This window comes from Mus musculus, chromosome 17 (genome assembly GCF_000001635.26).
Source record: "Mus musculus strain C57BL/6J chromosome 17, GRCm38.p6 C57BL/6J".
Lineage (NCBI taxonomy): Eukaryota > Metazoa > Chordata > Mammalia > Rodentia > Muridae > Mus > Mus musculus.
In genome coordinates this window covers 72,908,067-72,980,155 of record NC_000083.6, presented here as the reverse complement: position 1 = coordinate 72,980,155, position 72,089 = coordinate 72,908,067, and the positions used below count along the sequence as shown (strand labels likewise).

Genomic DNA, 72,089 nt, shown 5'->3' with positions numbered 1-72,089 from the left:
ATGTAGGTGAGAATTCTTGGGTGTAGCTTCTGACATTCCTAGCAGACACAGTCTCAAGGCAAACTCCCTGGTCCTCTGGCTTTCAACAATCTTCCCACTTTGGGGGGGGGGTGTCTTATGGGAGTATAGAAGCTGAGTCTCATCACTTACAGTCTGTGAGCTGCAGAGCCAGGGATGCTAGCGCTCTGATTCGGTCTGAGGAATTCTAAGTCTGAAGGGAGGAAATGATAGGCATCTTAGTTGAAGTGAAGGGAAGTGTCCAATGTTCTGCCTCCAATGGCTTAGATGGGGTCCCCTCACGTGAGTCAGGGCCTTGGATGGGACTCACTCACACCAGTCGGGGGTTACTCACTCAAATCTATTTCTCCAAATGCTAATCTGATCTTGAACACACTCAGGAGCACTGTTTTAACATAAGGTCTCATTTATCCTTTAGTACTGTGAAAATTGGGCGTCAGAGTGATTGGCTAACAATATTTCCTCTGAAATCCATGGCCAACAATTTCAGCCAACCCTCTCCAGGTCCCTTTTCTTGGTGTAGATAAGGACTGTGGTAGTGAGAGCTTTGGTACCAGAGTTCTCAGTTCCACCTTGTGCACATGATTTTAGGCTCCGCTGGATGCTAGCCGGAGGTTTGAGCAAGTCCTTAACTTTCTCTACCTGGTGTGAGAGTGGATGTGTTAATACACATGAAATCAGCTGTCAAACCACAAATCACCAAGACGAAGTTATTACTCCTGAGACAAAGGTATTTCAAAACATAAAGTATTATAATAGATCTCTTTGCATTCCCAAGTAATTAAAGAATTCATTCCCTGACAAGTATAGTGAAGTGTTTCCATATCAAAGTTATTGGGCCACGTTTCCTACCATCATCTTCATTCAGACCCAGATCAATTTAAGTGGAATTCACCATTACTCACATGGAGCAGATGCTGATTTCCCAGCTGGGTACCGCCGTTGAAATCTGTAATGAGAATAGGATGCACTCTTAAGTCAGATGAGGCTCAGCACCTGGGCAAGGAAAACACAGCTTCGTGAGAAGGAGTGAACGGATCAGGTACAAGTCTAAACAGGTGACTCATTCATATGGCGAGCATCTGCTTGGCTCCAGACTCTGGGAAGACAAGGTGGGCAAGACCAATGCACTAGCTGTGCTCACGGAGACCTCAAGCCAGCAACTCCCAAAGCAGAAATAAGTGCCAGGATGAAGGGCTACTCACCGATGGGGCTTGGATGTAGTAAGGGGAACACTCCACCCAGACTCTTGGAGGAGTCGGTTCTGGAAATTGCCCCCGGGGAGAAGGTGGAAGCTGTAGGGTAGGTTGAAGTCAGCTGTAGAGTTGGGTGGGCAAGTGGTTAACAGAGGTTCCAGTCAGATGGAATAGTATACAATGAAGTGCTAATTTAAGCCAAAGGGTGGAAATGGAAGGGAATCTGAGGTCTGGGAAATGGAGGGCAGAGGCAATATGTCCCAAGCTGAGGCTACAGCATCTGTAGTATCTGGGCAGGAAGGACCCCTTTAGTGATTTGGATTTCTCCTTTGAAAAGGTGACCCTACAATGTAGTTTGCTGGGAAAGTCATGGTTTATGTCTCTTGAGCTAATATCATGATGAATAGCCCTGTCTCCTCTCACCTTTCAAAGCCTCTTGGGATGGGTGATAAATTGTATAGTCCCTGATCGTTAGGGCTTCTAGAAGAGGCAGCTAACCAAGGCAGGGACTGTGAAGATGTGGGGTAAGAACTCTACCCCCTCTGGGAGGATGTGGGTGCGTGCGACCGGACATCTCAAGACATGAATGGGCTGATATCTGCCTTTAAGATAACCGTGACTTCAAAGCCAAAAGAAGTAGTTCAGTTCATGACCTCAAGAATGCCTTGTGACCAGTAGCTTTTCTGCCAGTCACCTAAAGAAGTTTAAGACAGACTAGTCAGGGTCCAGTGTTTCAGACAGAACCTTCTGCATGTTACAGGGTCAGTTATAAAAGATGGAGCACAGAAGTCAAAAACCATCTGGGTTTCACAAAAGAAGCCTGAAGCAGGCTGATTTTTAATGCTGCTCATGCATGGGTGGGTGACTAAATTCATGTAACCTCTTCCTCACACTGAATCTTATGGGTCGGGGCCTACCCTGAGGATACTCCAGCCTATTCTCCTGCCTCTTCATTTTGGTGCTCAGGAGCTCTGGGGATTGGGGTGTTTGGAAGGTCAGCTCCCTGAACCCTGCTCCTGGGGGAAGAGGCCCCCTTATCAGAGTTAATGAGAGTTACTCATAGTGTGAGTGCTGTTTCCAGCCTGGAGTTGGCATTTCTGCTGGGTTCTGCTCTCCCACGGTAATTAACTAATTAACTATCAACAAAGGAGTGATACAATTATGATGCAGCAAGCCAGGCTCCTTACCCTCCCTTTGAGGAACCCCTGAGCTCTTAGAACCAGGAGAGTCCAGCCAGTGTCCAACAGGGCTTCCTGGGAATCAGGATCACTGGACTCAGGCCTTTGCCCCACCCCTTTCCTTTGTCCCAAAGACCAGGCTGGGACTTGGTTGGTTCTGAATGTGAACCCTGAACTCTGCAAGGAACCTACTTAGTGGCTAAATATTGTGTCCTAGCCATGGGCCTAGTGCCATGGTTGAGGGTCAGGCTCAACCTGTTCCCTCATCAGTAAGCAGATCTCTCCAGTGCTGGTCTATCAGTGACTACAGGATCCTCCGTGAAGTTTGGACAATCCTTCCACATATGTATGTACAAACTGAGACCCAGAGTGTCATAGCATTTGCCTGGGACCACCAGCAAGCACATGGATCTGGGGTCAGAATCTAGGACATCTAAGCCCAGATATCCTCACCCTCCTTGGGTCACTAAGGATGTGGTCTTCTAGAGTTGCTGGTGCTTTTCCACAGCCAGAAGACCCAGTGAGTCTCCACTCCCTCTGTCCTGGCTTCTATGGGTGGAGGTCCAGGAACTGCAGGGAACAGAGACTCAGGGGTTAGGAAGTTTCCAAAGACAGGACTGGGGAATGCTCAGTCTCAGACCCCCCCTAATGCTGTAGCCGCCCAAGGACATTCATGTTGGACTGTGACCTGAATAGGCAAGGTGGCCAGCTGGCTCCTGTCTCTGTTTCACATGTGCCTTACAAGCTGTGCCTCATGTTCCAGAGATGTCTGGCAAGGAGCTCTTTCCCTCTAGACTTTTGGTCCTCTGCCTTGGAATCTCGAGGCAGAATAATTGTGGAAGCAGTCTTCATCAGGACTGGCCTTGTCGTTGCTTGTGGAGCAAGCGATAGCCCCCGACTCTGCTGTGATGTCCTTTAGGGCAAACCTCAAGTCCTAATCACCTCTGAAAGCCCAAGTCCCTTATCGTAGGGCCCCCGAAGAGCAACTGTTTGATCCAACCCACCTTATCAATTGCAGACTATTTACAGTGCCACTGTTTTCCTTCCCAACCCTATCAGCGTGGCTTCTAAAAGATGTGAGCTCACTGTAATGACATGCAAATGATATTTGATTCCTGAAATTCTTTGTTTGACATTATTTTATCTATTATCCACCATAACACATAGTTGCATACTTGTCATTGTTAATAATAGCTACTCTGAATTCCAGGGTTCCTACGTCCATGCTTTGTTTAAGCATTCCCCAATTGTTGGGTATTTGGGTTGCCTCCAGTCTTTGAGCACTATAAATACCACTATGGGGCCACCTGGCTTTTCTCTCCTTCACCTGGAAACGTCTGTTCACACAAACTTCCCTAGACCAGAGGTAGCATTAGCCTGCTACTCTGTCACGGGCAGGCCAGAATCTCATAGTGTCCTTCAGGAGCTTCTTATCAGGCTCTTTGTGCCCCAACAAAGAGGCAGGGGTGGGAGGTGGGGTAGGCTCCTGCCTGGCTGAAGCCTCTAAGTCCACACCGGACCGGACTCCTTCAGGAAGCTGCTGTCTCTCAACCTGGCTTCTTAGGCCTGGTTTTTTCTGTAGGAACATCTCATCTGGTGGGCCCTGAGGTGGGCCTGATAACACAGCCTTTTTTTGTTGTTCCCGGCAGGTCATTTCAAGATTATCCTGGGAAACACCATCTGAGATGAAAGGTGGTGTTGGGGTTGAAGTGCCACCCTTTCTATTTACAACACAGAGTAAAAGGAGCTTTCCTGAGACCACTCAGCGTGCTGGTGGCAGAACTGGGCCAGGGGTCAAGAGAATCTCTCAGGTCCAGGCTAGGCTTTTGCATTCTCTACCTCTCCAAGGGAACATGTTTACAAGTTAGAACACTTAACCACAGGTAAGATGTCAGTTCTCTAGTAATGGACACAGCTTAACACAAATCTAATCAAAGTCACAGAAGCGTTCTTTGCAGATATAGGCAGATACACCACATTTCTATGGGAATGTAGAGCTGGACCCGTTTTGAAGCAGAGGTATTTTGGAGACTCACTATTCACAGTAAAAGATAGTGGGGTGTTGATGGAAGGATGTATAGAAAAGAGAGTGAAGAATTAGACTCCGATAGACATTGCCAGATGGTTTTTTGACATATACGATGATGACTCCACAGGGGAAAGAATAATTCTTTCAATAAATGGTTTTGAAACTAGGCATCCTATGCAGAGCAATAAAACTCAATATACACCCTATACTCTATTCATAAGTGAACCAACAGTCAATCGTAGACCTAAATGTGAAATGGAGAACTATAAAAGTTTCTGAGAAGAACAGAGGAGAAGATCCTTTTGAGTCTATGTTAGTCAGAGAGTTGTTAAACATGGCAACCAACTCATGATCCATAGAAAACAACAAATTGGATTTTATCTAAATAACACACTTTGATTTCTGTTACAGAAGTATTAAAGGCAATGAGGGGAAACCCCTACAGATTTGTGAAAATATCTTCAGATCACACATCAGACAATAGACATATATTTCAGGGAATAGGTATTTAAACAAACAAACATGAGAGCAGAAATGACTACAATTTTTAAACCGGTAAAAGCTTAGAAAATAGGGATGGACGAACAAACAAGGCAGCAAACAGAGATGCTCAACACTGTAAGTCATTAAGAAAATCCCTATTCAAACCAGAATGAGGTACCATCCCATCCCTGTTAAGACACTGACTCTGCACCAAGTGCTGGCGAGGATGTGAAGCAGCTGAATCACTCCCAGACAAATGGGTGGGGGGCGGGCAAAACAGCACATTCATTATGGAAAATAGATTGATCACGTCCCACAAAGTTAAATGTATGCTTACGATGCAATAAAACCATCCCACCTCAAGATGTTTACATTAAAGGAATAAAAGCATTGTCACATAAAAACCCATTGAGTAATCTATAGAGTATTAGTAATCGCCAAAAGCCGGATCTAAGCCAAATGTCTCTTCATAAGTGCTCTCTGACACATTCCTTCCCTGGAATACTCATTTTTTTTTCATAAAGAGTAACAAACTATTGATACATACTGGAACTCTCATGCTCTAATATGGGAATAAAACTCTAGCATAGCAATGATGGAAACTAGCTTGGTTATTTCTCATAAAGTGGATCTCAGAGAATGACTACATCTTAATGAATGAGTGAATCTCAGTGAATAAATAAATTTCAGGAGCATGATGTTAGGTGAAATAAGCCATGAGGTAATGCTATATGATTCTACTTTATAGAAAAAGCAACATTATAGGGACATGAATTCCTGGTGACCAGTGGTTGGGAATGAAGGGAGGGTCTGAAGGCCAGGGAGTGGTAAAAATATCTTCTCTATGCTGTTGCAATCATTCTTTGTTTTGTTAATGGCCGTGCTTTTAGAACCTGTTATACATTGAATAAAACTCAGGACTGTACATGCAGGGGAAAAAAAGAACCCAACTTCTACTATATAGTTTAAAACACATATTGTTGGTAAAGTTTTGTATTGCTAAATCACTTGGATTTCCTCACTATCCATCACAGAGTCCATTGGATACTTGGAAGAAAGAATAGATTGTTCATTCATTTATGAAGACCTATGTGTAGGTACCTGTAGCAGGGAAGGCATAGATCTAGACTTGATCTAGAGTGCTCTAATCCTGAAGACAAAGTTGCCCTATATGTGAGCTTGTAGCTTTCATTTCAACCTGTCCTGTAGTTTCCATTCATCCAAGGATCTGAGCTATGGTTTCTCTGCAGGTCCTTCCTTGGGCTCTTCAAGGCTGTACCAAGCAGACAATATGGGTCACAGCAGCATTTCCAAACATCTGGTGCTCGGTCTGCCCAGGTCAATCTCCTTATAAGAGCATCTGGCCTGATATTACTGACAAGCCAAAAGGGTCACTATGATACGACGACAGTTCTCTTCCTGGATTTCAGATCATTCTGCTGTGCGTTCTCATTTTTCTCTAGGGATTCAAATCACCCCAAATGTACAGTAGAATTGAGGGAGCAGTGCAACAGCCATGGTGGGGAGAAGAATGGGCAAGCAGCAGTCATGCCAGGTACCATCCTACTCATCAGACACATAGGATTAGTGAATGCTCCTAGCAATCCAATAAAAGGGGTAAAATCTTCTTCCAGGAAATACACAGTACTTCAAGAGTCTTGAAGATGGGTGTTTAAGTAAATTGGCTAATTTCAGCAGATAGGAAAAGACAAAAGTCCCACTTCTAACTTAAGTCCTTTGGAGTCAGGAAGCCACACCCTTCCCCACCCTCTCAGGCTTACAGCTGGTTTCACTGGCCAATGGCTAAGCTTTCTCCAAAGCCATATCCCTGCCTCACCTGGGCTACTGAGACCAAGTGGTTGGCCTCTTCTGCTGCTCTGAGTTCTGACTTGTTCAGCTTCAGGCAAAGAACTCATTACTTCCCTGGCTTGGGCATATATAGAACATTTAAAAATGTCTTTCATCGGGTGATAAGCAACGATCCAAAAATATCTGCTCCAAACTGCAAAATGAACCCAATACATTCCATTCCGAGTTGACTCTCAGGCCATCTGGCTCAGCTTCTCAGTTCGCATACATGGTCTTGACTTCCATGCAGGCTGACTCAGCCTTGACTCTGAGCCCATGTCACCATGACAAAAACACCTAAGAGAATAGATCCATGGAAGCTCTGTATGAGGGAGAGTCAGGGCCACAAGCGTAGTAGATAAATGGGAAGGGCCTGGGTATAATATTCTTCAGTGCTCTGTATGATGGGATGAGGATGTGTAGGAGCAAGAGGGACTTCAATCTGTTTCCAGTCTATAAGTCTGTAATGGTGCATGTTTGAGTATGACTAGCCCCCATAGGTTCATATATTTGAATGTGTGGCCATTACAGAGCAGTGTTACTCGAGAGAGATTAGATGTGGTCTTGTTGGAGGAAGTGTGTCACTAGATGTGGGTGCTGAAGTTTCAAATGCCCAAGTCAGGCTCAAACTCTCTCTCTCTTTCTGTTGCATGTTAATCCACATGTAGACTCTCAGCTACCTCCCCAGTATTGTGTCTGCCTGTGTGCTGCCATGCTTCCCACCATGACTATAGTGGAGTAAACCTCTGAAACCTAAGCTACCCTCAATTAAATGCTTTCCTTTTTAAGGGTTGCTATGGTCATGGTGTCTCTTCACAGCAATAGAAGCTCCAACAGTACAGGAGCCTCTTCTAGACCTGGAGGGAGTAAAACAGGGTTTGGGATAAACATGGCTAGGTTCAACACTACGGGACACAGAGAGCAGAGGAGACTCAGAGTCAGGAGTAGACTCTCTGTTTTGACCATGAAACTGATGGGACCTGGTGACCCAGATGTCTAAGACTGGCAGGGAATGTGAGTTCTGGAGTGTGGTCTGGGTACTTGAGGGGGTTGGGAACCCATACAAGATCTAAACCAAAGGAGCACTAGATGGGTTCTCAGTGTTAAGAGTGGGGTGTTGGGCCAGGACTCACCCATGAAGGTTGGGGAGCATCTCCAGTTAAAAGGGGATCAAGAGCAACTCCAAAGAAGTTGACTTGGGTCTAGCCTCTGACCAAGGGCTGACTTGAGGACTAGAACTACCCTTCACAGCTCAGACCAATGTTACTGGGACTGCCAGTTTGAGAGCAAAGGGTCTGATAGGGGACTAGATGGATGGTGGGGCGAGAGACTTGGGATCCATGCCATGGACTGCGGTGACAAAGCCACTTATAGGTACCGTGGGGAGCATGGCCTTCTAGTCTGACAACACTAGCTGTGCAAAGGGACCACATTTCTCTTAGAGTGGGATAGGAAAACCAAACCTAAGAGATAGCAACACACAGAGTGCCTGCTATCTAGCAGATAACTGAACATACAATCTAATGCATCTGGGTATCATCTCCCAAGGTGGTGTGTCTCAGGCTTGACTCTGCATCCCAGCAGGGGTCGGGGGAGGTGGTCATCAAACCATAATGCTTATGCTCATCTTTGGAGGGTATTTCCTGGTCTGTAGCTCTGGGCTGGGCTTAGACAATGCACTATCTGTATCTTCTCACATGGAACTGCTGCCGGCTCAGAGACCACCGTTTCTTGAGAAGTACTGGATATGAGTTTTCTAGCTAGTATTTTAGAATGAGGGAAGATTCATCGTCTTCTACTTCTTTGCCTTGGGTGGGACCTGGACGACTTTCTCTATTGTGTCTTAGTGTCTTCACCTGTAAAATAAAGGTAATTATTCCTTAGGGTTATTGTAAGGATTGCCTGTGAGGAAAAACTTCAGAGTACCTGATGTCACTACAAAGCAAGCACACGTAAGGGTGCATACTGGGTGCTTTTGAAAACATGTCCTCTGGGTTGGCAAAGACTATTCAAAATAAATACCATCACCATTTCATCAGGAAATGCAAGATGAGGTTAACCATGCAATTAGGATCTGAGCCCTGGGGCTGTTTCAAAGTGGGTTTAACTGCTTCCTTCTTCTCTGTCCACCTTCCTTTAAACTAAACCCAGCAAACGGCTGAGCCCTCAAGGATGAATAAAGACCTAGGCTTTCAAGAATGCTGGGAGATCAGAGAACAGGAGTCACAAAGAGGAGGTGGGGGAGGATGTTTATGTGGGAACTGGGCACAGAAGTTGCCCAGGACGCACATGGTGGGCATTTTTTGTGTGTTCAGAGAACAGATATGCGCAATGACTCAGTGTTTTGCCCACACATTCCCTCTTTTCTCTTGGCTGTCTTAGCTGATTGAAGTCATCAGCGGTGGTGATGCAGCAGGTGCAAATGGATCACCCACTGATGGATTACACAGCCCCGGAGCGTGTCCCTCCCTTCTGCCTAATATGGACACCAAATCCAGCCACTGAGCTGCCAGCGTGAACAGACACTGCAATTTGTGGATGATGAATCAGAGCATCCCACTCTCCCACATGGACCACAGTGTCCCAGCAGCAGGAAGGATACATTGTAGCCAGTCCATGTGTAGTAGGTGGGGAGCCTGTGTAGCTCTTGTCCTAATTGCAGTCACTTGCCTTGCATTACACGCTTATGAACAGGGGGTGGAGACCATGTGTTTGGGCATCCCAACTCCTTTCTGCTTCCAGGCAGAAAACTCATCCATATTTAGCATCTTAAGTCTTTATAAACTGGCAACTTTCACTTTGGATTTGGCAGCCGAAAGTTCAGTCTGAATTTTCTCTGATCTGGAAGATAAATAAATCTACCTGGCGTCCCTTACGCTCCCTGGACTCACCATGCCCAATCCTTTTCTGCACCCCTTTAAACTCTGAGCCGTCCCTTTCTTCACCCACTGTCGCAGTGGGTGGTAACATTAGTAAACATCCAAGCCAGAGGCCCAGGGTAGACCCAACATACGTTTTAATATTTTAATTGGTTGATTTTATTTTTTGAAAGAGAAGGACAAATAGTTCCCAGATGCCCCTTCTCCGTTACTCCTAAAACCAATGTCTTGGTTGGTGCACAGAAATTTGTTGCAATGGCTGAACCAAAACCAATCCATTACTTACTGAAGTCCATGTTAACATGAAGGCTGACTCTTTGTGTTAAATATTTTGTCAGTTTTGGTAATAGATTCATGTATAGCATTCTCATTCTAATAGTGGACACATAACATCAAGACACACATTATAGTAGAAAGTTTAATCCTTAAGCAGATAGAAGTGAGGTCTAGGGCTAGAGAGATGGCTCAGTGGTTAAGAGCACTGATTGCTCTTCCGAAGGTCCTGAGTTCAAATCCCAGAAACCACATGGTGACTCACAACCATCTGTAATGAGATCTGATGTCCTCTTCTGGTATATCTGAAGACAGCTACAGTGTTCTCATTTATAATCATAAGTAATCTTTGAGCCAGAGCGAGCGAGGTTGACGGGAGCAAGCAGAGGTCCTATCCCAGCAATCACATGATAGCTCACATCCATCTATACAGCTACAGTGTACTCACATACATAAGATAAATAAATAAATCTATAAAAAAAAAAAAGAAGAAGTGAGGTCTACACAGAGGACCCCTCCTAAGAAGGACATCAGGACATGATTGGTAGTACCTTGCTATTCTGGTGGTTCTGTCTCAGAAATGTCCACAATCTTAGCTGATTTTTGGTTGCACCCGACCTCCTCAGAGCCTGTCATTTTAAAATTAACTTATTTATTTGTTTGCTTGGTTGGTTTTTTTGTTTGTTTTCTCTGTGTAGTCCTGGTTGTCCTGGAACTCACTCTGTAGACCACGCTAGCCTTGAACTCAGAGATCTGCCTGCCTCTGCCTCCTGAGTGCTGGAATTAAAGGTGTGTGTCACCACTACCACTGCCCAGCAATTAACTCTTATTTTTCGTGCCAGCTCATGGAATCACCTCCAAACGATCTAGTGATCTTTTCTGTAGAATATATGTAGGAGCTGAGCTAGTAGCCCCATTCTCTTGATCCCAATGTCTGTAATGTATTCTCAGGTTTCTGGGCTGATCAGTTGTACCCTTCTAGAGACCTGGTTTCTAAAGCAATTCTGCTTTAGATGTCCATCACACACCAGTCCCTGGTAGAGCATCAGTGACTGGGAATCTCTTCCTTCCCTTCTGACTTCCATATAATCTCATGAACAACCTCTGCTAGTTTATTTCCTTATTTGCTCCTCCTATCAGAGAGCAATCTCCACCTCAGTGATGGGACCAGATGAAAGAAAGAAGACAAAAGCAAGCATCCGCCATGCTGGGCAATTCAACCATGTGCCCACTGTTCACAGTCACACCACCTTTGCTAGCCTTTCAGTTCCTAGATGGTTAACTTCAGAAGCAACAACGGAATGATCTGGAATGCCTCCACTTGCTACAGGATAAATTCATTCAGGGAAAAGGAATGCATTGTTCACATATTTTAGACTTCTTTTTTTTTTTCCTTTTAATTTGAGTGCTGTGGGCTATTAAAATGTTTCCTCACAAAGAGGGGGCGTTAAGAATTCTAAGGAAGTATTCACTTCTATTGTGTTCATTAGAACTGACTTGAGGGGCGTGTTGTATACTATAGGATTTGCTGCAGATGCAGGTCTTCTTTGTGATGAACATTCTAGATTCATCTCCAGAGCTCAGTATCTTTATCAAACATGTATACTTATCATCCATGATTGGAGTCCTCTTCAGTCTATCTAATGATGGTCCCTCGGAAGTAAAAACTCTGAGCACAGCTCTATGATCTTGATCAGATACCAGCCCAGACTCTCTGGGTTTCCTAGTGAAATGGGGACCTCCTGCTAGTAGGTCTATTACAATCACTTTCACTGGCTTTCGAATTCTATGCATGCATCTATGCTTGTGAAGTAATTGAATTCAATCAACAATACAATTATTGGGCTCTGCCCACTGCTTACTATCTCAATCCTTGGCACAGAAATTCCAATAGTGTCTTCCCCTACCTCTTAGGGACTTAAACCAGCTTGTGACATTGTCTTCTCTAGGAATGGGCAGTCCTTCCAGAGACGCTTACATCCTCTTGATAACTTTTATGCATATTGTAGGGGAAAATGGTGTCTTGGGGGCAAACTGTGGACCCTCAGGGCCCAGCTTTCATTGGCTCAGATCCCACTGTTCATTGTCTTTGAGCTGTTTCACAATGGTCTATAAATGATAAGTAATAGATATGGAAATTGTGTCCTGTCTGATCTAATTAGCTGCCTCCTCCTTTGGGGAAAAACCAGTTTTGTTTCCATTTGAAATGCATCTCAACATTTCTTTACCCTACAGAAGTGTGTGTGTGTATGTGTGTGTGTGTGTGTGTGTGTGTGTGTGTGTGTGTGTGTGTGTGTTGGTTTCTCATTTGAACATCTGCCTGGCTTCCTGCTATCTAGAGTAAATACGTTCCTTAATGTGGGTATTTTTATTTTTGTATGCGAGTCATGATTTTTATCTCTTTCTGAAAATTATCTTTAATAGCATATTGTCTCCTCCAAACCTTGCCAAAGACTCTTTCTATTTTCAGCCCATAACTGAATGCTGTTGTCCATCATCAGCTCTGCTCTTTAGCTCCTTCTCTCTCTCTCTCTCTCTCTCTCTCTCTCTCTCTCTCTCTCTCTCATCTCTCCCTCCCCCCTTCCTCCTTTCCCTCCCTTCTGTTAAAGCAGCGCTCTTTACCCCAGACCTGGGCGAAATGTCTAACATATCCGGTTCCTGCTGGAAACCAAATGTTTTGAGGTTTGTTATGTTGGAAGTTTCAGCTACAGTCCTCAGGAACTGCAGCCTGGGCATGCTTTGGTATTTAGGATCACTTAAGGGCTGCCTGGTACATGTTGATGTGCAGACTGGAGGCCTGCGTCTTTCAGACAGGATGATGCTAATTATGTGGATCATTTAGCTCTTTGCTTTGATTTCTTTGTTGTTGTTGTTGTTTTCATTTTAAAATAGGATGCCAGATTAAACTGGAGGTCTGTTACCTTCAGTTAATACTTTCTCATTTTTCTCTTCTCTTCTTTTCTTTTTTTTTTTTAAATGAAGAACTACAACAGCCCCAAGTATGAATTTGCTAATATATTTAGGCCATCTTATTTAGGTGTGCATATATGTGTGACACACACAGAGAAAAAATAGAGGAAATGAGAGAAGGCCCCACCAGTTTGCAAAGTGTTTGAACCGTGATACTTCCTCAAGCCATCCCCTGTGCTTCAGAGCTGCTTCTCAGCTCCACACATCCCAGGGAAGAGACTGCCCCTGGGGACCGCCCATGGTGATAACTTTCCTGGGTCCCTAGGATAGGGCCTTTTTTTTTTTTTTTTTTGGAAACTCGTTCAAACTAATTAGAGATGTTTAATTATCTCTGTTAAATTCATAGCTAAGGGAAATAAGAGGGGGAAGTGAGTCACAGATGCTGAACTTTCAACTTTAAACATTTAACCCTTTCTCTACAGTGGTGTGGACAAAGTTCATTTTAACCTCGGCTCCCACCGAACACAAGAATCATGTCTTCTGCCAGAAAACATGTTGTTATATTGGAGAAAGGGGGAAATTATACGGGCATGGTTTGTGGAGGAGCGCCTTTGAAAACGGAGATAAAGGACAGCTATAGACCAAGACTAAACAGACCCTGTCTGGGCCTTAAGGAATTTTCTCTGGGTAGCTCAGAGAGGATTGAAGAGGTCATTTCTACATTCTATGAATGAAATTCTTTACTGAATTAATCATTAGGGAGAGCCGGACTTGATCCTAGACTAAAGGGAAATGGAGCTGTGATGCCATCTTGAAGCTTGCTTCCCACTATAAAAACACAGTGCATTAGAGACTGCCGTTTGCCAGGCTCTCAGAGGCCCAGATGGTGCACTCGCAAAGGAAATTCCTCTCTGAACAGGCAAGAGTCTGTGATGTCAGAGGCAAGAGAAATCCCCCTACCCAGGGCCTTAAAATTAGATACAGCCGAAGGACAAAATTACAATTTAGTTTAAAGATCTTAATCAGCTTTAGTTTCAACTCTAGAATCACATATTTCAAGCCATAAAACGGAATAAGAATGCCAGTGGTCTAAATAGAGGGGGGAGGTTTATAGCAGCAGAAGGCTAGAGAAAGGAAAACCAAAATGAAAAGAATGCATGGGAGGTGTTGCTCAAGTCAGGACATGCCCTGTAAAGGAGGCAGAGGGCAGTAACTCAAAAAGAGCTGATTGCCTGCATGCGTGTCTGTCTGTCTGTCTGTCTGTCTCTCTCTCTCTCTCTCTCTCTCTCTCTCTCTCTCTCTCTCTCTCTCTCTCTCTGTGTGTGTGTGTGTGTGTGTGTGTGTGTGTGTGTGTGTTTCCCGTGCAGAGGAAATTTATTGTCATGCCAGTTGAAAGGGGCCTGTTTGGGAAATCTGGTTAGTTTTCTTGCTCTTGATTGATTTCTCAGGTTTGCTAACAGCTAGTTTCAGTTTAAAGACAGAGACATTTAGCATGGGTGACTTTATCGAATGTGTGTGTGTGTCTAATCTAGTAGAGCCTAGTATGAGTGTTTGTTTTAAAAACAATGGTCACCAGTAATATTTTCTTAACATCGCTGACTCTTTTTAAAACCCAACAGATAGCCAAGCAGCGTGGTGGTCCCGGCCCCACCTCTTCCTCCAGTCAGTCCATGAGTGACCCAAAAAGGGGAGTTGAGAACTCCAGGCCCCTGGAAACCCTACTATGGTTTTCTATGAGATGACAACATTTGCCCAGAATCAAACAGAAGGCCATTTGGGACACCCAGGGTCACTTTTGACACCCCCTTTCTCCTCTTGCTCTGCCCATGTCATGCACCATTGACCCGGCCCAACTATTCCACCCTCTGGAAACTGGCTACCACTGAACTGCAAGCTTCTCTCTTTGACTGAATAGATGAATGGCAGACCCTGTTCTGTGTCTGTCTGCCCTCTCCTTTTTTCCTTCTCATGCTACAAGAATGGTTTTAAGTGTAAATCTTAGTCATGTCACTTTCTTGCTTAAAAGTCCTTGATAGCACCTTGCTCCCTGCACCAGTGATGACAAAAGTCAGCCTGCTTAATGGTTGGTTTTGGTCCTACCTTAAAGGCTTGAAAGCCAGTCTTGAAAGATCACATTACCCCAAGTACCTTAATTGAATCCTAGAGCAACATTTAAAGGCAATTTACAGAAGACTCGTCGAGCCTTGAACAGTGGTGAAATTCATATTACCTGTCACTCAATAAAAGCGATCAGAGCCAAAGAACTAGGAAGATAAATTTAATTTAGAAATAAATGCAGATAGGAACAAGATAATAGAAGTAACAGAGTATTTTTTAAAGATGCAAGTATGAACCATAAGATAAAGAAAAGAGATGGCAACAAGCAGGAGAAGAAAATACACATGAATTAAAAAAAGAAGGAAGGGCCAAATCAAACTTCTAAAGATTAAAGGAGTGCTTCTGGTAATAGAGATAGAAAGAAAGAAACACCCGAGGTCAGAATAGTTCTATCGTAGACACTACAGACAGAAGGAAATAACTCAATGGAGTTTTAGTTGTCTGCAAGTGGATTTGAAGCAAGTTAGTACACAAGTAAATTGTCCCCAAAACAAGAGTAGGAAGATAAAGGGGAGAAACAAAAGTGGAATAATTTCCCAACTTCAGGAAAGGGGGTCCAGAAAGTTCGATCAAAAACATATAGGAAACTTTCCAAAGCACAAAATTAAATGGCCTTAAAGTTCAAGAAAAAAAACACCTTAAAAACATCTGGGAAGGGAGAGTGAAGTACAAAGGGAAGGAGAGCTGGCTCATCCGTAAGGAAAACACAGGGCAAAGGACACTCGATCAGCTCTGCGTTAAAAGAAAACACTGTGAACCTAGACTTCTATGCAAAGCAAATATACACACATAGTGTGCAGGATGGATATATGTATGTGTATATGTGTATCTACGTATATGACAAGTGAAGAAGAAATAAATATATTTTTTTCAGACACACAGAATTGAAACATTTGATCACCAGTCTACAAGAAAGTTAAAGGGGAACCAATAGGAAACAGGAAAATGACGCAAGAAGCCTTGATCTGCACAGATGAATGAAAAGATTGTAAGTGGTAAATATTTCAAACCTTCAATTGATTTTTAAAAAAAGTCTCTTTAATAAGAGATACTTCATCAATTAAAAGAAAAATATTCATGTAACAGAATTTACAGTATACACGGAAGTAAAATGTCCACGAGACAGACAAAAGATGGTGAGAACAGAAGGCTTTTAGCTACGTTGCCATGCTATCAATGAAGGTGACTGTTCAGTCAGGCTCAATGTTGCTGGGATAGAACCATGACCAAAGGCAACTTGAGGAGGATAGGGTTTATTTCTAGCCTATGGGTTATGGGCCATTATTAAGAAAAACCAAGGCAAGAACTCAGATCAGAAATCTGAAGTCAGGAAGGGAGGCTAAAGAGAAACTGCTTACTGTCTCATCTTTGGTATGCCTCTCAGGCCTGACAACCCAGGCATCATCCACAGCGGGCTGAGCACTACTACGTAAGTGAGCAGTCAAGAAAATGCCCACCTAGGACTGGGAGATGGGTGGGAGATGGCTAGGTAGTTGAGAGCACTGGCTGCTCTTGTTAGAGGACCTGGTTTAAGTTCCCAGCACCCACACAGCAGCTCAGAACTGTCTATAACTCCAGTTTTGAAAGAAACCAATGCCCTGTTCTGGTCTCTGTGGACACAGAGCACACATGTGATTCACAGACATATAGGCAAGAAAACACCCATATACATATAGTAAAAAAAATTTATAACAGAGGAGAGAAAGAGAAAGGGAGGAAAGAAGGAAGGATAAAAGGAGGGAGAGAGGAAAGTCCCATGAGCATGCCCATATTGGTTGGAGGCAGTTTCTTAACTGAGGTGACTCTGGTTTGGGCCAAGTGACAAAAATGAACCATCACAATGACTACACGTAAAAAGCAAACAGACAATCAAACCCCACTACATATTATAACTCTAAAAGTAAGCATTCCAAAATGAAGTGGTGCAGATAAACTTAACTTAAAAAAAAAGCCAATCAAAGAAATAAAATAAAATGATAAAGATTTAATCTAAAAGAAGATAAAAATATCAAAAGCAAAATCAGGTGGAACAAGGCGCAACACGGTGGAGATGGTAAGTGTACTGCTAGTTCTATGTGTAGCCACACTGAGTGTAAATGTGTAAAAGGCTTATCTAAAAGGCAAGCATCACGCAAAAATATTTTTTTAAAGGCAAGTTCTATTCTATTCATCAGAAACAAAACAGATATACGAAGACACAAATAGATTAAGTAAAAACTGGTGGACCATGCTATGGCCATGTCCGTTAGAAAGGGTTGTTCTACACTGAGAACTAGTAACGGTGGTAGGGGCAGCAAGGAGCCAAGAAGGCATCATATCTATCCCTCCTATATCTACCTTGCTAGAGAGCAGCGGCTTGCAACTTTCCCAATGCTCCAACCCTTCACTACAGTTCCTTGTGTGGTGGTGACCCCCAACCATAAAATAATTTTTGTTGCTACTTCATAACTGTAACTTTGCTACTGTTATGAATCATGATGTAAATATCTGTTTTCCAATAGTCTTAAACAACCCCAGTGAAAGGGAAGTTCAACACATACCCCACCCCCGCAAAGGAGCCACTGTGGTTGAGAACCATTTTTATGGAGGTTGTCTCCTCCTTCTCTGAACTGCTGTGGAATGTTGGAGGCAGTCCTGGATGTTCACTGTGACCAGCCCCGGGAAGACAGAGAATGGGAAAAGTAGAGAGAAAGGACATCCAGGTGAGACTTGGGTATCATGCTTGTGTAGGAGCAAGAGATAGGACAAGCTGTTAGGAAAATTCGGACAGGGAGAGCTATTGGTCGAATGACTGGGAAAGGGGCCAGGTCATCGTGGTTCCCAAGCCAGAAGGGAATGGGGGTAGAGTGCAGGACAGAGCTGCCTTGAGTGACTAATGAGTTGGTATTGTTTCTTATTAACTAAACCGTATGAGAGTGCTATAGGGTGCTGAAAGTGAGCAATTTAAGGGGCTGTAGGTTTTGTTCAGTAGGTTCTAGATATAAGCTCAGAGTCAGAATATAAATATACCTACTTCCTCTATCTTTCCTCCTCCCAGAGTGTGACCACATGTAGAGTGCCAAGATCCACCTCCCTGGGCCTTCATGATATGTTGCTGGAGATCACGGTGTACGAACAGGGACCATCTTGACTTCGAGGGAGCCCTCACAGTCCTTGCTGGGAGACACATGAATGGTGTAAGAACAAAGGAGAAGCAGGAAAGTTGAGCCATGGGGAGATGATGTCAGGAGGAGGAGAGAGGAAGATTGGACCAGGGAAAGGAGAGGAGAAAAGACCTGTGCCCAGCGAATAGGTGACACCACGAAAAACTCTTCCCTTTGACAATGAACATAAGAGCTATATGTGCATCTGTCCTGGAAAGCAAAGAGCTCTGAGCAACATTTTCAAAACTTTCAGACATCTTAGGCTGTATCCCCCCTACCCGCCCCCGAACTGACTACCAGCTCCATTAAAGAACCTTCAAGACCTCTGCACTTGACAGATCAGAAATCTGTAGGCAAGTGACTAATGGTGGGACTCAAGGGGACCAGAGGGACTTCTCCAGACAGAACAGGAATGTAGAGGATGAGGTGTCACAGCAGAGGGACAGAGGATTCTAGCCTACTCTTTCTTTCAAAAAAGATCAGGTCCCCCAAGCCCAATAGACTAGTGGTACCCCAAAGTTGCCTGAGCAGCCCTGTTCTTTCCAAACCAGTACCTGAGCCACCACCCAGACCCTCTGCCGTGCCTCAAGACTTTATGCCTTGAGCTTGTGTTTTTTCCTCTACCCTCTGTCCAGCTGGGAGTGGAATCATAACATCACAGCTTCCCTTAGTCACAGAACAAAATCCATACTCTTCAGCCTTAGCATAATTGGCATGTTTGTGTTCCACGTGGCACATGCTGCCAATCTGCCACCGCTTTACTAAGGTTTCATCATGGAAAGCAAGAGCAGAGGATGTAAGGAGTGAGGTAGGAAGCCAGGAGAGTCAACATTGGTATGTAAGACCAACTAGGTGCAGCCTACATCAAATGTTCTGATAGCTTGATCCTCTAGAGCCATCTTCCAAGATGCTATATGGGCCTTTTGACTCTCAGATCAATTCAAACCTCAGAGGCTGCAGGGCAGCCTGAAAGAGGAAGTGGGTTTGTGGGTGGGTCTGGACCAGCGGTTCTCAACCTTCCTAATGCTGTGTGACCCTTCAGTGCAGTTCCTCATGTGGTGGTGACCCCAACTATAAAATTATTTTTGTTGCTACTTCATACTCGTAATGTAAATAGCTGTGCCATCCAATGCTCTAAGGAGACTCCTGTGAAAGGGTCATTCATCAAGGAGTTGTTGAACACAGATGGAGAATGGCTGGTCTGGAGTGACAGACAGTCTGTGCCCATTGCGATTAGAGAGGCTTTGGTTTATAAGTGTCTGGGACACAGCCAGGAGCCAATGGTCCCTAAACCATGGGGCTGAAAGGAGGACCTAGAAGGCACCACACCTACAAGCCCGCTCTCCATCCTTTCCTGACAGTGGGCATCTTAATGCCCATGGTATCACCTGGGCCACACCTCCCTAAACTAGAAAATAGCTTTGTGCATCCATTGTACTCCTGGCCCTTCTCCTAATAGAAACTTTTCAGTGCACTTCCCTGCAGCCCCCTATACCTCTCTTGCTACGCAGGTGGTAGGGTTGATCATGGGATGAGAAAGTGAGTCTGATGGCAGAGTGAGGCTGTGCCCAGGGAGCCCTCCACCCACACACACCCCTGAAGGCTTCCCCTGGCCCATCCCCACCTGCCCACCCTGCTGCTCTCCACTTGGTCAGTAGAGGTGAACCAACACAGTGGGCCTTCTGCCCACTTGCATCACCTGGGCCCCTCTGGTGTGTTGCGGTAGTGCCGGGGCTGTGGACTCTTTCTCAGCTGAGCGCTTTAGGGCTGGGAGGCTTTGTGGTCAACCTGAAGGATGTGAAAAATGCTAGGAGCTCCTCTTTGAGGTACTCTGCAGTAAGCATCCCTTTCTATGTCTCATCCACAATCCAGATCTTCTCACAGGATCTCGTTAGCACTTTCTACCTGTGACTCCAGGTCTGGAAGGGGAGCCTTTGGCTTGAGCAAGGACTTCCAGTGGGGGCTTCAAGGTAGTCAGACTGCTCCAGACTAAAGATACAACGGTGGTACCAGGGAATCAGCATGAATGTACTTCCTTCCTTTGGGAGCAGAGGATCCCACAGCCTTCTCCACATAAATCGTTTTCCAGGGCCTGCCTCGAACTGCTCCAGAGCTGACTAGAAAGTTCCAGAGGTAAAAATACAAATGCTGTAGCCAGAGGGAACTTGGAGGTCGAAAAGCTCTTTCACAGGAGTGTCAGATATCCTGCATGTTGTATGTTTACATTATGATTCATAACAAAAGCAAACTTGTAGTTATGAAGTAGCAGCAAAATAATTTTTATGGTTGGGAGTCACCACACATGTGTTAAAGGGTCACACAGCATTAGGAAGGTTGAGGACCACTGCTCTAGAGTGATCTCTCTGTGTGTGTTCCTTACTGCAGAGGCACAATTAAGTAATTCAATCCCCATGAGCTGGTTCATGTGTTCATTCATCCAGCAAGCAAGTTACTAACTCTAGGAGATTGTTGATCACGAAGTGCAGCAGCAGCATGGGGTCCGTAAGCAAGCCACTAGAAAGCCAGAAGGGAACCAGCTATCTGCTTTCCAACAAGGAAAACTGGCACTGCCTAAGGGAGTTATGGAGTGGGACTTTTAAAACTGGGTTGTGAAGAATCAGTAAGACTTGGGGAGCAGGGGAGGATGGTGGTGAACCAGTAAAGAGATAATAGGCAGAGTTGGTAGGTTCCAGGTAAGGAAGGGGAGGTGTGCCAAGTTTTGGGGTATGAGGACAACCCCATGAGAGATGATTTCTCTCCCTCTCTATTAGAAAAGCAGCAGCTAGATGAACAAAAGCCTATGACTTTTCGAGACTGTACATTCTCAATACAGCATTCGGTGAAGGAGAAGGGACTGTGGGCATGAGTGGAGGAGAGGGGAACACTGAGACAGATCAGGAAAAGCCTGTCTGAGCTTACTCCCAAGACTGAGGGACACTACAACGGCAAGGCATTCAGGAGACAGGAAGGCACATGTGAGGTTTCTGAGGCAGGAACGCCGCTTCCAGCTCATCAGGGAGGAATTTGAGGTAGATAGAACCCTGGGTTGGCAGGAGATGGGCAGAGTAAGGCAGGGAGATTGGAAGCTGAGGCAGCTTTGTGGTAGCAACCAGTGAGTGAGGTGTGTTTTAGGAAAAGTATCTCATCTAGCTGTTAAGGAGACAAAGGGACAGAGTTAGACTAGTTAGATCAAGGGTCCCAGCCATAGGTGCAGGTTGGAGTTGCCTGCAGAGATTAGTAAGGCTGTCTGGAGCCCACTCCCAGAAGTCCTGTTTCCCTTAGTTTGAGGCACAGCTTAAGGAGTGGGAATTATTTAAAGATCCACAGGAGACATACGTGCACAACACAAACCACAAACCTTGAGTTAGTAAGAAGGGCATTGCTAAGAAGGAGGGGGAGATAAAGGAGGGGAGGGGAGGGAGGGAGGGGTGAGGAAGAAAACAAAGAGGAGGAAATAGAAGGGGGAAAAGAGGACAAAGAGAATATGTCTGTACCCTGGACAATGTCTTGACCTAGAGTAATGTACTAGAGAAGAGGAAAGGATGGAGGTTTGAGGGGGTAGAATGGAACCAAGAAGAGTTCTGCCACACACACACACACACACACACACACACACACACACACACACACACACTAACCTACACACACACACTCACACTCATACATACACACACACACACACATACACACACACTCACTTGCACATACATTCACACACACATATACATACAAGCTTACACACTCAGACACATGCTCACACATTCACACTCATACACACTCACACACATTCATGCACACATACACACATACTCATACACACTCACACACACTCATATACACACATACACACTCACACATGCTCACACACTCACACTCATACACACACTTGCATATACTCATACACATACAATACACACTCACACACTCACACACACTCACTCACACACACTCAGTTTGGGAACAGACAAAATCCTGGAGAAATACCACTTGTGGGTTCCAACCACGAATTTAAGTTTGGACATGTTGAGTCTTTAGTACTTCTGACCCATGTGAGTGATTAGCTGACACCTGGATACACAGATCTAAAAGATCAGGGAGTCTGGGTTTGGGGCATCCAGGACACTGAAGCAGGAGGGTCTCCCAGAAGTGGCCAATCTCCCTCTACTTTATCTCTAGTTACTACATAGTTCGATAATTCCATTCTACTAGAGGCCAAGTCACCCACTGGCTCTTGATTGTGGATTCTTGTGCTGACTCCAGTGTCCTAGTTTGGGAATTAAAAGCAGGGACAGAATTAAAAGCAAGATTTAGCCAGATACTTGTACATTAACATTCATGCCTATCAGTATCTTGGAAGGAGTAAATAAAACCTTAAATATCCATACAATGGGATATTATTCAGCAATAAAAATGAATGAATTATGCTATGAGCTGGAACACGGCACAAAAGCACCAAAACACATTATCCTGCATTTGTCCATTGATAACAAGGACAGAAGATATGTGGCTTCACTTGTAGAGGCCCCTAGAATAGGCAAGTTCATAGAGACAGACAGTAGCTGTGATTCTGTTTCTAATAAGAATGTTCTAGAAACAGATAGGTGTGACGTTTGCACAATATTATCAATGTACTCGAAGCCACTGAATCATACACTTAAAACAGTTAAGCTGGTAGACTTTACGTGTGTTTTCCACAATAAAAAAGTATCTGCATAACTATTTTATATGGGGTAAAAGGCAAACCAGTCATCATTGATAATTACTGTATTGCTATGGTGGACGAGTGTTCCAAAGTTCGCAGGCAGATTGGCAGGCATAAAGGTGCTGTGTAAACACAGCCTGTTCTGGCCCAGACCTGTTGCTCACCGCCTGCTCCAGCCAAAGACTTGATGACCAAGTTCAAGAACGAATGGTTGATGGCATCACAGAGCCGTGCCCATGTTCACCCTGAAAGCCTGTTGTTCCTTGCTCTCTGAAAGGATTCCCTTTGGGGACCAGGGATTATGGTCTTGGCTGAGAGATCTAAGATAGTTAGTTGTGCTGTTGATAGAAAAGATAGACTCACAAGAGGCCAAGTTCCCGCCAAGCCCCAATCATAGGCACTTGTTCTGAGCTTAGCCTGGTCCAGTTTTCTGGACTGGGAAAGAGAAGCTCTGGGGAAGGAATGTGGTACCTCTGACCTGGGACAAGAACCCACTGGCCTGAGTATGTGAACTGCTTCTTATTTTTCCAAGCACCCACCAGTTTTCAAAGATCAAATTTTAGAGACTCACAGAAAGTGTAAGGTGTGACAAAAGTGTCCAGGAACCAAAGGTCTTCTCAGACAGCAAGTGTGTCTAGTGTAATGTTCCAATTTCCCATCCCATGACCGAAATCTGTAATCAACCTGTTGGCATCCGTGGAGAAGATGTCTATAGGTTCCATTGGGTTCTCAAGTGGCTTCAAGTCCAAGCCCCAAATGCTTTAAAATTCCTTGTGCATTTACAATGTGACCTTAGCGATCAGCTTTTTAATATCTGCCCAGTGTTCAGGTGCCTGGGGCCTTGTGGATTGCCTCAGATGATATAGTAGAATGCATAAATCTGGTGGCTTAACAGGTACATCGCTACCCTGGGAGGGAGGGTACCCTGTATTGTCAGCATCTTCCCATATTATTCTTAGTGAAACAGAGAGAGAGAGAGAGTGTGTGTGTGTGTGTGTGTGTGTGTGTGTGTGTGTGCGTGCGTGTGCGCGCGCGCGGGCGCGCGTGTAATATGCATGTGGAGGCTGGAGATAAATATCTGGTACTTTTATTTGTTTTGAGTCAGAGTCTCTCACTGAACCTGGAGCTCACTAGTGTGGCAAGGAAAGCCAGCCAGCAAACTCCAGGGATCCTCCTGGTTCAACCTTCTCAGACCTGGGTACTCAGCCTTTTGTGTATGGGCTCTGCAGCTATGGGATAAAAGTCTTCATGTTTATGTAACAAGGACTCTATCACCCAAGCCATCTCCCTAGCCCAATCGACTCTTTTTCCAACAGGCATACAACAGTGATGGTGCCATTTCATGTGACAGCAGTGTCTCCTTGTTGACTTCTATGTCCTCTCATTGTGCAGGGCTTTCATGTATGTGTGAATGACATGCCCACGTCTCCAGTTTATCTCTGAATATAATGTCACTGGCTATCAAAGGATGGTTCTCCAGTCCCCTCAGGTCCCTCTGATAGTTCTGCATGGGTCGTTTTAAGATGCAAAGTGAGTCTTGTGTGGTCTGCATGGGGTGGCCTGCCAGGCTGGCCAGGCTGGCCAGGCTGGCCAAGCTGGCAAGCAGCAGACACTCAGCCCTGCCCTTCCCCCTGCAGGGCAAGGATACAGGAAGGAGAGGGCCACAGTGAATGTAATTTAAAGACTCCACAGGGTGACTCAGACATTCCACCAGCACTTTTCTTTTCCCTTTGTGTTGATGTGTGCAATGTAATTGTAGTCATTTTTTCCAGCATTGATAAACAATGATTATCCATGGCAGATTATGAACTGGGGCCGGCAAGAGCAGTGCATGTGCCAGAAATTCTCTCTCCCACCAGCAACACCTAAGACAACTGCCCAAGCCTGGGGGTTTCTGGTTTCTTGATCCTAGGGGTTTCAGCAAGGGTTTAGAGTGTGGGTGTTGAGAGGGCTCTGTTGAAAAGAGTGGGAAAGAAGGCAGTTGAGGGTTGAGAATTCTGGCCTGACCCTGGCCCTATCCCACACTCCTTTGTGCCTGAGTTGAAGGATAAATACAGAGATGGTGGGGTTGGCAGAGAAAGGCAGCTATCGGGAAAGAGACAGAATGCAATACTTGGCGAGTACCTTGTACAGGCCAGCAGCTCTGCTAACCAATTCTTCCAGCAGGCTCTATTTCCTATCATCTCCACAACAACAGAGAAGTGCCCAATGCCGTCTGCATATTCATGCCCGATGTGATCTAACAACAAATAGTTCACAGACCCCTCTCAACACCCTCAGCCTGGATTGAAACTGCTTTTTAAAATTATTTCTGTACTAAACCTATACACATGGTTGTTCCTGTCGTTATTCAGCAAATAATATAGTATAACAATTATTTACATAGCATGCACATCGTGTGAAGTGTTGTAAGTAGTCTGGAGTTGACTCAACGAGTACAGAAGGACTTGTGTAGCTTCTATGCAAATACTTCACCACTGTATGTATGAGAGTAGAACATCTTTGGATGTTGGTATGTGGCCGAAGAGGGTACTAGAAACAGATTCACGGCCTTCTTCCAATTAAGAGCTGAGGAGTCTGAAGCAGAAAGAGCTATGTCACATGGCTGCTCAGTGAGCAGGGAGGGAATCAGGTTTGGAACGAAGATCCTAGAATTCCAAAATCTGTTTTCTCATCCCAGCAAAGACTGCTTTCCATCAGCGTCTGGCCTTGCTGTATCCCTGTAAGGAAGACAATCGTATATCTGAAGCTATGGCAATGTGGGAGAGCCCTGGATAGTAACTCTACCAGCTACTAAGATGCTGGCTGCTAACAAAAAGCTGCTCTACCCATGAACTGGTCACTGGGAAACAGATGTTCTAGGGAGTGACCAGAGGCAAAATTGGCTGGAACGTCACCAATATCTGTTTTCTCTGTTGTCCCAGAGGCAATGGGACACAGGGCTCCTTAGAGTATCAACACAATTGCTTTACTTGTCATTCTCCAGAGAAACAGAACACACACACACACACACACACACACACACACACACACACACACACATATATGAATTCTATCACCTGGTTATGGGGGTTGAGACATCCCACCAGCCGCCATCTGCAGACTGGAGGACCAGGGAGGTGTAATTCAGACCTTCTGTTTCTACTCAGGCCCTTAAGGAATAGCATGATGCCACCCACATGCAGAAGGCTGTGTTTAACTTATCCATCCAAATGCTGATTTCTTCCAGAAACACCCTGCTAGATACACCTAAGAATCATATGTCACCCAACATCTAAACATCCCTTAGCCCGGGGAAGCTGATACAGAAAGTTAACCATTACAATACGCTTGGGGTGTATATAGCCTTTGCCTCTGTGAGGGAAATTCTCTGGGAACAGCAACACCAGGGACTTTTGGAAGACCCCCTCCCCAGTCCAGGTCCAAATGTCAGTGTTGGTGTGGGATAAAGAATGAAGAAAACAGCAGGCCTGGAGTCCTTGAGGAATTCTGGCTAGGTCCCCCCCCCCCCATGCTTCTTGGTCCTTGGTCTCATTGTATGAAGGGGTGTTGGCAGTGAGGGCTGGAAGTGCTGTTGAGGATAAACATTTGGGTGAGTATCAGTCATACTGGGCAGAGCAGGGAATTATGGGAATCAGAGAACTAGTGACCTGAAGCAAAGATTAGAAAAAAGGAAGCTCCTTTTCTAGTCCAGTACACACCACACACCACACACCACACACACACACACACACACCACACACACACATACACACACACACACACACACACACACACACTCACACACACACACACACACACACACACACACACACTTGTCGGTTTGTATCCCGTGTGTGCCTGGGTGCATCTCTGCACCCCAACCTCCCACACAACCTTGCGTTTTAATTAGACCCAAGAGCTTTTTTAAAGGTTTGAATGAGGAGGAGCAGGTAATTTAGTCAAATGAGCCTTGGGAGGCAGGGATGCTGTGGAGGCCTGGAATTAGAACTTCACTGATGCCCTGGGGCTCTGAGCTGCTGTTTCTCGCCATCTAAATGGGGCCCTGATTTTCTCAGTCACTGGGGATGATATTTGACACTCAGAAAGCATGGGATTGATCATTGTGTCTTTTTAAGTACAAGTTGGTGTATTAGTTGGGACCCTTGAGAGGGACAGAAAGACCTGGACTCCTGGAGAGCCACTGGTGTTTAGTCCACATTAGAAAGTCACAGAATCTGGATTCTGGTGGGAGTGAAGGACCCCAGCCAGCAACAGCAGATGCTCTTACCAGGAAGAAGTCGGTTCTATATAGCTGACCTATCTGTCACTGAAAGAGGCTACCCACTCTATCTCTCCCCACTCCTTAACCCTTTCTGAGAATACTCTCACAAACCCAACCAGACATGTCTCTTTGTTAATCTGAGGTCCAACTTAAAAAGGGTCAGTGGGTTTGGGCTGATCCAGACAACAAGGACTGGCCCCCTTTAAAGGGTACCATCCCTTGCTCCTGAAGATATAAAGATGGGGCTGGCTGAAAGGAGATGGCCTTATAAAACAGAAGATGGGCTTATAAAACATTTAACCCAGAGTCCTCCAAGGCACTCCCACTTGGGGGAGGGGTTTGGGGGAGGGGTGTCCTCCCATAATCCCAATGGCAGCTGTCCCTCTGTTTAAATGAAGTTTGTTGTTTCTGTATTTTCTCCTCTCTGTGGCTCCTGTGTGCCCCCTGCCTCTGCTCCCTTCTTTCTGCCCATCAGCCCAGTGTCCCATGGAGCCCACTCCTGCATTCTCTGCTTCAGTGGCCAGCCTCTCTCCTCCTGTCACACTTGTTTTCCCTACGTGGAGCTTCATTCCCAAAGATGCAAATTTTTTGTTCATCACAGGAGTAAACTTGGTGGCTCCCCTAGAGGACCATCCTTCACCCAAGATCTCCAAAGCGCAATCAAATTGCCAACTAAAACGAGTCGACAAGGGAGAAATCAACAATTAATTACTTGACTGAGTCGGAAGCCTTGTCTTCACCTTTACATCTGCCAATTGTTGTAAAACATATTTCTGTGATGACAACTGGGATGAAGGAGAGGGCATGATGCTCTTCTGGGCCTTGGCTATTCAAAGGTGGTTTGGGGACCACCTCAACCAGTGGTATCAGCATCACCTGGAAGCTTAAAATTTCAGCTCCTTGGGCCCCACCTCGACCCACTGAAGCCATATTGACATCGGAACACGCGCTCCAGAAGATCCCTATGCCCTCTGCCTTCCAATCCTGGGTGAGGGTCGCCTAAGGCATTTTAAAGGCACCAGAGCCTGGGCTCGCCCAGAGAGGTAGTCGTTTCCTTGGTAGTTTTTAAGGCTCCCCTGAAATTCTGACATGTGCCAGGGATTAAGATGCGGTTCCCCTTCCCCTTAACATATCTCAGGTGTCAGAGGAACCTGGCAAGGGCAAGCGAGGGGAAATGAGGTGTCTTCCCAGGTTGCCCCATGCAGGCCCTCCTGGGCAGCAGAAGCCAGGCTTGGCATTCCTGAGGGTAAACCCTGACTGAAAAGGAAGGAGACTGTCCAAGAATTCTGAGCTCTAATCTCAGCACTGCCTTACCAACTGCCTGTGTGTCCCTTAAACCAGGTCAGCTGGCTAAACAGAGCTAAGCTCTCAGTCCTATCTAAACCTTCAGTCTCCTTGCTTGCAAAGGAGCCTGGTAGTTTTCTCCAATGGTGACATCTTAGCGCTTCCCCGCCCACTCTGCCCCTTTCCTGATTCCTTGTGCTGAGGAAATGGCAGCTTATACCAGCTGTGCTCCTGAAGGTCACTGAGGGCCAGGCTCCTTCCCATATGAAGGCCATTCTCAGATAGGGTGACAAGAATCAGCTGAGCAGTGCCTCCCTCGGCAGTGCCGGTGGCTGAGAAAGGATGCTGAGGAGCCTTGGGTATAGCATGTTTTATCTGTCCCTCGTGGTGGTTTCATGGTGAATGGATGGGGACTGTGATAGTCAGCCAGGAACCGAGAGCTTTATGTAAATTATACCTCAATTATAAAGAGTGTGTGAAGCTCAACAAGACCCCAGGGAAAGATGAGTCTTTGGTGCAGTTGCAGGGGACTTAGGCAAGCTTGAGTGTTAAAGCAAAGGTTGGGAGGAGGGAATGGGAGAGTCAGAGAGAGAGACCCAGACAAGTGTGGACAGAGTTGAAGAGATTGCTGGAGAAGCTAAAATTTCCCTCCAGTTCTAGCCAGCCAAATGAGTCCTGAGTGAAAGATGGGTTTGGCTTCCAAGTAGAGTGAAAAGCCATACTGGCCTGCTCTGGGATAGATATCCTCACTTCATTAGTGAAAGTTCTGTGTCTCAGGGAGCCTCTAAGATCAAGATAAATGGGCTACCAGTCCATCACCCTATTCCCAAGTCTGGGGCTGTGGGTGGCACTTAGATAGGCTGACTTACCTACCCCACAAAGGGAACCCACAACACGCCAAAGTATTCGCTGCACCAAAGTCCAACTTGGTGACAAGACCCCCACTCCATCACAGGTGACAACCCCACCCCCACCCATCACAGGTGACAACCCCACCCCCACCCCATCACAGGTGACAATTCACAAAGGCTGCACAACTGGCAGGCATCTCTACAGGTCTGGGAGTCTGCTTTCCACAGTTCCACAGCCCAGCTGGTCAGCGTCTCCTTTCCCAGCAGTCAACTGCTCCTCCTATAAAGCTTGGGATGGGGCTCAAATCTTGCATGTTTTATTTGCCTCCTGTGATGGTTTATATAAGCTTGGCTCAAGGAGTGGCATTATTAGAAGGTGTGATCCTGTTGTAGGTGTGGCCTGTTGAAGTAGGTGTGTCTTTGTGGGTGTAGGATTTAAGACCCTCATCCTAGCTGCCTGGAAACCAATATTCTTCTAGCAGCCTTCAGATGAAGATGTAGAGCTCTCAGTTCCTGCCTGGATGTTGCCATGCTCCTGCCTTGATGATAACGAACTAAACCTCTGAACCTGTAAGCCAGCCCCAATTAAATGTTGTCCTTATAAGAGTTGTCTTGGTCATGGTGTCTGTTCACAGCAGTAAAACCCCAAGACACCTCCTGAGTCTCATGAGTCTCCCTCTCACCTGACCTCAATTCTAGAGATCACCTGCTATACATCAGGTGCACGCCTAGGAAAGCACGGCTCCATTAGCAGCTTATTTGGTTTGGTAGATGGACTCTCATCGTGGTTAGAAGTGGACCAGGCATTCAGAGAAAGAAACAAGGTGGCAGCTACCAGTTCCTCACTACCCCAAGTTCCACAAGCTCTCCCTGGCTTCTCAGTCATGCCTCTTGTGTAACTTCCACCCATGGATTACCTCCAGGTTACTGTGCAGTTGTTGATTTTCTTGTTTTTCCCTGGGCCTTATGGAATAGGGGTACATCCTCCTTGCCTTTGTACACGGCTATGGCTCTGCTCAGGGTCACAGTACCACCAGTTTTTAGGCAAGAAGGGAGGGAGGGACGGAGGGAGGGACAGAGGGATTCTTTTGCGCGTCGTGAATCATTTCAGAAACTTGAGGGAGTTTTGATTCTCCTTTCAGAATAATGCTTTAAATACCCTAAGATGCAGGAAGCTGCAAAGAACATCAATTCTGCTAAGATGCAGCTATTGAAAGATATTTTAGAAACACATAGATACATGGAAAAGTCCTACATCTCCTCTTTCTTAAAGCACTGCACGGTACAATCCAGCAGCAGGTGTGTTTTGAGGTTGCCATGACGACAAGTGTTATTTCATGATGCCCACAACAAGTGTGGCATGAAAAAAAAAAAAAAAGAAAGCACTCGTGACTTCTGCTGGTGAAAAGCGGGTCCCGCTGACATTGCTGTGGCTTGTCCCCTACACCCCTGATGGCAGGAAATGCTAAACTTCACTTAATTGTTTATGACAACATACATGTCAATTTGTTCTTTCTCTCAAACTCCTGAGTGGTGTGGATGCCTGTTCAAGAAACGCTACAGAAACTAATGAAAAGCAAGCAAATGCACCTTGCAAACTCACAATGTCCTCCTGAGCACTGTTCATCACTGAGGGATGTGGTGGTTTCTAAGACAGGCAAGAGAAGTTGAAAGCAAGGCTTAAACTGGCTCACTCACGAGCCACCATACTCTGAGACCAGGCAGAAATGAAACCTCCAGCTCTTTGTTTTCTGAGAGTGGAGTCTTCTAGGTAAGTTGTCTACTAAGGTAATGAGCCTTGGGGTTAAAGTGTGAGCAGGCATTAGCTAAGGAGAGGGCTTCTCGCTGTCCCCAGAGCACCCTCTGGAGGGGTGATCCTTTGAGTAAAAGCTGCTAACCCGGCTTTCGCATAGAGAATAAGGATGCATCCCCAACCACAAGGTCTTAAAATGAGTGACTTTTTAATATTATTCTTTGTGTGTGTGTGTGTGTGTGTGTGTGTGTGTGTGTGTGTGTGTGTGTGTGTCTTCAGTTGCCTCTCCACTGTAGTTTTTTAATCAGGATCTCTCACTGAACCTGGAGTCTCACCAGTACAGCTAGACTACCTAGCTAGCCAGGAGCCTCAGGGAACCTCCTGTCTCTGCCTCCCTGGCCCTGGGATTACAGTGTCATGCCTAGCTTTTTTTATGGAAGCACTGAGAATCCAAACTAAAGTCCTACTTTTGAGACAAACACTTTACCATCTGAACCATTTGCCCAGTCCATAGCACGAGTCATTAAAAAACAAAACAAAGCAAAAACAAACAAACAAACAAAGCCATCCTAGGCTAAGGAATAAACAGGTGAACAGAGACTCTATACCTAGAGGATCCCACTCCTGGTTCCAGGTCCTGATATCCTTGGGTAGGAAAACTGACCTTTAATTGTAGAACAGGAAATTGTGGCTCCACATAGTGTCAACTGCATGATCCCAAACCCAGCCCCTTGACATGAGAGCCCCCTACATGGTGTGTTCTTCCTTGCCCCTGCACAGCAGGGCCGAGACCGTGAGGTTATTTTTATCTTGCAGTGCTGGTTGTCTGGTAAAGGTTGTGGTGGGCTCCCGAGGCAGCTAGCTTGCAGCGAATTTCCGGTGGAGCTTTCTCCTTCTCATGCACGCTGCCTCTGTCCTCCAGGCTCTGGTGGCACTTGCTTCCTGTAGCTCACCCTTAGCCTTGGAGGAGAACAGGGGACAGAGGTCTGCTGAGCCCTTCACCCTCACCCTGTGCCCGTACCCTGCCTGGGCTGCCCCAGATCCATTTCCCGTGCAGAGAGGGTTCTCGGGGTACTTATCCTCCCCCCCTCCCAATTGTGACTCTCTTATATACAACTTTCTAGAGAGCTAGATTCACCAGGTTGGTGCTTAAGCATTTGACTGTGAGACACAGCAAATATATATATATCCAGCACAGATAGCCACCCACATCCATGGAGAAAACCAACATTCCCAAAAAAAATATATAGTTGCTGTTTCTTCTTCTGTTGTCCTCTGACCCCCCTTTTTTTTTTCTTTCTTGAAAAAATCTTGGTTGCAACCCCACAAATAAGCAAGTTGATTTTTACAACTATTTTGAGTCATTATTCAGTTTGAAAAAAATACTGTACCAGATATTTGTTTTGCGGTAGTTTTTCTTTCCTGACCTGGGGATAGCTCTTGCTTTTGAGATAGGCTCATTCCTTTAATTAAAAAAAAGAAAAAAAAAAAAAAAAAAGGAATCTAAGTCTGTGTTCTTATGACTTAGGAGGTGAATATTTGGGATTCCAGAGATGTGCTCAGCAGAGTCAAATTTGGTCCCATGCCAGTTTTATGAAGTTGGCCGCAGAGAAAGCATTTGCTCCTTGGTAACTGGGGACATTAAACTAGAGGGGCTGCATTTCTTACTTGCTCTTTCTCTCAGCTAGCTGGCTGTTAACACATTTACTAGTATATAATTGATTCTAGTACTGCTCTTTTTTTCCTCTTTTTTTGGTTGCAAACACAGTGTATTGTGAAGCTCTCTGGCATCAGCTTCCTTGTTGATGAGATACATCGAAAATGTCCTCTTAACAGAGAAGAATAGCAAAATGCAAATCATCAATTTGCTGCCCAATGGGACTTGAAAGATGAAGACCCTGCATTCTACTGCTGTTCATCATCGCCACCGTTGCTAGTTATGTGAAACAAGATCATTTCCTATATGCAAAGCCACACTTTGCAGAAGTGTGGTCAGAGATGGGAGAAATGGAGGGGGGCAGAGCTCTGTAAATGGGAGCCAGACAGAGAGAAGAATAAATTTGTTCTGTTTCTTTAGTTGGTTTTTCTCCGGCAGAAAAGGGCAAGGAAACATTGCAAATCAACGGCTGTGCAATGTAAGCCTGCCATCCAGGTACTGAGAGAGAGACATGAGTCTCCCTCTCTCCTGACCTCAATGCTAGAGATCACCTGCTATACATCAGGTGCACGCCTAGGAAAGCGCGGCTCCATTAGCAGCTTCTTTGGTTTGGTAGATGGACTCTCATCTTGGTTAGAAGTGGATCAGGCATTTGGACCAGAGAGAGAGAGAGAGAGAGAGAGAGAGAGAGAGAGAGAGAGAGAGAAGGGGATTCTACCAAATGAATGTTGTGAGTCACTGATTCTCAAGTGTCTAGTGCAAAGGTGTTATGGTCCCCACAGCAATCCAATCCCAGGTCCTGATGGCCCCTCCACAGCACAGATGTCTCTGCCTGGGGAGAGGAGAGATTGAACCTGGCAAAGTTGGGGCCTCTGTCCATTCATCACTGTCTGAGATCACACAGACATGGTCCATAACCTTTTTGCTCCACACTGAAAAAGACTGGGGATGTGTTAGTTTACAGCTGTGACTGTGACAGGGTTACAACATCAGTACCTTAAATAAAGTCAACTTACTTTCCTCTTACAGTTCTATTGGTTAGAGGATCTGCCTGCATCTGCCTCCTGATCACTGGAATAACAAGTACACAAGTACACCCAACTTAAAATATAGATTTTTATTACTTTGAGAATTTCATGCATGCATATAAAGCATTTTGATCATATTCACTTCCAGCCATGCCCTAAGTCCTCCAGATCTACTCATTTCTACTTCTTCTTCTTCTTCTTCTTCTTCTTCTTCTTCTTCTTCTTCTTCTTCTTCTTCTTCTTCTTCTTCTTCTTCTTCTTCTCCTCCTCTTCTTCTTCTTCTTCTCCTCCTCCTCCTCCTCCTCCTCCTCCTCCTCCTCCTCCTCCTCCTCCTCCTCCTCCTCCTCCCCTTCCTCCTCCTTCTTCTTCTCCTTGTTTTCTACATCAACTGTCAAGAGCTCCTGAGCTAAGAGTTGGGGTTCATGACGTTCTCCCCGGCCAGTGCTAAAATACTGGCCAGCTTGAACTCAAGCAGATAGCCACAGCCGCTGTGAGTTCACTAGTACAGAAGTCATAATCTGGAAGATACAGGTTGGCTCAGGTCCTTCTCTGCCTCTGTCTCTTCTTTCTGCCTCCTTTCCTGAAATGGTCCCTGAACTTTGGGGGAGGGGTTTGATATAGTTGACCCATTTGTACACCCAGCTTTTTTTTTTTTAAATGGGTCCTGGAGATCAAAGTCAGGCCCTTGTGCATGCAAAGCAAGCACTTGGCTGACTGAGCCATCATTCCAGCTCCCCTTTCACTCCTACAATGCAAGGATCCTTGTGCTTAGAGTGGACTCACTTAGTCCAGGGTCATCAGATGTAGGTCAGCTGATTAGCAACCTTTCTTCCATCTATAACCTTAACCTGTCCTCCCTCCTGTGAATAGTATAACATTCACAAGAGCCCAAGCTCAGGATGCAGATATCTATGGGGCTTGGAATATTATGTGATCACTAACATCTCTTGAGCATTTATTTAGGGTCTACTGCAGTTCTAAGCAAGCTACTCTTAGTAACACATTGAAGCTCCTTATAGCCATCATCCATAATGGTTTATAAGTGGAGAAAGTGAGGGAAAGGGAAGCAACAGTAACTTTCTTAAGGTCACAGAGCTTGAAAGAGGAAGGGCTGAGCTAAAAATCCAGCAGTCTTAGCATAGAGCTTCCATTCTTGCCATAATCAGAGTTCTTTGGGGATGGATGGAAGAACTGGATTCTGTCTGGTTTCATTCTGCTTTGAAGATCTGCTTTTAGAACGGGGCGGTTTCTCAGGTCTACCAATATTTGAAGATGTCTACAGCTGCTCATTGCTGCTGTTCACTTCCATGATCACTGTTCATAGAAGGCCATACAACTCTAAATCAACAGGTCCATAGCTTCTAAGACCCACAGGTACTGCATGTCGTTTCTAACCTGGGCCACTCGTCTCCCTCTCCCTCCATGTCTCTCTACTTACAGACATGTCTCAGAAATGCCAAGGCAAACTACGACAGGGCCTTCCTACTTGCTCTATCCCTCCCCTGCAGTTTTCTCCTCTGTTCACACCAGGTTCAGCCATCAGCAGTTGTGTAGCCTAAGGATGACCTTGAATGTCTGATCCTCTGGAGTTCCATAACTACAGGCATGTGCTGCCTTGAGCTATTGATGCAAGGTGATATACACCAAGATACTGCATAAATAAAGCTTGACATTGTCCTACTTCTCTTTGCTTTTCCAGGCTCGGGATGAAAACAACGGAAGGTGCCAGAGTGGGAGATGAACTTGAAGGGAGAGGAGCATTGTGCTGAGAGGTTACTTTTAAACCCTGTGCACAAAGGAGCCAGAGTAACAAGGCAGGGCCCAGAAGACAAGAGCTATTCATTAGCCTCAGGATCTTCAAAAAGAGGGGAAACTCCCGACGGGTGGAGGCCAGCTAAGTATTTGAGTCTTCACACTCCCATGCAAGAGCTGTCTGTCTTATCTCCAATCCCCAGACAAGAATACTGAGGAGTCTAGACAGTAAGAAATTGGCCTGAAGTACAAATGAAGGAGCCAAATTATATCAGCCCCGTGTAACACAGCCAAGCTCACCAGTCACCACTCCATGTACCTCCATTAGGAGGTTTGAAAAGTTGGACGGTGTTGATGGGCCAACCACGAGAAAGGATGAAGGAGCTATTTTCAAACAAAGAATCATTCTGTCTAGAAGGTTACATGAGGCAGAAGTGAAGAGTTAGGGTTCTGTGACCAGAAGTTAGTGGCCTTTGGAAGGCCACTGGTAGCATAGCTGCTGAGGAGACTGCTATGCTCCAGAGTCACCTTAGAACCTTTGTCAAAAAAAAAAAAAAAAATCAACTGTCCTATGTCTGATTATCTCTGGGCTCCATTCTGTCTTACTAATCTATTTGTTTACTTTGATGCAGAAGCTGTTCTGTCCTCGTGGCTGTTGCTTTGTGGTAAGTTTTGAAACTAAGAACTGCAACTCTTCAAAGTTCCAGTTTCTCTTCCAATATTGCTTTGGCCCTTTTGGGTCTTTTGCAATGTTATAGAAATTTTAGCATTGGATCATCATTTTTTTCTCAGAAAACAGTTTTCTTGAGATTTCTGATTGCTTTGAATCTATAGATGAATCAAGAACGTACCAACTTAATTACATCAAGTCTTCGAGTCCATGAACATGGTATATCTCTTATGTTTATGTCTTCTCTAGTTTCTCTCAGCGTTGTAGATTTTGTTGCCCATGTTCTATATACCTAACATTCATCCCTAAGTGATATATTGTATGTGCTAGGATAAATGTTATATTATTTAAATTTCAATTTCGACTTGTTTATTACTACATAGAAATCCAATACATTTTTATATGTTGGGTTTAGATGCTGTAACCGTGCAAAGATCACATTGATTCCTTCTCCTTTTTTGTACTTTCATAGTATTTTCCATATAAATGCAAGTAAAGAGAGTTTTCAGAGTTTGTGTTCAGGAAGTCCATATTAGATGAACTCTTCAGGATACTGGAGTGATATTAGAGGAACGGCCTAACATGGAGACGGATGGATTTCTCAAGCTACCCTCAGGCTCACAGATGCATTCATCTGGTAGCTTCATTATGGCTAACATCTGTATGGATTGACATTCTACTGGATATCGGACACCAGCACAGATCATGTGATTATTTCTACCCACCATTGTTAGGGGTCTAAATGAGGGCTTAGTGGAAGCAAAAAAAATGCATAGCCTCAGGGTTAGAAAATGCTCAAAGATTCCTTCTCCAGAGCACTACCTTCTTTCCCTCTGACATCTGTAAAGCCCTTTCTGGCCTCCTATCAGTATCGCCTCGCCTCCTCCCTCTGAGTCAGAGTATGTCAGGATGTGAATCTTCCACTTGGGATGAAATGCAAGCTTCCCCATCCCTGAGCACTCCTTGTCACATTATTTCTTTCCATCTATCCTGGTCCAGTTCGTTCCAAGCCCCTCTGTGCAGCTTTCCCACACACACTAAGTCTTTCCTCTCTCCTCTACTCCTATGCAGACCAATTCCTCGTCATGTATCCTGAGCCCTCCCTAACATTCCCACTGACCTGATAATTGCTCTCAGAGCACCCAGCCCTTCCTGACCTTGAACTTGAGCTTATCATTTGACACTAACCTGGTGACATACTATGAGCCTGGGTCACCGAGGGACTGTGTACTTCCCCTACTGACAAGCGGTGGGCACTCATGGATAGTTGGGGCCACGTTCCATTTCTCTGTACTCATATCTAGGTCCAGCTACCCCCTCCCCCATCCCAGCCTTTATGAGCAATCTTACGACGCATCCTAAGCGTCTCTTCCTTTCAAGACTTTTGGCTTCCTGTTTAAAAAAAAATCTTCCCGAGTGACTCTATAAACATATGGATGCCTAGTCCACTTCAAATCCTTGAAATCCAAGTTTCTTGAGGCAAGGGCCTAGCATTTGCTCGTGGAATCCTCCAGAGAGTTCTGATATACATCAGGAATGGAGAACCATGAACACTGAAGAAAGCCTGTTACCATTCAACCCCGTGTCGGATGGACAACTCTGTGTTAGATGGACTCTCCTAGACTATGAAAGCCAAGTTGTGGAATGGTGTCTGCTGAGTGTAACGGTCACCCCCAAGGTCAGGTTTGCTGATGTTCCTCACAGAGGAAGAGACTGGAGCAGGGCCATTATACCCTGACCTGGGATTCCAGCCACCGTCCCTCCAGGTTTCTGTATTTCTAGCCCAGCTGTGTGTGGACTCTGAAGGTGTTAGAGTACACACAGGGTGGAAAGCTGAATGAAGAGAACACTGAGTTTATTCAACTATGGGGATGTTGTCATTCATGACTGAGTGAGACTTTTTGGTGATATGTCTACTACTTTAGTTAGGCTCACCATGTTTCTACTTAAAAAGAAAAAAACAATAGATTCATTCACCATGTTGGACTCGGATGAACAGGCTTTTCTGTTCTTCATGTTTCCCTATGAACAGTTAGTGTTAGAGGCCAGCAATAGTGATGCATGAGAGACCTCTGCAGCCTGAGTGCTTGTTCTTGTGAGCTGAATCCATCCCATCCATCCAATACAATGGGGGGTCGGGGGGGGGGGGCGGGGAAGGAACCCAAACCAAAATGGAAAGCATTTTCAAACTTTATTTACAACTGTCACAGTGACAAAAAGTAGTTTGGAAAAAAAAATGCTAGTTTCTCCCTGAGCCTCAATACAGAACAGACAGAAGTCACAGGAGGTTCATCTCACAACAGGCATGTCACTGAAATACTAGGATTTTTTTTTCAATACGATCAGTTAGAAATACACACAAATTACTTAAAGAAAGAGGAGGAGGAAGACAAGGAAGAAGAGAAGGAAGAGGAAGAGGAGGAGGAGGAGGAGGAGGAGGAGGAGGAGGAGGAGGAGGAGGAGGAGGAAAAGAGGAGGCCAGACAGGAGCTCAGCCACTTGTCCAAGAGCAGCTGGGTCCCCCCAACAGGCTCAACCGCTGAGGGGCCTGTAGCGGTCAGCCCCTGACCTGCTCAGACAGCACATGGTTGTTCAACACAGTCTAGTGACCAGCAAAAGGAAGAAGCCACCCCAGAGACACACATATACACAAAGCTGATTTGATACTGGATTTACAAGCACATCCCATCACACGGCAAGACCAAGACAGATAACTGGGGTAGGGATGAGAAGACACCACAACACGGGAATTTAAAAGGCCAGACACCTGTCCATAAAGGGAGGCGAGGGATGAGAAACGCTGCGGGGGAACAGGAGTGGGATGAACAGATCTCTGTAGCCAAAACAGAGCAGAGTGGAAGCAAGAGAGAGAGAAGCTCTCTGGTTGCAGGGTTGGCTGCAGCCCTCTCCCACTTCTGCAAGGAGCCGGAAAAAAGTTATTGCCATCGGTGTGTATCACAGGCAGACGACAGAGGGAAGAGACGGGGGAGGGGGTGACCATCGGCATCCCAGAACCAAACCTTGCTGAATGCCGTGTCAACAGCACACCCCCCACGCTCTTGCCCCAACGTGGCCCAGAGCCACACTGACTTTGAGGTATTAAATAGAACCAGACAAACGAGTCCAAAGACGGGGGTCAACCTGGACTGACAAGAGACGTGAGGGGACATTTGTGAGTGCCTTGGTTGGCTAAGTGAAGCCTAAGGAAGGCTTTAAGTCCACCTCTTGACCAAACAGCCCTGCTCTAAAAATTCTGTCCTCTAACCCGCTATTCCAGAAGGTTCTGAGCTATGATCAGAGCTAAATCCAAATGTTAATTTCCCCATGCAACTGCTGCCCTTTCCAGAGACAGGTAAAGTGGGGAAGGAATAAAGGCTGCTATTCTACAAGGATACTCCAGCACACCCTGTATCTTCTCCCAACCTGTGCTCAGGAGCAACAAGAGGAGAAGCCGTGATCTCACAACAGCTACTGTCTCAAACTGGATGCCACAGCTGCTCCACTGGAGGGCTGATTCCCACATGGGAATCAATGCGGCACCACCCAGGCCCCTGCATGGAAGCCCGCTAGCCAGCTTCCCAACCAAGAAGCACACTCTGCTTTTAGCGCCCATGGAAGCCGGGCTGGGAAACCCATTGGAGTGGCCCTGCTGCAGGTCAGATGAACAGTGACAGGCCACAGCATAGCTGGGGACCGTCCACCTGACTGCTGTGGCCAAAGGAGAAAGGAAGGGCAGGCCTGAGAAAGCCGACACTTCTACCCTCCTGCTCCATAGAGATTACATAAGAATTCTTGGGAGATCCACCGTGGGAGGAGGCACTCCCTATTCAGGCTGCAGCCTTGGAGTGCCTCACAAGGGCAGGAAGTGCTCTGGCTGTTCCCCTTATATACTGGGAGGCAGAAGGGGGTAAATAGGGAGAAAAACTCAAAAGTACTATGTCTTAAAGCCTCCCAGGTCCCTGGGGACTCTGACAGCCTGAAGCATCTGGGGAATGGTGGTGGAGTCTTCCTTTCCTCTGTATCCCTCCATCTGGCTTCCTAGGCAGTTTACCTGGCCCGACTTCTCTGTGGGTGACCAAACACACTTGAAATGAAAACAAAGGCTGGTGGCTGTGAGCAACAGAGCAGGAGATAAGGACTTGGTTGTCAGATGCCCCAGTAGCCAGGACAAATGCTGGAAAGAGCAGCACTTCCTGGCTGTAGTTCTCTTTAAAAGTGTAGAGTTTGTTTTGTTTTGTTTTGTTGTTGTTGTTGTTCTTCTTCTAATCCAAAATCTTTCTTGCTCATTTGCTCACCCCCTCAGCCCGAACTGCACCCCCCCCCACACACACACATGTGCACGCACTGCCTCTGGCACTAGAGTTCAGATAGGGATCTTCGAAGCAGCACCCCTTCCCCCCACCCCCCCCTCCACCCCTGTTCTCAGCAACTTCCTTTCTCAGCCTTGCAAGTTGTCAGAGGGCTCCATTGCTCAACGAATTTAAAAACAAACCAAAAAAAAAAAAAAAAAAAAAAAAGAAGAAGAAAAGAAAACCGACTCGGTGATTTTCAGGTGCAAAACGGAAGCCTCGTTTGACATTTTCACAATGACTGTGGCTCATTCTCTTCTTCCATCACCATGGGAAAAACAGTTCAGGTGTGCTGGCTGGCATGACCCAGGCGAGCCTGCGTGGACTCTACTGGTCCTTCTTTTCATTTGTTGTCTCTTCACAGTTGTCTTGCTCATCCTCCTGGACCAGGAATTCCTCAGGAGGCCACCGGAGCTCCCCGCTTTCCACCTCCCCTTCAGTGGGTTCCACCACTATGGAGGGCAGGCGGTCCTTCAGCTTGCAGCAACGGTCAAAGTCTGATGGGTCCGGAAAGATCTGAAAATTTAAAGAACAACGCAGACATCTGGTCATATATACATCTGAAAGAGAAACGTGTTTCTTTCTTTACACACACACACACACACAGAGAGAGAGAGAGAGAGAGAAAGAGAGAGAGAGAGAGAGAGAACACTGGCTGTCTTCCAAGGATTATGTTCTGCCTTCTAAACACTGTGGGTGTAAGACAGAATCCAGGGGAATACGTTCTAGAGAAAACTATCTCTAAGCCAGATTTTTTTTCCCAATCCTAAAGCTAAAATTTTGTGGACCATACCACTGAACAAGAGGGTGGGTGTAACTCTGTTTCTAGTGCTTTACTTCTAGATAAAAGAATAAAAAAAGATCACGTTTCTCACGGTATGCCGGGCTTTGCTTTGGAATAAGCAAGCAGTTAATGCCTGCAATCCACACCATACAGCAGGCGCTAAAACATTACATTTCTGCCAGAATAATTATTGGTGCCCAGAAGAAATAAACAACCAAATCGTTCATCGTTTTAAACTAACACAGTCAAAAATCAAGTGTTGTTCGGGTTATGTTAAAAGTCCCAGGCTTGGGCAAACTAGTCATCTAGGCCCTTCTAGCCTGGACGGAACTAAGGCTCAACCTCAGGTGTGCTTGCTCCCATGCTCCTGTGTCACCTGCCTTTTGGATCTCATCGCAACTGCCAAGTCTAAGCCAGATCCAGATCCAGTCAAGGCCTCCAGTCACAAGCTGCCTGGGAAAAGCATCCACAGTGCCTTCCCTTTTCACCTGTGAGCGAGTCCTGGCTTCTTGCCATCAGTACACCTGGAAGACTCCAATCTCCTCCCAGAGTCCCGTGGAAGAGGCCCCAGTCCACTTATGTGGGTCCTTCCCAGTGCTGACCGAAACACTGAGCCAGGCTATAAAACTAGGGGCCAAGTCTGGCTTTGCTTTGCACATACTGCCCTGTGACTACAGCTGACCCAATTCTTTGCCCAGTAGCTAAGCACTTAATCCACCGAGCTGCTGGTCCCTTGCCATTCATAGCCCTCAGTGACACGCCCAAGAGGAGAGAGGAGCTCTGGTCTGGGAAATCTGGGGCTCACCAGATCACTGACACTTGGCACCTTCAAGGCCATCTCCTCCCACCTCTCTGTCTGACAGACAGGAAACCCAGGCCCCAGAGGGGGAAAGGGGACTTCACTGAAGGTCACACAGTCTGTTCAAATTCAAGTGGATGGAAACAGGCGTTGGGAGAAATCCTGGAAACTTGCCTGTTTTGCTGTACTCGGAGGGCAGAAGAAATGCTTATCCCACCGAACATCTGAGGTCTCCCAGGGTGTCTGATCTCCTAGATGCACTCGGAAGCCCGCGTGGGGCTTCTGAGAATCACGGGCCTCACAAATCGTCCCAATCCCTACAGACCAGTGATTATTAACCATTTATCCAATAAAGGCCTATTGCTTGGGATTAAGCCTTAAGCCAGCTGCAGGAGTACGCATCATTAAAGACTTAAAAGGGCTCATAAAATGTATCGTAATAGCTGCCAGAAGGAAAACAAACCAGGGAGGGGCTGGACCCAGGCGGGTCAGAGAGGTCTGGAGAAACTGGCCACCATGTCCTGTCACACTACCCGCTCTGATGTTTGCCCTTGTTGACTTGGTGGCGGGTTCACACTAATGAGTGTGAGCGGAAAGTGGATCAGCTAGGTTGGGGGGGGGGTCGTTTACTTGCTTTTATGGAGCTGAGCCCCTTCCTGAAGGTGAGGACATAAGGCATCTTCCAAGCATGAGCTCTGAGGTGTGATGCAGGGGCTCCCCGATGATGAAAGCACTCTTTAGTTTACAAAGCTCTATCAGATAGGACTTCACCGAGACAGCACTACCACCCCGGGGTTAGCAAGCATCCGGGACCCTGAAGGTCAAAAGGCAGAGCTAGCATTCAGATCTCATTCTGAACTAGGTAGGATAGACCCAGGATACACATGACCTCTCAAGCCACAGACTATCACAAAGGACTCGGGCAACCCAGGCCGGCAGAAGCAGAGCAACTGATTTTACTATGAGTTAGCAAAGCGATGCTTGTGTTGTATGGAAGACAGTGCTGATGAGCCCAGCCATAGCAGAGCAGAGCCTCTGTCTCCATGATAACAGTATAAAGTAGATAGCTGTACATTCCTAAGGGGGGGGGGGAAGAAGAAGAAGAAGGAGGAGGAGGAGGAGGAGGAGGAGGAGGAGGAGGAGGAGGAGGAAGAGGCTACATTCCTAGAAATCAGCTGCTCCTGGACCCAGATGTCTAAAGGACCCGGATGTCCATTCCTTTGAGGACATAGGGCTAAGGCACTGGCTCTGGATTCGTATTATTCCCTTGACATCCACTGCATGACCCCTGTCAAGGCCTCTCAAGCTCCCCCACCCCCCCACCCCCCCACCCCCGCTCAGTTTCTCCTCCAGAGAAATGAAATGGCCTTCTTATCACACAAGATGGCGTCCAAGTTCTTGGCCAACACAGAAGTAATACAATGCTTGAGGGCAGAAACAAAATTCAAACAACAATGTCTTCTTTGCAATGGCCCCCTCAGATGCAGCGTTAGTTTCCATGCTCCAAGCGTGAAGCCATCCTTCTAACACAGTCATGAAAACAATATCCACCAATGGCTTTCATACCAAAAGCTCCACAGCCAAGTCTTTTAAGTCCTCCGTAGGGGGTGGGGGTGGGGGAGCAATCTGAGCATTGAGAGTCTGATACTGTGGTACTTGCCAAAGACCTTTGCACTGTGACCTACTCAAAGCAGGAACCATTAAAGAGAAAAAGTTATTTTTACAAGTCATTGTATTTGTAAAAAAAAAAAAAATCACTATAATAATTGATATACCCCTTCCATCAGAGATTTTCTTTCATTATCAGATCACAAAGATTTGTGCTTCTGAGAACCATAGCTCTCTCCAAAAAATAAAAAAACAAACAACAACAGAACACGTCCTGCACCAAAACAGCCTCTTTTGTTTCTCCGGGAAAAGCCAGAAAGCCTTGCAAGAGTGTTTCTGAGTCTTTTCCAGCCCAGTCTTATCTCAGGCAGCTGCTTAAGAGGCTGACCCGGAAGAGGTCAGCATTTTTCCACTAAGTCATGGTTTTTAATCATCTAGGCAGCAGAAAAATGAGAGGCTGCAGCTACAATTTGATGGGGTGGGGAAGGCAATGGAAAAAAAAAATGAAAAAGAACTCTCCCGTTGGACTTGCAGAGCACATGACAGGTACGGTTGGGGTGGCAAGCAAACAAAGTACTGCACGCTGGGCTGCCTCAGCGGAACCTGGCAGAACCAAGAAATGCTCTGCTCAGAAACACTGCTTCTAGTTAAACCTTCAAGTCCAAAGAGCCCCATCTTCTCTCAGAGCTGCAAACAAACAAACTGGAAAATCCCTCTACAAAGAGGTTCTTCAGGAGGTATGGGAAGCTCTGATGGGGATCTCCTACCCTCATCCCCTGCAGGGCAAGTTCAGAAGCATCCAGCAGGCAACTGTGTTTTCTTCAGCCCTATCCCTTCCCGTCTCTGCCATCACTACCCTACTGTCACACAGGGGACGCCCAGGATGATGGCATGGACGGAACTAATCAACACCAAGTTCCCACCTACACAAAGGGAATAGGATCTTGTCAATCACACATGCTCCCAAGAACATCTTGGGTTCTACATGAACAGCATGCGTGCAGCCTTCGTGACTGAATTTCACAGGGGACACCTCGGGAGCGGTACCCTTTGCCAGGTGCCCTCTCATCACCATGGGTCCTGACATTTTGGGAACTTGAGAGGATTCCATGGAAAGGGACAGGGAGTTTCAGAATGATCAAGGTCTGTGTCATGTGATCTAGACGCCAACATACTAGAGTTTCTGGCTAGTGTAGTCCAAGAAAATACTCTGCTGTAATGAAAATGTTCTCTGTGCTGTCCGGTACCACGGCCACTCGTCACGGGTAGCTAACTGGGCCCTTGAAAGATAGCCAAATTTTACATTTGATTTAAATAAACACAAATTTAATTTAAAAAATGTAAGCAGCTACTGTATTCAGGCTATATAATTAATTATGAGAACAATGAAAACAGGGCTTTCAGGGAGACTGAGGGCGACTGGACTGGCTGACCAACATGAGCAGCCTCAGAACAGAGAGCTGTGGGGCTGAGGCCAGGTTTCCAAAGACCATAAACTCATCAGTAGCCTTTGTGCTTAGGCTAGAGAGTTGCTAGTGAGTGAGCTCCCCTATCATGAACAGATTGGAACCAAAAGAAAAAACTAGGCCTCCAAAGGCCCCAAATTTGGAGGCTTAGCTATCAGCTGTCTGCCTTTGAGCCAGGTGACCTAAACCTAGCTGTCTCTGGGGTGGGGATAAGAAAGAGTTGCCTGGCACCTACTATGGAAAATGTGAGCAAGTCTGGTCTTTGTGGCCCTTCCCTGTCTGTGCACTGCCCGGCCATCATCTCTGACAAACAAGATGATCTGGCCACAGAGAGGGTGGAGGCTCAGCAAGGAGCTGGGAGATGCTAATGGGGAAAGAAGACACCAGCAGGTGGGGCAGATGAAAGGTGCTTAGCTGGACACAAAGGGCTAATTACCAGCTGTGCAAGCGGAGCCGCTGGCAGGCCAGGATCCCCTGCTCCTCTTGGCTGAGGAGGAGCAGAGGGCAGGAGAAGCTGCGGTGGGAAGGAGGACAGAAGGCTTGGGAGAAAGAGTCAGGCTAGCTCTCTAAGACACCGTGCACACAAAACTACACAGAAAGCCTTTAACCTCTCCAGTTGCAAAGAGCAACAAAGAACCAACCCCCAAGCCAGCTATGGAAAAATAGCACCCTGTGCCTACAGGTGGGCCAGGAGGTCTGGCTTTTACCTGGCCGCTAACTCTTGCTATCTCTGTGGTCTTGGTTGGATCACCTTAGTTCCTCTGGGCCCCTTGAATGAAAGGAGGAAGTGGTTTGGACTCTGCAGGGTGGCTGGGGAAGGGGGTGGGGTTCTGATGCTGAGCCAGCCCTCCCCTCCTCCCTCCTCTATAAATTTGGATTTATACTAATGCTGATCTTACAGGGCTTGGGAGAGAGTCAAATCCAGGTGTGTGTGAACATGCTCTGGAAACTCTTTAATTGCTAATGTTGGTCCCTATTAAGTAAAGCCCCCACCCACCCGCCCGGAGGAGCATTTAGAGTAAGCCTGGAAAGCCAACAACTGTAGCTTGAGACAAATGGACTGGGTTTGTATTCACAAATGTCAGTCCAGGTTCTTTGAAGAAAAGCCTGTATGTGTGTGGTGGCGGCAGTGGGGGTGTGGGGTGGGGTGTGGGTGGGAATGGGGTGGTGGGGAAGTGGGTGTGTGTCACTGCCTCCTTTCCAGAGCGGCTAGCTCCCCCTAGGACATGGATTAGACCAGCTGGAATGGCAATCATGCTCTTGACCAGACTGGTCTCACCATGGAAAGCCTCTGATACTGGGTCTACTCCAGGGGCCCTCACTCAGAGAAATTGATTCCCCCCCACCCCCAAAGCCTCACTTCCCAGATCTCTCCCAGAATCCTGCTCTGAGGAGGGTGGAATGAATGAGCATCAGCTAGTCCAGCTAATACCCTGAACTTTGGTCCTTACCTAATACACATGATGGCAACAACTACAGTCTTTGAAATCTGAGCTCCCGCTATCTAATCTTATCATGTTGCTAGTACTATTAGCATCTTACTGAGTTTTCAATGTGGCAAGTGGCTGGGAAAAACACAAGGATTCTTAGGGGCAGAGGGTCCTAGTGGGGATTCAGAGAAGCCTAATGTTATCCAGTTTTGTCCTATCTGTCTCAGCTCTCAACTTTTCTCTGAACCAAAGCTATGGGACATTCAACTCACCCTGTCCGTCCTGCCCTTCCATGATGCTTCTAATCCTTCAGGGTACTTGAGCAGAGATTTGAGCTTTATATCAACTCTGAACCTCCTTCCTTTGGATCAAAGATACTTAAGTGCCTAAGCCTTGAAACTGGACGGAAAAGGAAATCCTCGGGATAAACACCATCTTTCATAAACATCTCTCGAATACACACCCATCCTGCAAGTCAGGGGTTTGAAATTCCAATCAATTAGTGCTAATGGATCCTGATAATGCTGGGCCCAGAAATAGATGAACCTTCTGGGATATTAGATGATTCTCCCACATTTGTCTGCGGGCATAAATGATTTCAAGTATCTACATCTTATCATACATGTGTATCATCATTACTTCTTTGAGAGAAGACAGCCTCCTGCCTAGTCTTCCCAATTCTTCTCTCCATCCTCCTTCATCAGCACTACCCACATATCCCATGACTACATATCCTCTGTCAGAAAACTCAGCCTGACCCAGCTGCCATTTCAACCATCCCTTCCTTCTTCATTTTAGAGATAAAAAAGTCTTGAGTCTTTAGCCCTTGGCATCCTGTCTAGATCTTGCTTCTAAGGTCTACCCTACAGCTTCCAAACCCACCACCCAATGCCCCCCCCCCAACTTTCAAATTTCCCTGGACAACTCTATTGTCCTCTCAAGGCCTTTGCCAGGGTCCACTCACCACCACTTTTGGTCCATATTACCAGGTCAACTAGTCTTGCTCCCAAGACTAGTTAAGTCACCTGCTAATGACCCATCTTTAAGGGTATCCCCCAACAAAACCTGTCTGACAGTAACACACATCTCACTAGCTGATAGCCCCATTGCTCTCTGCAGACACATTCTGTTCAGTCTAGAGAAGCCACTTTCAAGATCCTTTCAGGGAGAAAGCACAGATGGAAATGAAAATATTTTAGGAAATACTCAGTTTCCACTTGCTTTTTATACTGCATTGACACTTATAGTGTGGTATAAAAAGCCACAGTCACTGAAACCACTGGCATCATCACAATAGTCTGCAATGTGTACCTGTCATCACTTATCATTTCTCACCTCACACGATTAAATAAAGACAAACAACAACACAGTAAAAACCCTCCACGTACTTCATATTTGCAAATACTGACTTCTAAGTAATGCTTCCATATTTGGAGCAGTGAAATGCCAAGTTAAAGTAAAGCATCCCTGCTGCTTACCAAGGTACCAGGTTTTCCCCAATAAAAGCACTGACATGGTTGAGTTGCCAGCTAAACTAACCACTTTTTCAATGGAACATCACTGTACTTGAAAAATTACTTAAAAAAACAAACTATAGTTATTCCAATATGGGTAATTTCTCAGAAATGACAAAGTAGATTGCCATTTAAAGGGAAATGGCTAATGATATCTGTAACCAATGATAAAAATAGAGCTCTCAAGAGAAAATTAGAATCTTGGGAAATTTGTATCAGCGATCATGAGCTTGATAACTTCCTAATTCTTGATAGCTTTCTAATGAAACCAGCAGTGATATTAACAAGTATACTTTTTTATATTGCATAATGAAATGTATCACCATTTGAGAGATCTTATTTGCCAAATGATCAGTATAAAACATTACAAAACTGAACTTGGAGAAAGGATTCAAAAGTACAAGCCAGACTAATGCATTTTAATGTTAAGAGTACAAAAAGTTCATGCATAAGGTTTTGTCTGAAGACACATGACATTTAAGAAACTACCACTTGTTGAATGTGTAATCCTAGCTCTCAGGATTTGGAGGCAAGGAGAATTTGAAATTCAAGGTTATCTTCTGCTAAGTAACAAGTTGAAGGGCAGTTTAGGCCACTTGAGGTCTTGTCTCAAAATAATGTCAGGGGAGAAGGGAGGAGTGAACAAAAGAGAAGAGGGAGGATGGAATGGGGAAAGGAAAGAAAAGAAAAAAAAGCGCCTATTACATGTTACATGTTACAATCTGGAAAAGATGTGAAACTATTTCTCCCATTCCTAATTGCATAATCTGTATAAGCCAGATTTTATTCATTTAGTTCAACCATCACATATTGCAACAAATTTACTCATGGGAAACACACATGAGAATCTCACCATTTTCCATTAGACCAGACATAAGATTTAAAAATTTAAAAAACAATGCTTTTCCTCTCTCTGGGATTTTCCATTTTGGAAAATATAGTTATTTTATGAAAAAACTATTATTTATATCAACATAGAATTACTTCATTGTTATTCTAAATAAGCTAACAAGCAAAAATTGAAAAAAATCTGTTTTAATTCCTAAAACAATAAATTTAAAGACACAGTACACATAAACAAAAGCTCATAATTTTTTTTTTTAAAGTATAAACTGAAACCCAAAATTTAGAACCATTGGCCTGAGACAAAAAGCATATCCTCAGAAAGATGGCCGGGGAAGTTAATGCTGAAGACAACATACGTTTTAACACTGCAAGAGTCAAGTAGAACATCAAAGGTTCCTTCAGATATGTCAAAGGCTAATGTATGAAAATCTAGTAACAGGAAGATTTCATGTCATCATGAATCTGTCCAACAAAATGAATAGAGATTAATTCTTACTATGAATAAGGAAATCGACGGCCACAGTGCTGATGAGCTGCCTGCGTTGGCACAGATAACACAAGAATGAGAGTAGACAATAGCTATCCAGATGCTCTTAACCACTCTGAGTCGAGGGGTTCTGAGCTTGGTGTTCTTGGTGGTGCCCAGAGGATCCCTGGGTAATGCGACACCATGCTACTTTAGAGGACTCATGTCAAGATGACTGGTCCAATCTCAAACTTGCCTCTCACTCAGATGCTTACTCTGGGAGGGTGGGGTTAGAGGGCCTGCATCTTTGCATCTTTGCTGACATCATCACTAGAAGAATTTTGAACAACTATGCCTCCTTTTGAATGTCCAAACACTCCTGCTATATCACTATGTTAACACCTTAAACCAGGGCTGTATATATTGTTCTTTAACTACACCCAGTATTAGGCTTAGCACGGTAGTGCGTACTTACAAATCCAGTACTCTGGAAACTGAGGCAGAGATGATCACTGAGAGATCAAGGCTAGCCTGAGCTGGACCTTGCCAAAAAGGAAGGAAGGGAGGAAGGAAAAACAAGAAAAAACCCCAATACACTAAAAAAAAATGTACTCAGTGTATATTGAGAACTATAGCAATTTTATATCAACCATTTTCTACTAAAACACTCATAAATAATCCCTAGGTCAACTTTATAGTGTTCCTTTCTCTATTTTAAACAATATGTCTACTCTATTTCTAAATGGTATTTATACTTGTTTTATTTTAAAATTTAGATAGTATTCTACTATATAACCCAGGCTAGCCTGGAACTCATCAAGTACCCCAGGCCTGCCTCTCAAACTCATGAACTTTCTACCACAGCCTTGTGAGAGCTGAGATTACAGACATGTACCACCACACTTGACTGGATATTCTCTTAATATATTTTTATATTTTCAAGTTTTTAGCCATTGTTTTTTCATACTTTCCATCAACAAAAGATCTATTATGTATATAAATTGACAGTTTTAAAAGTCCAGTGACCTTGGGGTCTTATAAATTCAAATTTTCTGTATTGGCTCAATGTGGTTAATAGTACTAACTGATCAATAAATATCACAAATAATTATTAAGCACAGAGGCTAATTTTCACTGGTTAAGTTTCTCACTGGGAAGGGGAAAGACTGCCTGGACATGTGTTTTGAACAGTCCATTTCTCTGATGGCCCTAAAGTTTCTACCCCGTGGCCAGCTGATCTCCCTTGTAAAGAGACTAAGACAAACCTGCACAGAAAGTAGAGAAAGAGAGCAAGTGAGGTATTCTTCAGTATGGTTGTTGGTCGTTTGTGCAGAGCCACAGAAGGAAGCTGGGAGTGAGGGCATGGATTCCCTTAGAACCTTCCCTGCTTTCATGCCCCCTGGACAGTTTCTGCAACCCCTGGGGCAGCTGCCTTCCTGCCTTCACACTTGGAAATATGTGGAGTGGCATCTACTGAGAAGCCATTTGGCATGAATCTCTCTCATGTTAAAGTGCTGAAGAAAACAGCAAGGAAGCATCTGAAGGCAGTGAATCATATTCCGGGGAGGGGGCGCAAAATAACAAAGAAATCATAATTGAGCACTAACTGTCATAGTGTTTCTACCAAAGAGGATACTCAACTTTTGAAGACAACAAATCCCTTCCTGGCCAGTCCCAGGGCTAGCCGCCTAAGGAACCATGCTGCAGAATGCCCCATTCCTGGGGACAGATGTCTGCCAGCCTCACAACGCCACCTTCATTTTCCTGTTCTATTTGCTTTGGTGCCAAGCCCCTTCTTTACTTGCTTGGTTAAAGCAAACTTGCTTAAATATCAAACTCAATCATCTGAGAAATAGAAACTAGCCTGTGCCATGGGAAGCACAGGCATTTTCATAAGCCAACAGGAGCACTGGACCCTGCTTGAACACCAGCCTAGGCTACTTACATGCACCAGAGGCCTTACCAACCCATTGGGTAGATGGCAAGGCAGCCACTAAATTTAGATCTACTACTAAGTATTCCGTCTACTCTAACATCCAGAGAAGGAAACCTAAGGACCCCCAAATGGTTCCTAACACTAAGCCTGCCACTGGCCAAACTTCATGGTTCTGTACAACTGCACTGGTCTTTTCAAGGTTGCAAGATGCTTCGATGTCAATAATAGAGTAAGACATACAAATAGGACAATGGCTGGCTTATATGCTTTTGTAATCTAGAGAGTGTACATTAGTTATGGGTCAAGAATATGATCACTAGCTACTTTTCAATGCTTGCTAAATGTTGCTTAAGCACCGTTAATTTGTTATCATCATGCACAAAATAAATCAACTGCAGGAAGATGTACAACGTCTGAACACACTAAAATAACAAAATACCTTCCTGATCCTATCCACAGGCTCCATCATTATCCCACCTCTAGAGATGCTGGCAGATTACATTTTAATAAACTCATTTATGCATTCCATTTTTAAGGTACTATATCATCGAGAGGCTTAACATTGTTGGATCTCTTTGAATCCGTAGTTCGATTTCCAGGAAGTGATTTCAAAGAAACAAGTCAGGGGCTGTGTAGAGATTTATGTAAAATGATGTTCAGAGCACTGCTTGTCTCAAGAACAAAAGATGGCACAGCCTAGACATCCAGCAATCAGAAATGGTACATACAGAGTGAGATGCTGTTTTACAAAGAAAACCAAATGACAAGAACATAGCCACAGTATTATATTAAATGAAGAAGAAAAAAAAAGATTTGCTACACATTGAAAAATATGTATAGAAAACAGTCAAAAGTAAACACATGAAAATACTCCAGTAATAGGAATGTGAATAGGTTGTTCCTCTTTTGTCTGGTCGGCTTTGCTACATTCTATGAAGAACAAATATTACCTTTATAATGATAACATACAGACTGAATATTCAGCCACACTTTTACCCTCTGACTCAAAAATCCTACTCATAAAACTATCCTCAAGATATAATGTAAATTATTCACTAAGGTTTATATTAAAATTTTAATGTGAACTATCACAGTATAAGAGAGGAAAAAAAATATGACCTAACATTTTCAACAACAAGACCACGGTGAAGCAAATTATCATCAGACCTCATGATACAAGGTGACCTTTTCCAGGGTATAGTGGAGGATGCCTTTTCAGACACTAAGACAGGAAGACTGTTGAGAGTTCAAGACCAGCCTGGGCTACACAGGAAGTACAAAGCTGACCTAGGCAGCTTAGCAAGAACCTATCTCAAAATCCAAAGTAAGGAAGAACACGCTGCTCAATGGTAAAGCCATTGACCAGCGTGCACAAAACCTTAGATTCAATCCCTACCACCAGAAGGACCAAGAAAGACAGCTTTAGACTATTCTGAAAATCATGCTGAGGTGACACCACGATGCTGGTGACCAGTAAAACTTCAGACCAGGACGAGGTATAAACTCTAACTGCTTGCGTTGTGGTAGGAGAGAAGGTTTACAGAAACCATGAGTTGTGCTCCGCATGCATATGAAAATTAGAAGAAAAAAAATAGAGAAGAAAATGAACATTTTCTAGTAGTCACCCCATTTTGAAAAGCACAAAAGTAACCAAATGCATGCTTTCTCAATGAAAACAGGAAACGACTGACAAGAAGGGAAGGAAGGACTTTCCTACAACTACAACACTCTAACTGGAAAAAAATCAACTCCCGCTGTACTGACACTCTGCTGCCTGGGCTGTTGCGCAGAGCGGGAGTAGGAACACAGGCAACTGTCGGCATTTACACACCTGCTCTGTCCACAGGCATAGTCGTGGGGACGGATTTTATGGTCTCCAAAGTAAAGGCAGAAGGTGAAGTTAAAGCATGAGGACTAAGCACCCCTACAGGGTGTTTGTGATGTTCTTCCTCTTGGCTTGGTCCATGCTGTTTCCCTACAAAAGATCTAGGACTCCCATAAAATCCCTGGCCAAGAAGCCAGGAGTCAACACAGCTTTAATTAAATGGCTGGAAACATCTACTATAAGGCCTAACCTTAGAAGAGGAGGACGAGGAAGAGGAAGAAAAAAAGTTGTTCCAATGCAAAACAATGAGAAGGTGGAGGGTGCTGCAACCTATCCATCCCCTGAGGTCACAATGCCATCCCAATATCACTTTGGAAGAACACTGGGTAGAGATAAACATTGTGTCTTAGGTGGGTTTGTGCAGTTCAAAAGCCAGCCTCAAGCCAAAGGTAAAGTGCAGGACACAGGCTTTGACTGGTTGACACAGATCCTTGCCTCCCCAGGGTGGAAAGGAAGGAAGGAAGGCCCAGCACACTGCAGCCCTGTGTGAATGAGGTCCTGTCTTCCTATCCTCTGAGGATTATTTCAGACTTGGGCCTGAAAGATCATCTCAGGACATTCGCCAGACACCCAGGAATAGCTCTTGGCTTCAGTCACAAGATTCACCACCCAAATGCATTCCTTCTCCTCACGGTACAGTACAATCCTCTTCTTCTATCCAACGTAAGAGAGACTGGGTCGACTGGGAGAAAATGCTGATCTTGTTAAAAAGAAAAAAACAGTTACCATGGGACCGCCAAGGTACAGAGGCAGTCTCGGGCCAGGAAAGGGAAGGAGGAAGGGCCCAGTCCATCACTCAGGACTCATTAAGCATCTATTTGTAGGACACTGGGAACAAAGAGCAGTGTAAGACATAGCCGCTGGCTCTGCAGCATGACGAACACATGGCTGCCGGAGGAGGGAGGGGGAGACCTAACACAGGCAGGCCTTTTGAGAGAAGCTGTATGAATCCAGTGTGCAGCAGGCTGGCTGGCTTGCTTTGAAAAAAAGTCCTGCTCTCTTCAAGGCCAGGCACAAACACACTGTTGTGCCCATGGGGGTAGTGGGGAAGGAGAAGTCTCCCATGGGAACAATTCCGGCCATCTGTAGGCCCTAATCCAGGGACTTTCCACAACAGTGAACATGACCTTTGTGTCTCAGCTTCTAACATAAAAGGGAAGGTGCTGGACTCTCCTACAAAGAAGACTTTCAACGCAAGGGTGTGCGGTGGCTTAGAAAGAGCCAGTGTCACTCAGCGGGGACAGCTCATGCTTTCTAAATCCAATGGACGCAGCTGCTGTCCATCTCATCGCTATGAGAGAAGAAGAAGAAGGATCAGGAGAAAGAAAACTTGCCACAATCCCAGCAATGTGTCGAGTCTATGGCTGACTGTCTCCTGCCACAGGTTTTGGGGATATTAGTTTTATGTCTCTCTGGGGACAACTGAAGCTTTTTAAACTCTGATGTTTGTGAAAGATGATTTCCCGGTGGCCGTGGAACCTGCAGGATACTATCTTGCGCATGCTCTTTGAGTCCTTCAGTCCTGGCTCCAGGGCAGAGCTACCATAAGACTCTGGGCCTGCAAGAAGCAGACACTTCGGGGAGACAAGAAAGGCCAATCCACCACCGTCCCTCTTGTTACCTGGGTGGTGATGGGTACATGCAGGCTGTTTGTAGCTCTCTAAGTCAAAAAGGAAGGCACATGGGCGGGGGAGCAGTCGGGTGTGTAAAGAAACTGTTCCTTCCGGTTTTCAGAATGGTCTTCTGGAAAGGAGAGTCTGGGTGCCTCTCTGACTGAGATATGATGTCAAAGGCAGGCATGCATGACCAAAAGTAAGAGCAATGTACCATTGGCAACCAAAGAAGAGCTGTGGGAGGGCTGTGGCTGTAGCTCAGTTGGCAGAGTGCTTCTCAGAGTGTATAAATCTGGCTTTACTCTCGAGCACCACAAAAGTAGGCATGGTGACACAGCTTGGTACTCCAGAACTTGGGGATGAGAGGATCGGAAGCTGAGGGTTACCCTCAACTACTCGGAGAGTTCCAGGCCAATGTGAGCTAGAGACCTTGTATGTAATTAAATAATACAATAATTGTGGGAGAGTACAATAAACAAACTGTGTAGACCTAAGTATAGTGATTAAAAATAAGATGGTCCACGTACACTGTGCTAGGAGAAGTTAGGGGGCAAGATCAAAATGCCAGGGCTCTTAGGGTTCATAGGAAAATAACTAGAACCCTTCTCTATCTACAGCTCTGGACAATATGAGAGGAACCCTCAGAGAAAGACATATCCCTATACATCACATTCTTACAGTATAGAAAGAGCATGCTCCACCAGGCATCCAGTGACTGGTCTGCACTGGTTGGCCCTCATTCCTGTCCCGTAGGCTGGTGACTAACTGGGACCTATAGACACAGCATAGGCATGGAGCTACAGCCCTTAAGGACATAAATATCCTCACAGAGACCCTCCCACGTGATTCTGAGAGCTTGCTGCCGCCCACAGCCTGAGCTAAATGTAGTAGACTTTCTAGTAACCATTTCCTCGCCCACCCCATAGGGTGTGATAATTCCTGCCAAATAAATGTGCCCCGTGGGTTTCACTTATTTGAATGACTCTCCAGATGGAAACGAAGACAAAACAAGACACTGGCTCCAGATCTTTACACATGCTCACAAAAACGGCATGAACTCAAGGCTGAGGACATTGCTCTCGGTTGGTACAGAGCTTGCCTGGCATGTGTGAGGCTCTGGGTTCAATCCCCAGCACTACATAAACTGGGCATGGTAATCTGTGCCCATAATCTCAGCACTTGAGAGGTAGAGTCAGAAGGATTAAGAGTTTGAAGTCACCTTTTGCTATAGAATACATTAGGCTCGAAATAAAATGAAGTACAATAAAACTAAACAAAAAAATTATTGATGTGAATTTCTAAAGAATAATAGGCTAATCTGAATCCTTCAGGGGATAAAAAAGCCATGCATTCAGAGCCTGGATACGTCTGGAATATCATCGGGTCCTTCAGAAGACACCATAGAGGTAAAGGTGGCGTAGTTCCCCTTAAGAGCTTCTCTGTAAACATATAGGTCCATGAATGGGGAAAGGGTGATGGATAAAGGATACAGAGTTGATAGCAAGGCCTTGGAATTGGAGACCTGGCAATGGGAAGGCAATGCAGGACCCATGTCCTGAAAACCCATCACAGCATCCTTAGAAAGTAAAAGGTTCCACCAACATGGAAAGGATGGCCATATACAACACAGAGAACTCAGCAAAGCTTGACTCTGGGTGGGTCTGGACGGTACGGGAATGACCTGAATGCCCAATGGAATGGGCCACTTCTATGATGACCTTGTTTCAAGGTCAAACCACAAGCCTGAGATTGTGTTTCATCTGCCAAGTCGGGGTTGCTGTCCCCAGCCCTTACTCAGTTCCTTGGAAAAGCAGGTCTCAGTAAAAAGCCACATACTATTATTATCCTGAGGAGTAAAGCCAAAAGAAGAGCATTGAGTTCCCGCCCTTAGCTCCAAGCAGAGTCCAGCATGCAGGGCGACAGGCTTTAGCCAAGAGCCAGGCCCAGCCATTCCCCCAGGGTGTTGGTGGGAAAGCTTTTAATTTAATGGCACCAGCTTTGTGGGGGCCCAGAGAGTAACCCATCCTTTGACACTTGCCAGTCCAGCTCAAGGCAGAGTCCCACACTTTGCTTAAACACGCAGCCTAAGGGTATCTGAAGCTGCAATAAAATTACATGTGCATGATGGGGTTGCCTGCCCCTTCCCCCAAGGCTCCCATTTTTTCTTCAAAGCCCACCCCTTGTTGATTCCTTGGCTCCTGACATCTCAGATTCTATAAGATAACATCAGCAACAGTGCCCACCCATTTGGGGCAGACGGCAATGTTCCAGAAGTACACACTGACGCTGGGTCCCATAAGCCCCAGACCCCGAGTGCAGCAACCAGTGTATCGGGTTAAATAGACAAAGTGCCTAGTAAATACCATTTGGCGAAACACGACAACTTTCCCTTTTCTCTCCACCAGACAACCAAGAGCCTTTGCTGAAGCCATCTATGACTGAAGGGCTCTAGGGTCCCAAGTATTTGGACATGGGGCAGTGGTCCCCACCCAGGGGACAGAGGTTGACTTCCTGGGGGCTGTGGGAACTGGGCCCTCTATACAGCAGAATGATGGGGGGGGAAAAGCCTTGGAAGTCTTTTTCTCAAGAGGTATCCAGATATTGCAAGAACCCAGAAATGCTTTTATTTTTCTCCAGTCACCTCAGCCCTCTTCCTCAGCATGGTGGCCCCCTCTCCATAGCCATCGGGTTGTATTCTGAGGGTTACGGGGCTGAGAAGGCTCCCTGACTCTTTTGCCTGGGATATATTTAAAGCATGCACAGCAACATACTGACAGGTACACCTGGGAAAGATTCTGTGGTGGAAATCTACAACCTGGAACTGAAATATGCCCTCAGCAATACGCCCTCACCTGTAACCAGACATTCAGTCTGACTCAGAGGCTGGTAAGCAAAACTACACGGGCAGGCAGGTGGGCCAGGAACCTTATGTACCTCCCACCTGGCCACGGGGCCCCAACTGCCTTTCTGTCCCTCTCCAGGAAAAGGTTAGAACAGCCTTAAAAGACCATTTTCCCTTAAGCCCCTCATCACCCCCTGCAGGCCAACAAGTGAGGTCTGAGGTGTTGACACACAAGAAAGGGATGCCTGAATCCCCCACGCATGTGTGGTATCTGAAGACGGTGCTCCCAATCTTAGCTTTCATCTTGGCTTCTCCTTGGCTCCTCTCCTCCCATCAGATGGCTCCCAGCCCAGTTTTTTTATTTGTTTCATTCTTTACAAAATAATTGTCCCCGAAACAGCTCTAAGGAGCAAGCAGCTGGAGTAAGTCTAGACTCAGGCCAGAACTAGCCCAGCATGAAGACACTGGATATGTGAGAAGATCAAAAAAACATTAGGAGTAGAGATCCAAGCCCCCATATACAGCAGGGCTAGGGTCTCAGCCTAAAGGTGTGTGGACATTCCCTAGGGAGCTAGAGCAAGAAATAAACAAAGCAATGTGTGCAAAGTGCTTCACGCCTCATGCTCTTTCATCTTGCCTGGGCTAGCCGCTTTACACACTATCCTTAGCCTAAAAACATTCCCACAGATACTTTTCTTCTCCAAATCTGCCCATCTAGGGACTCTCCAATGCTCCAAATCCAGCTGTCTGTCTGTCTGTCCCGGAGGTAACCAAAGTACTCTTGCTATGCTGTCCTTCCACCTCCCTGTCATACTGAAGCTTCGCCACACTTAGAGAGCACTGGCCAAGATTGAGAAAGGAGGCCTGCCATTCTGTTTTTGCTGTCCTCCGTGTTTATCCCCACGAGACAGGATGGTCCCTATGCCACATTCTCTCTCAGCATCCCTAAGAGACTGTCCTCTTCAGCTCTGTACAGTTTAAACTTGAACTCTGACTTAGCCCGTCAATTATCACCCTGAGAAGACAGGTAGCCATTCTCCTGTCAGACCACCCTCCCCCATCACCTTGACTCTTTCTTCATCATAATCCTCTAGGATGCAGACCACTGTTGCTTTCTCTGACAAATGAAGAAACTGAAGCTTGCTGACAGTCAAGGACTTTCTCAAGGTGACACAGCTGTTACAGGTGATGCTGGGATCCTCAAACTCTTACAGGTGATACTGGGATTCCCCAAACCAAGCCTACTTCCGGTCTCAGCAGAAGTCACAAGGCTCCAAGAAGTCTGAACTAACCTGATAGGAAAGGCCATCCTTGCGGGGGCTGAGACCAATCTCTTCCATGGATGGAGCGTTCATCATCACCTCGGTCATCTCAGCCGATCTCAGATAGTCAGAGCTGCATGGAAATCCATAGTAGAAGTCAATACATGCTCACACAGGCCCCAGATAGAACGGGAGGGGGGGGCCGGGGCGGAGGGGGGGGAGAGGATGGGGGATTGGCTGAAGACCGGATGAAAACAAGCTCCCTGGAGCAAACAACCTGCAGGCCTACAGCCCTTTGGCTCACTCACTTCAAGAGACAAAGTCTGCCCTCTGCAACTTCTCTGCCACCCCCAGCCCCCTACACAGAGAAAATTGGATTTTCTTTTAAACAAACTAGAAACACAAAGGTGGGGGTGGGGAGAGTTGTGTCTGTGTGTCTATATGAAAGTAATGCAGCCAGGTAGTTTCCCTTCACCCATCCACTAAAAATAAGAGTAATCTTGACCATGAATTTCCAGTGGGAACTGCACAGTTGGATTACATAATAACAATAACAGTCCAGCCTCCGGGAGACAAAGTCTAATCATCTAATCAGGATGCCTTCTTAACTGTCTCTGTCGGTCTGGTGCTCCTTTAGGCAAAATGTCCCACCTCAAGGGGTCAGCTTTTCTGCAAGCTCCACATCTGCCACTCCCCCCCCCCCCCCTGGAGTGCAGCAGCTGCAGGCTACTAACTCCCAGCATGAAAAACATCCCTGGATTAAAAGCCTTAAGGGGACAGATTCTGAGTGCAAGGACATTTCCAGAGGGGCCAAGTTGGCCCACCAATGGCTGACATGTGAAAGTACTTTGTACTCTAAGCAGGGTACAAACAGTCCATTATCCTTACACAGGCCATGGGCAGACACAGGGTCCAGTCAGCATAGTACCAAATACTTAACACCAAATCCAGGTACCCATGACACAACGCCCAGTATTCACGATCACATGTGTGCACAAAGTTTTCAAAAGGTAAAAGTCTAGGCAGGGGTAGGCTTTAGAGAAACTACATCTAAGAAAACAGGAAGACACGAATCTTGTGTGTGTATATATATATATATATATATATATATATATATATATATATATATATATAATCTTCTCCGGGATCTGAAAAAGCTGCCCTCACCACTGTGTGATTTTTAACAGATCATAGAACCTCTCTGAGCTGCGGGGAGCCCTGTTTATATCCAAGATGCAAATGATTGCTAATAAGGCATAATCTCACGGTTATGTCCGAAGGGGAAAATGTTGCAAACGTTGTAGGAAGTACCAATTAACAAAATAATCATAAACCTTAATGGGTGAGTGGGGGGGCCAATGTCCCCATGGGCTTCTAACATCTCGACCTTACTACATTTTGAGCGGGGTGGGGGGTTGGGGGTGGAGCACAAGGCCTCCACCACTCTTCAAAGCCTCACCCATATGGCAACTGACTTGTCTGCACATGAGGGGGTACACAAGCTTCAGGTGTAGGGGATTTTTACTTTGTTTTGAAAGTCATTGGCCCCTCTAATCACAGTTAAACTGGGAGGGGGAGGAGAGACTAAGAAAGGGTGACTGTCATGGGGGCAAGTTTAGGGTTAGAAGCTAGACTTTAACAATTTCCTCCCTAGTCTGGAAAAGCTGCCTCCAATCCCTGAAAGAAGAGAGTCAATAGCATTACAGGGTTAAGACCAGGGTCGTCGTCTCCTGTAGCGGCGTCTGTTCCTTTTTGGAACTGTGGCGCGGGCCCAAAAAGTTAAACTGAGAAACACGAACTTTCAGAGTTCCTGGGCTAAGCAGAATAGCGCCGCTCTCCCCGGGTTCAGACCTTGCATTGGACCCGGGTCTGGCTCTCCAAGGCTGGCACCTGCGAGCGCGCTCCAGGACCACGGGTGCTCGCCTCCCTGTAGCGCCCCTCCTCTACACCACAGCAGGAAGGAAGAAGCAGCTGGCGCGCACGTCCCAGCAGCTAGGGGCCTGTCCCCCATCCTTCTCGGCTCTGATCCTCCACACCCGATCTTCCCCGGCTGCAGGCAAATCTCTGCAGCCCCCGACTCAGCAGTGGCCGGCTTCTTCCAATCTGGCACTGGGAGAGCTTGCTCCTTCCTAGCCCCGGCCCTCCACAAAGGCGCGTTGGATTTAAGGGACAACGGAGAGGGCAGGGGTTGTGAGGGTGTAGTTTGCACCCTGATGCTTGTGGCTTGTTTGTGCGGAGAGCGTCTCCCCAGCATCCTCCCTCCCCCAGAAGCTCTGCAAACCCAGCGGCTGCACCAGCTCGGCCCCTCTGCAGCCATCCTCGACGCCGAGACTTGCGTGCAAACAAAAAGGAGAAGGGGAGGGGCCCGGGAAACCGGAGCCCCCTGCACCAAGCAGGACTCATCTCCTGTGGCCCTCAGCGGACAGGGTTTCCTTAGGGGGCTTCAGGTGGGACCCCAGGTTCTCCCCACCCAACGCCACCATATCCACGCCCTCTGGCCGCCACTTAAGTGAAGGTTCCGAGTTCACTTCCTTTGTCTGGATGCTCTCAGCACCGCCTCCCCCAACCTCCAGCTTTGCAACCTTGACGTCGACTCCTGCAGGGGCTGAGGCTGGCGGGTTAACCCGCACTGGGTGTCCGTGCCACTCTCCGGCCTCGTACCCGGAGCCGGCACTAGGAGGCTGCCGGGCTGCGCAGCCACCCGGGTTAAACTGGCGGCCGCCAAAGGCGCAGGATACTCACCAGTGAATGGGGAAATATACAGACATGAAGTCCTAGGGGAGGCTGACCCACGCCCTTGTGATTAAGAAAAACAAAACAAAACAAAACAAACAAACAAACAAAAAAAAACCAGTCACTGAGTCCTGAATGAGATTGGCAGGGGCGCAGAGGAGAGCAGCGGGCAGCCGAGAGCGGGTACTGGGCTAGCGCCGGTCCGCCTTCCGGAGACAGCCTCGCTGCCAACGGCGTAGGCAGTGCAGACCAAGCTCTCCGCTCTCCACCGATCTCCGGGTCCCACAAAGAGCCCGGGAAGCAGCATTTATAAGGGAGGGGCGGGGCTTGTCGGCGAGCGGCCCCGCCTCTCCTCGCCCACTCTTAGAATAACGTCACCAAAATCATGAATGGCTTCAGCGCTCATAGCTCCCGCGGGCGGCGGCGGGGACCAGCCGGGCTCTGCACCCTGCCTGAGCTGGCTCCCAGCAGCTACGAGCCCGCCCCCCTCCCCACCGTTGACACACACGCGTGTTCCCGAGCTGGAGTTCAATGTCAACGCAGCTTCCTGACCATAAATCCGCAGCGTCCGCAGCCCCCTCTCTGAACACAGGGACTCTAAGGGCTACGGGGATGGGTGGGCGTGAGGAAGGAATGGGGGCCCACGCGGGAAGAGACAGATCGCCGGGGGAGGGCGCCATTCTTCCATCCGAGCGCCCGCTGTCGGGTTCTCTGTGACTTCCACATCTCAGGACCCTTCACTGGTCATCCATGCAAAGTAGGCCTCTCTTGGACATTATCGCCTGTGGCATCCCGATCGTGGCGGGGCCGGGGGAAAAAGGAAAAGATGGGAAAGAAGGCTGCACAGCTGCGGGGCTGGAGGCACCCATGCCGGAGGGGGCATTGTTGGCTTTCTAAAAGTCTGCGGTCCTGGAGTCCATGGAGGGTTCTGTTTGTGGGAGAAAGGATGTGGTGTCTTACTAGGGTTTTTCCGTTGCGCGAGCGCGCTTGCGTGTGCACACACACACACACACACACACACACAGAGTAGCATATACGGTTTGCATTGGGAGTAGAGGGTGAGGAGAACGAGCGGAATACAAGTACACCCGGCTAGCCTTAGCTCCCAGAGCCCATCTGATAGAAAACACAGAGTTGAGAGACTGACTCCTTCATAGCCCAGGAATTGCAGTTCCGGTGTCTATCTTGGAGACTAAACTGCTGTGCAGCCCCTACAGCCAGGAAGAACGGAGTCTGACTCAGTACCCAGCGCTGCCCCGCTGTGGCCTCTGTTTCAATTACTCTTGTAAAACAGCTTCCTAACCTTGACCTATGTGCATAAAGGGACTGGGGAAAGGGAGAGCCGTGGTCGAAAACTAAACACAATTAAATGTGATTTAAAATAAGTCTGCACCCTGAAAGAAAAGCGTACTGGTTATATCCAGCAAAAAGCTGCTGGCATCAAGAGACGAGTTTTCAGTAGCAGGGGCCACGCGGATGTTGAGAAAGAGGACCTCATAATTTTCAGCATCTACTCTTTCTAAGAGCAACTTTGCAATAACTGCTTTCCCAACTATGCGTACCTATATACATCCTGAGTAAAAACTGGAGCGTCCTAAAAGAGCCGTATTTCATAAGCCCTGTAATCAGAAAAACGCAGGAGGCTGTCCTTACCCCCTTGAGACAAATGAAGCGCTGTTTGTGCTCTTCAGGACTATTCGCTTCTGCTTCTGACCAGGTGACAGGGGTCTGGCGGAGGGTGGGGCTTTATGAACAGGGGCCAAGGGAAGATGGTCCGTGGTGTGTTATTAATGGAGGGGCAGCCTGAGCCTTTTAATAGAATGGGAAAGTATCTCAGTGCCATTGGCTGACATGTGGCATATTGTCACCTGGGGAGCCAAAGAGAAGCCAAAGTCTAGAGATCTAGATTCTAGACCGAGCTTTCCTGGAAACCCTCTGAGGGTGGGCCCTGAGGCAGACCCTTGGGTTAGCAGAAGAAAACCTTCTCCCATGTTTGCCCATACAATCCCTCACAAGACCTGAGATGAAAGGCAATGGATGGTACCATCGTGACCTGTCACAGACACATGCATGTTACATATTTGTGATTATTACCTATCAAACCCTCTCACCACCTCCTCACACCACGGAAATCAATCAGCCCTTTTGGGGAAGAGGATGTGAAGAAAAGTCTCCCTCTAGAATAACAACCTGGCCTCGTGGAAAATGGCCTACATTGGAGGACACCGAGTTAGTGTCGGGTGAGTACTTTTTGGGAGAGTGTATGAATGAATACTTCAGCTCAATTTCAGCTGTCAGAAAATTAGAGCAGAAAGTCAGCCTTGGATCGTGGCTCCCAGATCTACACTACGCCAATTCTCAATGCTACTACATCTATGTGGCTCCTCACAAGGAGCTACGTGTTTTTTCGAAACATTGTCACTGTGTTGGCTTTTAACCGAGTGGAATGAGATTAAACGGCATAGCCTAACAGTTTACAGAGCCCAGTTTACAGATGTACAAACCGTGCTGAAGTAAATTAGGGAACTTGCCACAGTTAGACAAGGCTGGACTGGGACTGGAACTCCGGGTTTAGGCACACTCAGCTTCTGTCCAGTCCTTCACATCTCTGCATTTCCTCGTTCCTTTAAGATACAGGAGATTGGGCAGACAGTGGCAGTGCACACCTTTAATCCCAGCAGTCATGAGGCAGAGAGAGTGTACTGGCTAGTTTCGTGTCAACTTGACACAGTTGGAGTTATCACAGAAAAAAGAGCTTCAGTTGAGGAAATGCCTCCGTGAGATCCAACTGTAAGGGATTTTCTCAATTAGTGATCAAGGGGGAAAGGCCCCTTGTGGGTGGGACCATCTCTGGGCTGGTGGTCTTGGTTCTATAAGAGAGCAGCAGGCTGAGCAAGCCAGTAAAGAATATCCCTCCATGGCCTCTGCATCAGCTCCTGCTCCCTGACCTGCTTGAGTTCCAGTCCTGACATCCTTGGAGATAAACAGCAGTATGGAATTGTAAGCTGAATAAACCCTTTCCTCCCCAACTTGCTTCTTGGTCATGATATTTGTGCAGGAATAGAAACCCTGACTAAGACAGAGAGGCAGGCAGATCTCTGTGAGTTCGAGGCCATCCTGGTCTACAGAGAAAGTTTCAGGACAGCAAGGGCTACACTGAGAAACCCTGTCTCAAAATCTAAAACAAACCAACCAAAAGATACAGGAGCCTTTAAGGCACACACTTAACGTTTCTTCTCTTTGCTCTGAGACAGATTTCTACCATCCCTGCCTTGGATTAAATGAAGAAACAGAAATGCCAGCAAATGAAGTGACTTCAAGCCCCAGAACCTTAGAGCCGAAAGAGCCCTTCCAAATAGTGGATTCCAGGTTCCTCGTTTTACAGGTGAGAAGACACTTCACAGATTAGATGGCACATTCAAGGTCGCCAGGCTGATAGTGATGTAGATGGAAACCTCCCTGTCAGACCACTGGGCAAGCGTTCTTTCCGTGATCACGCCACAGTGCAGAGATAAGATGAGACCTGGGCTCGCTAACTCACCTCAAGCCATCAACCAGCATTCACGGAGCATCTCCTAGTGTGTGCACTGAACCCTCGGCACCGGCTTCTCCATCCACCTTTGTCCAAGGGACCAAAGGGTTGAACTGCAATTCAGCTTGAATTTAAAAATCTAGATATAATTAGAATTATTTTGCTTTCCAATGTTGCACCAGTCTAGTCTTAGCTCCTTTTCTCCTTTGGGTAAAATCTTTTTTTTTTTTTTAATTTTTAAGGGTAAAGAACTTAAGATATGCATACGTAGTGATATATGTACAAATATACACATACAAAATAGTGTGGAAATATTGCTTTGTTTTTTGCTTGTTTGTTTGTTTGTTTGGAGAAAGGGTATCACTCAGGCTAGCCTCGAACTTGCAGCAGTCCTACTTCCGCTCCTGAGTGCTGGGAATTGTAGGTATGAGTCACCCTGGCCAGCTGAACTTAGAATCTTATTAGAGTTATCTTGGTGGTAACTTTGTATATAAGAGACATGTATCTAACTATTCATCTTATTAAGAAGTCCCCATCTAAATTCATCTAAAGATGTGTCTCACATTAGGTCTCCTTTTGTTTTGCCAAGGACAATATTGCACTTGAGTTGAGCCAGTAGTGGTGAAACTGGTCCTCTGGTTAGTTCTATGGAACTTTAGCGAGTATATTTGATCTGTTTGAGGACAGCTGTGGGGGGGAGGGGGGAGGCAAGAAGCAACATTTGCAGAAGTGTTCTCATGTTTATGCCTCAGAACACCTTAGTCACAGTCTCTGTGACAACACTTTATGGATGAATAAAGACATCTAGTCTCCAGGGATTAAGTACTCTGGCCACGGCCACAAGGCCTTCTAGTGGCTGAGCCAAAACCTAACTCTGGGGCTTGCTAGTTTGAGAGCCTGTGTCCCCTACAGTATCACACTTACCATGGCCTTTGTGCCTTTGTTTGTTTTAACAGCTGAACTGTAAGCAATAGTAAAGACAGGACTCTTGTTAGCTCTCCAGTAGGGCAGGGCAGGCAGAGTAAACATGTGACCCATCGTGGTAACCTGGGAACTTCTTAAAGATGTCAGTCAAAGTCTTTTTTTTTTTTTTCAATGTGAGCAGATGGGGAGTTTGGGGCCAATTTTTCAGTGAAACTCATTTGGGTACTTAAGAAATGAAAGGGGCTGGAGAGATGGCTCAGTGGTTAAGAGCACTGACTGTTCTTCTGAAAGTCCTGAGTTCAAATCCCACCAACCACATGGTGGCCACAACCATCCGTAATGAGATCTGATGCTCTCTTCTGGTATGTCTAAACAGCTACATCTGTACTTACATATAATAATAAATAAAAATCTTTGGGCTGGAGTGAGAGGGGCCGGAGTGAACTAGGTCAATTCCTAGCAACCACATGATGGCTCACAACCATCTGTATAGCTATAGTGTACTCACATACATAAAATAAATAAATCTTTTAAAAAAAAAAAAAAACGAAATCTAAATGGCAAGAGTGAATGAAAGGAGTTGTGAAAACACTTGGGGCCTTGGAAAGCACTGAGCAGCATCAGGGCTTGCTTGTAAGGTGTTTGCTGAAGAATACCAGTTTAGCAGGGTCCACTGCATCGACTACAGAATCTTCTGCATTTTAGACAGAGCTCTTGATTCCCCCCTGCCCTGCCCCCTGCCTGTACCTCTGTTGCTATTTTCGTCAGGTAGGAAATAGACTTCAGTAGCGGTGCTCTGTCAAGTGGCCATGACTGTCACTCTAGTGTTCACATCTCCCTACAGCACCAGTACCTCCCAAGATAAGCCAAGCTTGGTGCATGATAAATACAGAGGCCTGGGAATGTGAATCTATCTTCTCCCCTTGGTCATTATGGAATGAGCAATCAACAATACAAAAACCCCAAACCCACAAGACAAAAATCTTTCAATCTTCAATTTCCTTTACTGTGTATTTGCTAGCAAGATGCCAATCACAGCATTCAGGAGGAAGAGGCGGGCAGGCCTTCAGGCAGCCTTGTCCACATAGTAAGTTCCAGGAGAGCCAGAGCTAGCTAGCTAACTAGCTAGCTACACACACACACACACACACACACACACACACACACACACACACATCAAACCTTGACCTCTCTGCCTCAGGCTCCTAAAGCAATCAAAGAACTCACTACATATCTATGTTCTTTGCAGATCTCAGAGAGATGATGATGTTGAGAGAAACTCAGTCTAGAAATTATTGGGAGCAAAGCATTTTGCATGGGTGTTGAGGTACGGTCTGTTGCTATATATTATAATGCTAAATTCTACATCCCAAGGTCTAATTGCTGCAAGACAAAGCAATCCTAACATATACCAGCTTTCATTGTATAAACCTTGCCCCCCAAGAGGTAGGGGCTTGGGTTCCCAGGCTTGGGGTCTGAGACAGACCACAATGAGAGGAAGAAAAAGTCACCGAGAGGGGGGAGGGTTGTCATGGGGGGAGGTGCCATGGAAGGGGTGCTGGGGGGTACATAGATCGTGAGCTCATGGCTATGAGGGGCAGCCAGTTGAAGCAAGAGCAGCCTAGGTGGAACATGACAAGTGATGTTTCAGGGCTATTGACAGGGAAGTAGACAAACTAGCAGAGAGGTTTCATAGCTGCCCAGCTCTGGTGCTTTAACACTTATTATAAATATAAAGGTTTTGTGTCTCCTATTTGGGAACTAAATGATCTAAGGTGGGGTAGAAACCCCCAAATAATATTTACCTCAACACGTCAGGACTCTGCAGCCCCATGGAAAGCCTGTGGCCCTCCCTACCCTGCCCTATCTCAGAAAATGCCTCCTCCTTTCCACCCAGAATCTCCTCACTCTAAAAGAGGCCTGGGAACTGGCTGCCCATAAACTCTTGCCTTCCCAAATATCAAAGAGACTCAGGCCTGGCTTTTTCTTTATTTCTATCAAGGGGCCTTTGAATCAAAGGGATTTTTTTTTCCTTCCTGAGAATGAAAACACTACAGAATCTTGAGGGACCAGGCCCTAAAAGAAAACAGTCCAACTGGAATTGGTTCAAGGCCCTCATGTCCAATTAAGGGACTACTCCCATTCCTGAGCCAGCTCTGGCTCTGTCTTTCTTTCTCTCCCTCCATATCCACACAGGAATGCACTTCTGCAGCCAGAAGGAGAGGCTACTATCACCGGGACACTGCTGGCACAGTAGAGGGCTCCTTTGGTGGGCTGGGCCTGTCAAGGCTTTAGACAAAGAGCAGGGACTACAAAATAATGCAGACACCTTCATGCCAACCCAATCCTGCTTCTTACCAGCCCAGAGATCCCAGAGAGACTCCACCATACCTGTGGCGTGATGAAAAAAAAGGGAAGAAAACACCTCAGGAGCTTTCTGAAGGGGTAGGAACAGCCCTTCCCGCTTTCTTTTCAAATAGACGGGATGTCATCGAGCTTCCTCCAGGGGCAACTGGTCGCAGAAGATCTCATAGCCACTGCTCCTCCTTGGAGGAGCAAGCCTGGAGAAGCAAGCAGCCTGCGATGCCCCCTGGAGAATGGCCTCTGAGCACTTCGCTGCCTCTGAGAGGGTAACCTGAGCCAGCTCTAGCCTGCTGGAGTCCCTGGTGTACTTCACACCCACAAGGCACGCCTTGGAATCAGATAGCCAGGCCCATCTTACACCCTTCTGCCCGCTCAACAGTTCCAGCGGGCATTAGCACCTACTGTGTACCAGGAGGGTTGGCCATGTTTGCAAGGAGCCAGGCTAGGTGAACTTTGGGTCTCTCCCGTCTTCGTCCTTGCCCTCACCCAGACAAAGCCTTTCCTCAAGAGTGCCCTCATTGTATTTATAGGCAGAAGTGTTGTGCCCAGTGAGTGAACACAGCTATAAGAATTCCCTTATAACCAGCATCAGTGACTCTGAATTACAACGCCCCAGAGCAGTGGCTCTCAACCTTCCTAATGCTGGGACCTTCGAATACAGTTCCTCGTGTTGTGGTGACCCCCAACCATACACTTATTTCATCGACTCTTCATAACTATATACTTTATTCATAACTTTACTACTGTCGTGAACAGTAATTTAAATATCTGGCACACAGTATATCTGATATGAAGGGGTTGCGACCCATAGGTTGAGAACCACCACTCTAGAGCAATGGCTTGCACACTGTGTTAAGTGCCGGGTGTGCCAAGACCCATGACCTCTCCCCTTTTTATTCAAGCTCCTGTTACAAAGAAATGAGGTGCTGTCTCTGATGCTGGGCATCCTGTCAGACACTGGGGAGGGAGGACTGAGCTACCAGCTCCTTCTAATATTCCGTGAGAAGCAGCAAACCAGAGGCAGGTGACCATGATAGGGATGTATGATAGACTCTGTAATGGGCTGAAGCCATACAGAGGGGTGTCAAATCTAAGCTCTACCAGAACAAGGATTGTGCCTAGCTGGGTTCTAATGTCTCTTTGACATCTGGCACACAGTAGGAATGCTACAAATATCCGCTAGACGACAGTTGCTGGGAAACAGAGCTCATATTAATATAGTTATGAATATAAGGATGAAAAGGCTCCAGAGAAAGGCGATCTTGGCGATAGGAACAGCGCTAGCAAAGGCTCAGAGGTAGGAAAGTAACGAGAGTAACGAGAGAATGCTGGGAGCTATTGTCATCTACAAAGTACAAGCAAAAATAAAACAAAACAAACAAACAAAAACACACCACCACCACCACCACCAACAACAACATGTAATTGAGTTGCAAGCAAGGGAAATATCAGTGTTTCAAGTGAGTTTACTATTTTGCATTGGGATACATTTAAGGCTAAGCCTCCACTAAAAGGCTGTAGATTGGGCATGGAGAGGGAAGTGATAGATCTTAGGAGGAGATGCTGAAGCCTCCTATGATACCAACTTGACGTGGCAAACAGAAGGAACACCTATGTCTAGAAAGGGCTTTGCGCTCTATAGAAGGAACTGCACAGAATCTCTTGCAGAACAAAAAAAGGGGGTGGGGGGGGTGGGGGAGAGTTCTCTCTTCTGTTAGCCAAACCAGTCCTCCACAGGCTCTGTTACCTGGGCTAGTGACCAGCTGGGAGGAGCAAGGGGGGTCAGATTGAGTTTCTGTGACACAGGTCTTTGGAACCTTCCCCTTCTGTCCCTTATGGCTTCACACCTCTCTGCAGCTGGGTGCAGGCCCTCAGAGCCTAGCACATCCTGACTGCTTCCCAAGTTCCCAGGCCTTCCTTTTCTTTTTCCCCACAGAGGTCTATCCTGTGACTCCCTAAGTCTCAGAAGCTGCCTGGAACTTAAATCTGACACATAAATTCTCACCGCTATAGGGATGACATGTGGGACCAGTCAACGCTGCTTTGCTAAGGTAGCATTTCAGCCAGGTGAGTGCAGGAGGAACTGTAGGGCCATGGTGATGCAGGAGGGAGAAAGTTGGCCTGAAGTCTGGGGCAGACACTGGCAGCAGGCATCCATAGGGACAGCTTTCCTCATCCCCATCTGTCACACCTTTCTAGAGGACATCTGACTGGAATCTCTGATCCTTGCTCTAATGTGAACCAGCTCCTGTGACTAATGAGAGGAGAATGAAAGGTCCAGGAAGATAATTTTTCTTCCTTCTAAGAAGAGACAAAGACTCAGACCTGAAGGGACTCCTCTACTGGACCCAGGGAACTGGCTGGTCTTGCAGAGATGGGTACCAACAGAGGTGCCCGTGGTCTCAGTGAGGAAGTCCTGGACTGCCAGCCTGGGTGGTGTCAGATGCCCAGGGCCTTCTCTAATGCTCCAGGAAGTGCCAGAGCGCATGCAGGATGTGGAGCTCCCGAGCAGGGATTTGGGGCCCATCTGACCATCCTGGCCTCAGCCACTGAGGGTGATTGGGCAGCTGGCTATCCATCCCACTCAACCTTCCGACTCAGGGCCACTTTGGAAACCTGCTCTAGCACTCACAGAGTGCTGCACTCAGAGCCTCTGCTTCTCCTCTGGGGAGGAAAAGATTCCCCAGAGGCTTTAAAGCCAGCCGTTCTACACCTTCCTAATGGTGCGACCCAGTTCCTCACACTGTGGCAATTCCCCCAACCATAACGTTATTTATTTATTTATTTATTTATTTATTTATTGCTTCCTCATAACTGCAATTTTGCTACTGTTATGAATCCTAATGTAAATGGCTGCTATGCTGGGGATATGATATGTGAAGACAAAGGGGTCATGACCCACAGTTTGAGAACCACTGCTTAAAGGCAAGAGGCAGAGAAGATAGCCCTGGGCGTCTCAGCTCACTGCCATCCCGTAAGGAAAAACTTACATCAGCATGTAGGGGTGCATGCCTGTTATCCCAGCACTTTGCAGGCCGAGGCAGGATGCTTTCTGGATGGGACTAGCCTGGGCTACTCAGTGATTCCTGGTCTGGAAGGAGGATGAGGAAGAGAAGGTGTTACCTGGCTTTATTTATTTATTTATTTATTTACTTACTTACTTACTTAATTTTGTTTTGGTTTGGTTTGGTTTTTGAGACAGGGTTTCTCTGTATAGCCCTGGCTGTCCTGGAACTCACTTTGTAGACCAGGCTGGCCTCAAACTCGGAAATCCGCCTGCCTCTGCCTCCCAAGTGCTGGGATTAAAGGCGTGCGCCACCACCCCCCAGCTATTTTTTTTTTTTTTAATAAGCCACCAACAGCTCTCTTTCCTTGTTGCGGAGTTTATTCGTATGTAAAATGGCCTGATACCCACTGTCCTCGACTGTACTGCACAGCAAGGGTGCAATAATGACAGGGGCTCAACTTCCTTAGCAGAGAGGTACAGTGGTCTCTGTTTGCAAAGGGACATCGGGAAAGAAAAGAGAGAGGGAAGGAAGGAAGGAGGGAGGGAAGGAGGGCGGAGGGAGGCAGCCTTATCTTTGATTCTCTGTTGCTTATTAGTAGATAAACAGCAAAAGCACCAAATGCAACACTCTCTGGGTTTCCCAGCACAGCCAGCTTTAGAAGAGAACAACGCCAACCACTGAGCTCCATGTCCC

At 46.2% G+C, this 72,089-nt stretch overlaps 1 protein-coding gene and 1 long non-coding RNA gene across 2 annotated transcripts; one reads left to right on the top strand and one right to left on the bottom strand.

Annotated features, from left to right (window-relative positions):
- Positions 1-38,209: 38,209 nt before the first annotated feature.
- On the bottom strand, positions 38,210-61,851 carry Lbh (limb-bud and heart). Its single transcript, NM_029999.4, has 3 exons — positions 61,578-61,851; positions 58,866-58,968; positions 38,210-40,900 (listed from the first exon to the last, which is right to left on the bottom strand). Exons 1-3 carry the CDS (start codon positions 61,601-61,603, stop codon positions 40,712-40,714), a joined length of 318 nt encoding a protein of 105 aa, NP_084275.3. The 5' UTR covers positions 61,604-61,851; the 3' UTR covers positions 38,210-40,711.
- A 149-nt stretch (positions 61,852-62,000) lies between these two features.
- Positions 62,001-65,412, top strand: Gm30375 (predicted gene, 30375). Its single transcript, NR_168598.1, has 2 exons — positions 62,001-63,808; positions 64,823-65,412. It is a non-coding gene; the product is annotated as a predicted gene, 30375 (long non-coding RNA).
- Positions 65,413-72,089: the final 6,677 nt, after the last annotated feature.

Excerpts from the sequence above, each read along its gene's own strand:
- Lbh (NM_029999.4), bottom strand. The coding sequence starts at position 61,603 with ATGTCTGTATATTTCCCCATTCACTG. Across the intron at positions 58,969-61,577 it reads GTATATTTCCCCATTCACTG|CTCTGACTATCTGAGATCGG; the intron begins GTGAGTATCCTG and ends ATTTCCATGCAG. Across the intron at positions 40,901-58,865 it reads AGGATGGCCTTTCCTATCAG|ATCTTTCCGGACCCATCAGA; the intron begins GTTAGTTCAGAC and ends TTAAATTTTCAG.